Genomic DNA, 72,089 nt, shown 5'->3' on the forward strand with positions numbered 1-72,089 from the left:
GGAGAGGAGAATTTTGTGCATCATTGCAGGCTCGGTCACACGAATCTCTTCCAGGTACGATTGGAAGCATGCAAGCCAGAGTTCAAAAGCGATGTTGGCTTCCGGAGATTGAGGGTCAATATCCAATCTTTTGGGTCGTAAAATGTTCTCCATGTTTTAAAATGCTGCTAATAAAATTGATGCACCATCAATAACTCTTGGAGACGGGAGGCGAACGATAGGCTTTTATTAGCTGCAAAAATGACCACAACATCCTGGAGACTGAGGGAGGAGCAGTGCCTCCAATCGCCTTTATACAGGGGTCTGTGGGAGGAGCCACAGGAGCAGTCAGCAGAGGGGCCTGTCCAGACAGGTATACACATAGTTTACCACAGTATTGGTAATCTGTTGCTAATGATAACACTGTTTTTATTTCCCAGTTCTTTTATATTCGGGGAATGTTAGATTTTAAAGGGGGAGAAGTGTTGTAATGTATATTGAAAGTAGGTTAATACTAATCGGGAAGCTGTTGGTAAGAAGAGGCAGGTTCCGGGGTCAGCAGGGTTTTACTTCCGGTGTGCATTGTATGTAGTTCCGTCACCCAGGCCGCACGAGGTACCTGGAAGCCTCTGTATTGTAAATATCATTTGCCGTCCCAGATAAATTGGCCATCAAATTGGCCAGTGGTCCTTTTGTAAAGTAGAAGTTACCACACTGATGGTGTAATATCATGAAAAAAATCTTGAGTGGAAGTTAGCACCTAAGTGATTTCTCCAATACAGAAGGTAACTAGGAGCCATTTTCACCAGATATGTCTGGAAGGTTTGGTCTGTCTATGTGATGAGTGAAATTATTGTGGCTTAATAAGAGGAGTGAATTGACAGGCAAATACATTAATGAGGCTGAATTTGTATCTCAGTGTGAGAGACTACTTGAAAGTAAGTAACAATTATTAATGTAAGTGAGCCTCATTGCCAATGAATAAGGAGAACAATCTTGCTGCACATTCCATTCTTGGCTGGTTGCCATGACTCCACCTGGTGAAAGGTTCCTCTGGTTGCCGGGGGCAAAGGTTGAGAAGTTGGAAATTCTGTACAGCAAGGCTTTTACACAGGGAAGCTGAAAACAGCCAGGGCCCAAAACACTTTCTGTCAAGAAGTAGCACTAAATGTAGGTGCAGAATATAGTTCCTTCCCTTACTAAGCTCCTTATATGAAACAGTGGGTAAGTAATGTTCCTATTCTATGTAATATAATAGCTATATTGATGTGCAATCACTTCTTGTTTTTACAAGATGTTGGAGGCAGGAGAAGGAAGACATTTCTCACCAGGGAGACAAGTATCCCCTAGGATTTCTGCAGAAATGTGTTCTATTGTCTCAGCAAGTGTTTAAATATCCAGCTTTTTATTAGTATCTTTGATAAAATAACCAAACGTAATACATGGTTTTATAGACCTGGAAATAATAAAGAAAATACAATCTAAAATGAAGTAAACTTATCAATAACAATATTGTTAACAGTATAAAATAAAAAACACGAAATGCTGGCAGAACTCAGCAGGCCAGACAGCACCTATGGGAGGAGGTAGTGACGACGTTTCAGGCCGAAACCCTTCATCAGGAGTGAAGTAACATGGGATGGTCGAGGGGGGATAAGAAGTGGGGGGAGGGATAAAGTAGAGAGCTGGGAAGTGATAGGCTGGAGGGAAATGGGCTAGGGGGAAGGTGGAGAATTATGGGAAATAAAAGAGAAAGAAAGGTAGGGCTGGGGGGAGAGATTATAGTGAGGGGGGAAAAGAGAGAGAAAGAGAACCAGACTAAAATAATAGATAGGGATGGGGGTAAGGGTGGGGGGCAGGGGTATCAATGGAGGTCAGTGAGTTGGATGATCATGCCGGCAGGAAGGAGGCTACCTAGGCGGGAGATAAGGTATTGCTCCATCAACCTGCGTATGGCCTCATCTTGACGGTAGAGGAGGCCATGGACAGACATGTCGGAGTGGGAGTTTCATGCCGGCTGGAAGGAGGCTACCTAGGCGGGAGATAAGGTATTGCTCCATCGCCCTGCGTGTGGCCTCATCAACGGCATTATTACCTCCTCCCATAGATGCTGTCTGGCCTGCTGAGTTCTGCCAGCATTTTGTGTTTTTTATTTATTTCCAGCATCTGCAGATTCACTTGTGTTGCCATTGTTAACAGTATATACTGCTCTGAAGATAACAGGCAGACAGTGTGTGCACCTTCTCCAGAACTACCCTGGGTTGTTAGTGAAGGGCAGGCACTGACTTCTGTCAAAGGGGGCATCCACCTTTCACGCATTCAAGTTGATTTAATTAGAACATATTGTTTATTAGGAAGAGAGAACAAGCATTAAAGCTGTGAAGAGATTGGGAGAAAAGTTAATACTGGATGGTAACAAGCTATAACTAAAGCAATGGATATAATCTATTAATATCTTGGAATCTGAACGTGAGATTAAACACAGATAAACAAAAGTTGTTGGCTAAATTGTACTCTCCCTCTGCCTTTAGCCTTTCCACTCATTGTCTGACCCACCACTGAAACGAATTGAACTGTGAATTTAATGTACTTACACAGTAGACGTGAACTGAAATTCCCCACAGAAAGTGACAGTTTTTAACAATGATATGGATTATTTTGCACTGAAACATAGCTATTCCAGTTGTGAAGTCCCTTTCCCATGCTGTCAATTAAAGCAGACTTTTAAAATGTCTGCCTGACTGTAATTTGACAGTGTATATAACCAATGTATAGAAGGCACCAATTGTCTTTTGGGCGCACGTACATTAATAACATATTTTGAAATAAATCAGAAAATCATGGACATAAAATGCCAGAAATACTCAGGGGATCAGACAGCATGTGTGGAAAGAGAAATAAATGTGAAGTTCTAGGTTGAAAACTCTTCGTCATTTTGGAAATACCCAACCAACTCAGGTAACATCTGAGTTCTTATGAAACATCATCTACCTGAAGTATTTATTTTTTGTCTCACCACAGAAGCTGCCTCATTTGTTAAATATTTTGAACATTTTCTGTATTGTTTTCAGATTTCTTGTATTTGTAGTATATTATATCTATACGTTCCGAAAGGTCAAGAATTTCTTTTGAAGATATAAGGAATTCACTGGTATACCCCAGCCTGACTTTTTTTGTATATTGTAAATGTCATCATCATTGATTTAAATGAAATCCAATAGCTTTGATGAGAGATCTTCTACCCGAAACATTAACATTAACACAGTATTATCTGTGTTAATACAGATATATATACTGATATCATACAACATACTGATATGCTGAATATTTTGAGCATATTTGTGGATTAACGCTGATTTAAAATGCTTACTTTCTCTGATGCATCTATTTTGTATACAACAAGGAATATATTTTAAAGCATTTTTAATATAGTATTGCTTAAATTCAGACTGATCGTACCAGTTCATATCAGACCTAATTTCAGTGAAGGAGCTTGAGTGGAAATCTGTAGAAAATACTCTTCACAAATACACAAGATCAATTTTTGATTAAATTTAGCCCTTTTAATTTTAATCTCTCACATGAAATGACCACTTTATTCACCAGTCTAATTTAAGAAAGGCAACTTCAGTGCTAACATTCATTTCAAGATGACTAGAAGATAAAAACAAGGTTAAAAACACAAGAGATTCTGCAGATGCTGAAAATTGATGCAACATCAATAACTCTCGGAGATGTGAGGCGAGAGATAGGCTTTTATTAGCTGGAAGAGAGCAGTCAGCAGCAAAAGACCATCACACAACATCCTGGAGACTGAGGGAGGAGCAGTGCCTCCAATCACCTTTATACAGGGGTCTGTGGGAGGAGCCACAGGAGCAGTCAGCAAGGGGGGGCATGTCCAGACAGGTATATGTAGTTCCCCACAGAAATCCAGAGTAATACACACAAAATGGAGGAACTCAGCAGGTTAGGTAGTCATCTCACCACTTTATTCACCAGTCTTCCTTCCCAAGCCTCCCAACCAATCTGGCATTCATCATTGGTTATCGTTTTCCTTGTTTACTCAGGTCCCTTGTGTTAACATTACCAGCTTTCACTTCAAGAAAACAACTAGTGTTTGAAACTGTTAGGTATTTAAACAGCACAGTATTCTTCAGATGGATCTGAAAAGTCAATCTGTGTTTTCACATTGCCTCCTTTACATCTTAAAGATTGTCATTCATTCTTAATGGTGATGTGAATCATATATCCAGGTTACAGAATCGTCTGGATGATTTGCAGTGTAGTCTTGGAGCGACAATATATTGGGAAGAAGAGACTTAAACCTTGTTTCAATTGAACTCGGGTACACCATAAAGCATGTGTTCTCAGGACATTCTCGATCTCTATTGAAGTCCATTGCTCTGTGTAGGTTTATACACGTGGGAAACCGAGAGCTCAAAATTTGTGTCATTTATTCAGTATCTCTTCATCCAGACAGCAACTCTGAAACATCCTTAGATGTGCTGACGGCCTGATAGCCAATATTCTGCATTCTACACTGCTTCCAATTTGTGGAAAATAAATTGGTGTAACATTTATTTCTACAAATTTAACCAAATGTTCGGTTTTCACATGGAATATAAAACAGTAGAATGTTCAAAGTAATGATAATTATCAAAGTACATATATGTCACCATAGACAATCCTGAGATTAATTTTCCTGTGGACATACTCAGCAAATCTATAGAATAGTAACTGTAACAGGATCAAGGAAAGATTAACCAGAGTGCAGAAGACAACAAGCTGTTCAAATGCAAATATAAGTAATTAGCAATAAATAATGAGCACATGAGATAAAGAGTCCTTAAAATGAGATCGTTGATTGTGAGAACATCTCAATGAATGGGCAAGTGAGTGTAGTTATCCCTTTTTATTCAAGAGCCTGATGGTTGAGGGGTGGTAACTGTTCTTGAACCTGGTGATATGAGTACTGAGGGTCTTGTGCCTGATGACAGCAGTGACAAGAGAGCATGACCTGGGTGGTGAGGATCTCTGATGACGGATGCTGCCTTCCTACAATGCAATATTTTAGAAGGCAGTCACACCCATTAGATTAACTACTTCAAATAGTCTGTGGCCAGGGACAAGGTGTGACTGAGAGTGAGGCAGTTAGGGGGATCCAAAAGGAGCCTCAGCTCCTTTTCACAAATTCGAACTTCAAATGCAGAAATTTGAAGTTGTTGCTCCCTATGAGGATGAGTGTATTTATTTATCTCCATAGATGACTAGCTGACCTGCTGAGTTCCTCCATTTTGTGTGTATTACTCTGGATTTCCAGCATCTGCAGAATCTCTTGTGTTCTTATTTTCTAGTCATCTTTGAAATGAACGTTAGCACTGAAGTTGCCTTTCTTAATATTGACTCGACCTGCAAGTTCCCTCCTAGGGAATCCCGCATTAGGACTCCAAATCCCTTTGCACTTCTGATTTCTGAATTTGTGCCCCATTTAGTAAATAGTCTTCGCCTTCATTTCTTCTACCAACGTGCATGACCATACACTAACCTGTGCTCCATCTGCCACTTCTTTGCCCAGGTGTTCTGCATGGACCATCTTCTATAAGTTCTTTTGGATCATTATCCTGCATCTGCATTTTGTGCAACCTTGGTTGATAGACAAATCACACAGTGTTTGAGATGAAGTTGGTGTATGTCTTCATTCAAACCCATGTCTGAATAGATCTGTCCACTTCATGCCTGTCGTAAGTCAAGTCCTTCTGTGTGGCTCTGTTTCTACTTTGGGAAGGCATTCACTGAGAGATTTGGCCAGATGCTTAGTACACTCAATGAGATGGTCATATTAGGACAAAGGGATGGGCCACCACTGCATCCCAGATAACACCAGTATGCCAACAAAGGCTTATGGTCAGAACATATCAGAACACAAGTATCAAGGACATCCTTCTGAAGGAAGTCTTTTCCACTCTTGATCAGTGTGAATGGCACAGTAGCAGTATATTTCTCATGGCCTCCACTCATGATTTGTCGAATCAGTTCCTCAACCTTATTGTTAGAAGAACCAGAAGCAGATTTTAGCATAACGCACCAAAAGACTCTACTTTTGAGTCTGTCCTTACACAGTTCATACACCTTTCACTGGTCTTTCCTCCACCACAATGGTTCATCTTTCTTTGATGACTGAAGCAGAGATTACTTGAGGCAAGGTAGAAATCTGATGTAGCACTAATTATTCCTAGAATTGACTGGAGCACAGCAATATCTTAGGGTTTTCTGGACCTAATGGTGGCCTCAACATTTTCTTCAACTGACTGCAACCTATTTTCATTCATTTGTAGACCTAAATAAATTGCTTTTTTCTGCACAAAGATGTTCTTTTTTTCAAGCTTGATATTTTTGTTGATAATGTTGCCTGAACTGCTCCCAGGCATCCAAAGATTTTCTTCCCTGTTGAAATCACAGGTAGGACATCACCTGGATCATACAAGCAGTGTCACATCCCCTGCAGTGTTGGCAAATTAAAACAACCTCCTGTGGATACTGCTTTTCAAACAGTGTTGGCTTCTCTGGCTTACCTTCAGTTGAGCATGGGCTTGAAGCGGCTTTAATAAAGACTTTCCCCCAACAATTTAATATGCGACAAGCATGAAGTGGATCGATCTATTCAGATGCAGAAATGAATGAAGGCATTGTTTGTCATCCACCATCACGTTAAATATTAGTTTATAAACTGCACTGGCCTGTTCTATTTGCCTTAGATGCTACCATCATAGGTGTTGACCAGTCATAAGTGTTCACCAATGACCATTTCAGTCTTTTTAGCTCATCATCCCAGAGCTTTAGTGCTAATGGCACAGGTCTATGTTTGCAATACATTAGTTTAGCATTTGCTTGATATGTGTATGTACTTGTTGCCCTTTAATCTCTGTGTCCGAATCCATGAACACATCTTCCTTTGGACACGCTCATGATGCTTCACGCTAAGTATATTTTTCTAATCCGTCTTTCAGCATTTTCCCAGCAAAGTCTGTTTGTTCACATGATCTCCCACTTTCCTTAATAGTCTTGCCTTTGTCCATGGTGGGAGAACATACATTAAATTTGTTCAGATACTATCAGGATCTTGCCAGAATATGCCGTCAACATTAATGTACTTCTTGCAAATGGTACCTTCTTCAATTTCTGGCCAAACATTTCCCCTTCCCATGATTGAGCAAATATTCACATCAATGTCCTGATTATACTTTTCAATTCAATGCCACTAATGTGTCATTACTTCTGTCATGGGTACTGAATTTACACCAATGTTCTGTTCTAGCCAAAATTCCTTTGCATTTTTAGAGACTATTTTCGTGGATGTTCATGTTTAAATAATTAGGTCTATGAATTTAGTAACCTGGACAGGATGCCTTAATGTTAATTAACACACTCACGTATCCAAGAACACAATGAAGTTGCAATACTGCCACAGATCCTTGGAATGAGAACATAACCGTTAATTGCCTGTCCCGAATTATAGGCTCCAAACTTACAGTACCCCATATTTATGGCTTCTTTCCATGCGTTTCAGCCTCATTCTCTATTTTGACTGAGTTTTCATCCTAAAGTCATTTCCACACACTGTATGGAAAAATTAAATAGCTCCCCCACTTTGTCATAAACTGAGTCATTGAGTCATAGAAAAGTACAGCACAGAAGCAGACCCTTTGGCCCATCTAGTCCATGCCAAACCATTTACACTGCCTACTCCCATCGACCAGCACCAGGACCACAGCCCTCCATACCCCTACCATCCATGTACCTATCCGAGCTTCTCTGAAATGTTAAAACTAAGCTTGCATGAACCATTTGTACTGGCAGCTTGTTCAAAACTCTCGTGACCCTCTGAGTGAAGAGGTTCCCTTAAACTTTTCACTTTTCACCCTTAACCCACGACCTCTGGTTGTAGTCCCACCCAACCTCAGTGGAAAAAACCTGCTTGCAGTTACCCTATCTATACCCCTTATAATTTTGTATACCTCTATCAAATTTCCTCTCAGTCTTCTACGTTCCAAGGAATAAAGTCCTAACCTGTTCAATTTCCTTATAACTCAGGCCCTCCAGTCCCAGCAAAATCCTTGTAAATTTTCTCTGTACTCTTTCAACATTATTTACATCTTTCCTGTTGGTGGGTGACCAAATCTGCACACAATATTCTAAATTCGGCCTCACCAATGTCTAGACAGCTTCAACATAACATCCCAACTGTACTGAATGCTTTGATTTATGAAGGCCAATGTGCCAAATCTTTCTTTATGACACTATCTACCTGTGACACCACTTTCAATGAATTATATACCTGGATTCCCAGATCCCTTTGATCTACCACAGTACTCAGTGCCGTACCGTTCACTATGTAAGACCTACCCTAGTTGGTCCTACTGAGGTGCAACGCCTTGCATTATATTCCATCAACCCATTTTTCCAACTGGTCCCGATCCCTCTGCAAGCCATGATAGAATTCCTCACTGTCCACGACACTCCCAATCTTGGTGTCATGTGCAAATTTCCTGACCCAGTGAACCACATTATCATCCAGATCGTTGATATAGATGATAAACAACCACGGACCCAGCAACGATCTCTACGGCACTTCATTAGCCCAAAATGACTGGACTGGTACTGGCTGTTACTTTGCATCATCCTAAACAGTTGCTGAGTTTGCATCTGTATTCAAAATACGTATATATTTTGCAGCCGCTATTTTCTATTGTTGAAGAACAAGTGGAGATCATGATTTGTGCAAAAGGCTTCTTCTGAATATGAACACTCCTTTACATGCACCTCGGGCTTGTCATAATTAATTGTGAGTCTTCAGTCTTACCCTATCAGTACAATCACACATTCACTGGATCTCCTCCATGACCTTGTCTTTTTAATGGCAGTCTTTCCTTGCCATCCCATCCTCACCACCCATATAAAGTGTGTCGATTATCGGAAACTTAATGACCGATAATGTAGATGTACACACTTACATGTGGAACTCAAAACAACAGTAGTTTATTCAAGAGCTCATTGCAGATTGCCCTTTGGAACATTCTACATACGTAGTTACAGCCATTGAATAGATGAAACAACCCTTAAATAAGTGATCACTTTGAAGATGAAATTTCTACTCACAACCAATATCACAAACTCTTACGCACAAAAGAAAATAAGTAGAAAAGACATGTAAAGGAGTGTTCATATTTAGAAGAAGCCTTATGCATAAATCATGATATCCACTTGTTCTTTGATAATGGAAAACAAAAGTATTACTTCAGAGATGGAGTTTTCCCAATAATTCAGGTAGATGGAGCTCGTCAGCCTGGGAAGGAAGTCCATCTAAGAGAGCGAAATCTCTGATTTCAAACCTCCGCTGCCTTGCAGCCATACCCACTCATGGGAAAGGCTTCGGGACTAAACCCTGAGGACAAATCCGGAGCTGGAGTCCCTGAGGCAGTCCGACGTTGCCTTCAACCTCGCTCTGACAACTCCTGCGACGACACTGGTGCCAAGCTGTATCAGCCCTTGCCCTTCCCTTGGACAACATCGGTGGCGTGGAGAGGGGAGACTTGCTGCATGGGCAACTGCCGGTCTTTCATACAACCCTGCCCAGGCCTGTGCTCTAAACCAGGCGCAGATCCATGGTCACACAAGACTAATGGATGCCACCATTATCCCAATAACCAAAGTACAAATAGAACTCTTCTACTAATGAACAATTTAAAAGGGTAAAATTTCAAAGTTTCAGGGTAATTTTTAACTAAACTACATGGTAATCTGGCAGGCCAGCTATCAGAAAATGCGTTTGGTTTTCGCCCTCTTAAAATAACCATTCAACCACCAGCCCTCCCTCCCATCTTGCCAAAGCAGTGTTTCCCAAGCAAAGGCCAAATAAACCAGCTCAAGGAGCCATCAGGCTCCCAGTTTTCTGACAGCATCTAATGAATGGAATATATCTCTCATCTAACTAATGGAATATGTCTCTCAAAATGTATTCAATAGTCCTGATAGAGGGTTTTTCAGAACTTGCATGAGATTTCGATGGGTTATGGAGGAAAAGAGATGTTTTGCAAGGTGATATGGAGATAGTTTGGGAAGAGTTATTATGAAGACAGGTGATTTTTGTGAATCTGTATTACCATGTATTAATTAATTGATTGCTTCACTTCCACAAGAGAGCATGTGGCTACAGTCCTTCGTATGTCTCAGAATCTGTGGACTGGTTCTGGTCTTTATACAAGCTGTTGATAACTCCAAGAAAGCTGAGGAGCTTCAAGACAATTCTGACCCTACTCAACTACACAGGGTGAGAGCTCATAATTAAACTTGTAAACAACTTAAGATGTCCAGTATTCCATGCGGAACCTCTGCAAATATTTGAATCCCGAGACTGCAGCAGCTGGCAGCAAAGTTCAAGTTCAAAGTTCAAATAAAATTTATTATCCAAGTACATATGTGTCACATATATAACCCTGAGATTTATTTTCTTGCGTGCAATCACAGTATATACAAAAAACACAATACATGAAAGACAGCACCCAACAGGACCGACAAACAACCACTGTGCAAAAGATAATACACTGTGCAAATACAAAAAGAAGAAAAAAATTAATAATACTAATAAATAAATAAGCAGCAAATATCAAGAACATGAGATGAAGAGGCCTTGAAAATGAGTTATGGAAATAGTTCAGTGATAGAGCTCTGGTTCAAGAGCCACTTGGTTGAGGGGTGATAACTGTTCCTGAACCTGGTGGTGTGGTCCTGAGGCTCCTGTACCTCTTCCTGATGGAAACATTGAGAAGAGAGCATATCCTGGGTGGTGGTGGTCCCTGATGATGGATGCTGCTTTCTTGGGACAGTGCTCTGTGTAGATGTGCTCAGTGATGGGAAGGGCTTTACCCACAATGGACTGGGCCATATCCAATACTTTTTGTCAGCTTTTCTGTTTAAGGGCTTTGGTGTTTCCATACCAGGCTGTGATGCAATCAGTCAATGGACTCTCCACCACACCTCTATGAAAGTTTATCAGAGTATAGGCCAAATTTTTGCAATCTTAGAAAGCAGAGGTACTGCCATGCTTTCTTTGTAATGCCACTTACATACTGGATCCAGGACAGATCCTCTGAAATTATAATGCCAAACAATTTAAAGTTGCTGACCCTCTCTGCCTCTGAGCCCCCCTGAGGACCGACTCATGGATCTTTAGTTTCCTCCTCCTGAAGTCAATAATCATCTCCTTGGTCTTGCTGTCATTGAGTGAGAGGTTGTTGCTGTGGCACCTCTCAGTCAGATTTTCATTCTCCCTCCTATATGCTGATTCATCACCACCTTTGATTCAGATAACGACAATGGTGTTGTCAGAAAAGTTAAATATGGAAACCATGTAAGTTGAGAAAGAAGTTACTATCAACCATTAATATTCAACATCAGGAGCACAAATTCTGTCTGATTTTCATCTCAGTTGTAAAACTCCATCAGGCAACTCACCATATATGGGGAAATTGAACCTAAGATGCTGCTAATCTACATCACCCAGTTGCAAATCAATGTAGTGAATCACACATTGAGACATTTGATTACCATTAAACAACGTATTGATACAGTTTGCATTTGATTTTTGATTAATCAAGAGTTATATTGGATCCATACAAAAGCTGTACTTTTTCTCCTGGTGCGAAACTCTCAGACACAGACTATATTTGAGTTCACAGAGGGATAATGCCAAATGACACGTCTGAAAGAATAATACAATAATCTCAGCTCAGGCTATTGAATTGCCTAAAGATTAGCAGCTTTTCTAAAGCAAAGATTTTTCATGCAATAATCATCACTTCTTCAACAGATGCACTCTCTTTTCATTCTACCATTACATTTTTCAGATTGTTTATAACCCACCAAAGCCCGCTGGTGATGTTTATTTTGTGGCCTCCTTTGACACAGAAGGTCTTGAAAGGTAAGCTTGCCTTAATAAATCTGATCCCACTGCAGGTGTGTAAGCAGTCTATAGGTATGTCTGCTAAACTGCGTAAAAGATCTCTCCTGACTAATGGTGAAATGAGTTAAATGCACAGTAATTTAATAACACAACTTTCTGTAACTATTATAAGTACCAAGAATCTGATCACTCAGGGTTAGATGTAGATAATTTCTGCTCAGCCTCTGCTGAACAAGACCAGCTGATATTGCAACTTGATTTTCCAACACTCGGTACCAGTGGCATTGCTATTTCTCCAGCATCATTTTCCAGCAGTCCGATATCCACTCTTGCCTCTCTTTTACTCTTTATATATCTGAAAAAAAACGTTTGATATACTCTTTTATATTTTTGGTTAGCTTACCTTCATATTTCAACTGTTCTCTCCTTATGGCTTTTTTAGTTACCTTATGTTGGTTTTTAAAATCTTCCCAATCCTCTAACTAACCCCTAATTTTTGCTTCATTATATGTCCTTGCTTTTCTTTTTATGCTGTCTGTCTTTAACTTCCCTTGTCAGCCATGGTTGCGTCCTCCTCCCTTTAGAATTCTTCTTCTTTGGGATGTATCTAATCTGCATTTTCTGAATTGCTTCCAAAAACGCTATTGCTGTTCTGCCATCACCCCTGCTAGTGTCTCCTTTGGATCAGCTTTGGCCAGTTCTTCTCTAATGTCTCAGCAATTCCCTTAACTCCACTGTATTACTGATTAGCCTGACTTTAGCTTTGCCCTCTCAAACTGCAGGCTGAATTCTATCGTATAGAGAGAAAAAGTTCCAGCTGTGAGGAGCAGGTGCACAAATATTGATTAGGGAACATTCTACACCGAAGACAGAGTCCTCAGCTGTTCCTGCCTATTACATTAAATTGATTACATATTGTGCAAAATCAATTATAGTAAATTCCCATGTGTGTTCCATCTGGGCAATTAACTAAAGGGAAATATTATCTCTTTGGCAATGGAATAAATTTTGGAACCTTAGGGTCATGTGCTGACATGACCATGTAACAAGTAGAAATGTAATTCTCCATCAGTGGGTATTTTTCTATTAATCTAAATTACTATAATCTTGTGTAATACCAGCATCCAGAGTATGTGTTACTGAGTCACACAGACCAGAATGTGTGAAATTCAGTTTCCAGCCCTCACCGAGTTTGCTGATCACACCTGGGAAAGGGAGATGAATGAATATTTATTCAAGTGTTCTCTGAACATATCAATTATCACGTGTGAGTATTGCTTTAGCTGTGGTGACTTTTACTGGGATTCCACTTAAGGCCATAAGACACAGGAGCAGAATTAGGCCATCTGGCCCATCGAGTCTGCCCTGCCATTCAATCATGGCTGATAACTTTTTTCTTTCCTCCTCAACCCCAGTTCCCAGCCTTCTCCCCGTAACCTTTGATGCCACGTCCAATCAAGAACCTATCAATCTCTGCCTTGAAAACACCCAATGACCTGGCCTCCACAGCTGCATGTGGCAACAAATTTCACAAATTCACTACCCTTTGGCTAAAGAAATTTCTCTGCATCTCTGTTTTGAAAGGGCGCCCCTCTATCCTGAGGCTGTGCCCCCTTGTCCTAGACTCCCCCACCATGGGAAACATCCTTTCCACATCTACTCTGTCTAGGCCTTTCAACATTCAAAAGGTTTCAATGAGATCCCCCCCTTCCTCTGAATTCCAGCAAGTACAGACCCAGAGCCATCAAACGTTCCTCATATGATAACCCGTTCATTCCTGGAGTCATCCTTGTGAACTTCTTCTGGACCCTCTCCAATGCCAGCACATCTTTTCTAAGATGAGGAGCCCAAAACTGTTCACAATTCTCAAGGTGAGACCTCACCAGTGCCTTATAAAGCCTCAACATCACATCCTTGTTCTTGTATTCTAGACTTCTTGAAATGAATGCTAACATGGCATTTGCCTTCCTCGCCACCTGTTAACAAGTTAACCTGTGAGGAACATTGTTAATTAAACTTCGTTTATGAAAAATTTGATAATAAGAACTGCTATAATCCAAGGCCTAATTTGGTTAATGCCAGATTTAGTGATTTATAAAGTTTGAGAAGGAATGTGTGAATAAAAATACTTCTTGAAACCTGTCCAACTTTGGGTGGAATTTGTATCTGGCAAAGCAGAAATCCTGGCCAAAATGTTATTAATAGAAACAATAATGTTAACTAATTTTCTCTAATGATTAACTAGATAGATAGATAGATAGATAGATAGATACTTTATTCATCCCCATGGGGAAATTCAACTTTTTTCCAATGTCCCATACACTTGTTGTAGCAAAACTAATTACATTCAATACTTAACTCAGTAAAAAATATGATATGCATCTAAATCACTATCTCATAAAGCATTAATAATAGCTTTTAAAAAGTTCTTAAGTCCTGGCGGTAGAATTGTAAAGCCTAATGGCATAGGGGAGTATTGACCTCTTCATCCTGTCTGAGGAGCATTGTATCGATAGTAACCTGTCGCTGAAACTGCTTCTCTGTCTCTGGATGGTGCTATGTAGAGGATGTTCAGAGTTATCCATAATTGACCGTAGCCTACTCAGCGCCCTTCGCTCAGCTACCAATGTTAAACTCTCCAGTACTTTGCCCACGACAGAGCCCGCCTTCCTTACCAGCTTATTAAGACGTGAGGCGTCCCTCTTCTTAATGCTTCCTCCCCAACACGCCACCACAAAGAAGAGGGCGCTCTCCACAACTGACCTATAGAACATCTTCAGCATCTCACTACAGACATTGAATGACGCCAACCTTCTTAGGAAGTACAGTCGACTCTGTGCCTTCCTGCACAAGGCATCTGTGTTGGCAGTCCAGTCTAGCTTCTCGTCTAACTGTACTCCCAGGTACTTGTAGGTCTTAACCTGCTGCACACATTCTCCATTAATGATCACTGGCTCCATATGAGGCCTAGATCTCCTAAAGTCCACCACCATCTCCTTGGTCTTGGTGATATTGAGACGCAGGTAGTTTGAGTTGCACCATATCACAAAGTCCTGTATCAGTTTCCTATACTCCTCCTCCTGTCCATTCCTGACACACCCCACTATGGCCGTGTCATCAGCGAACTTCTGCACATGGCAGGACTCCGAGTTATATTGGAAGTCTGATGTGTACAGGGTGAACAGGACCGGAGAGAGTATGGTTCCCTGCGGCGCTCCTGTGCTGCTGACCACCGTGTCAGACCTACAGTCTCCCAACCGCACATACTGAGGTCTATCTGTCAAGTAGTCCACTATCCAATCCACCATGTGAGAACTATCATAACCATCCTTCACTAAGCCAAATGATGGAAGAAATTCTAGATTTTTTTACAGGTTGAATGAACACAATCTTTGCTTATCAGCTTTTTTTTTGTTCTTTACTTCAAATCTCAGTTTTTTTCTCTTTCTCTCTCCTGAAGACACTGCTTCTTGATCTGTTAAGTTCCCCAGTCTTACTTCACATCACTAATCAGCCATCCTCCATGTGTGTGTTCAGACAATGGTTTCTACCTGGGATTCAGTCATTGAAAAGAAGCACAACTAGAGCCAATCATGGTCAGTACGGCTGGTGAAAAACTGGAGAGTGTCTAAGACCATCACCTCTGGGTGATTTTCCTCTCAAAAGTGTAAGGGTGTCCAGTACTCCTCTTGCATATTGATGCAGAATCACTTTATTCAGTGAAATCTAACATCAAACTCAGACTGTCTGGATTGTATGGCTGAGTTATATAGGCTGCAATGAGGTACTCAATAGCAACATTGACTTTTTAATGTGCAGGGCATTCATTTGCTTACCAATGATGCAGTATAGCGACATGTCAAGGTGATTTATTAGTACAAACCATAGAAATGGAAGAGTTGGATTGGGGGGGGTGGAGAATCAAAGGGATATATAATAGTTATCTAAATTCCATATTTGCATATCTACCTGGGAGCAGAGAGTAGGCACAAAAGATTCTGCAGATGCTGGAAATCTGGAGCAACACACACAAAATGCTGGAGGAACTCTGCAGTTCAGGCAGGGAAATGAACAATCAGCTTTTTGGCCTGGGTTGCTTCATTAGAACTGATTTCATCTGAGCAGGCTCTGAGTTAAGGCAATGTCTGACTAACAGAAGGGGTATTGGTAAGTAGACCAACCAGAAAGCAGTGCTATGCATTTCACAGAGGCTGGTTGAAGAACGACACTGGCAGAGATAATACAGATCTCAGTATTCAGCAGGACATACACTGTGTTTGTCTCACGAGAACTGAAAGATATCACATTCTCTTTCCAGTTGGGTAATGTCTGAGGCAACAAAGGATGACACTGATGAGACCAGATATGAAGGTAAGTCATTTCCGTGAAATATAATTATTACTGCGATTTAATTTAATTTGAGTTTTATCTCTTGTTCACTTGGTAGCCAGACTACAATTTAAATGCCAAGAGAATGAGAAAGGATTGATGAAGAATATTCTCTGTTGAAATTTGGAATGTGCTGCTGGGGAAGGTGATGGGGGCAGGTACTAGACACTGAAGGCTGTGACCAAGTGGTAGTAAACAGGATTAGTTTCTAGCTTAGTGTTGCTGTTCTCATGCACATAACAAGCAAATGGTAATGACATGAAACATACTGAGTTTTGCCTCCTTCCGGAAGTTGAACCTAAACTGCAATACGATTTCCTGAGGTACAGCTTCAGCAGCAACCTCCCGTTCTTTCACAAAGTAGCCAGTGTCCATGTACTGCCAGTGTTGTAGGTGAGCATTTTGATCACAGATTCTACTACGAATGATTCAGTGATCCTTTTCTGCCTTGCTCCGTGATCCTCACTATTAGATCATGGAGTACTGACACAGAAGAGTAGCCATTCCATCTCGCACATTCAGAACAGCGGTAGACAGGACCATCTCCCTGAATATGACAGAGATTTTAGTCAGTTATTAGCAAGCCACTAATCAAAGTTGTTCCTGCCTCCTTTGCACCAGGGCTGTTAGGCTTAGAGTTCCAGGAACTGGAGGTGTTTTGTGTGGTGTTGTGTTCTGATATGTGAAGATGCCGTATACTGTGTCAGTTTGTTTCATACATTGAGTCTGCAGGTCATGGCTGATCAGTTACTGAATTGCAGGAATGTGGGCTGTGGAAGAATCTTATGACAAGAAAGTTCCAGGAAACAAAGGACTGGTGTTGAAGTCCCCTGCCAAGCACCATGCTATTGCTGCCCACTTGCAGAAACCCTTCTCTTTCAAAGACAAACCCCTCATTGTGCAGTGAGTATTGTGTTCTCGTTCAAAGTCTCACATCATTACTTAAAGATACACAAAACACCTACCGGTAATTTACATTTTCAACAGAACCTCTGCTGCTGATTATTGTGAACTAATTGTGTACAAGTGCATGAACACCAGCTGCCCCCACTCCCTCATGCACCTGCCCATTTTTAAGTGCACGGTAAAGCCTAGCCCCTCCAATGTCTCCAAAGTTCCATTCTTATGTCTCTCTTCTAATGCTTGTTTTGAAAAGGTTGCTTCGGCCTAGCAATACACAAAGGTTAGAACAAGAAAGCTACCAGGAAAAGCCAAGGACATATTCATTTCAATCTTCCTGAAAGCACATACTGCCACAGGGAAACTGAGGCGATGGGTGTTTACAGAGCTTTGTGCTGGGTTAAGTAGTGTTCAGGGGATTTAATGAGTCATGCATCTGGTCATCACAGCAGCCGCAAGGATGCTCATTGCAACAGATTTAGACCAGGTCACAGACTGAGCCGCAAACCTGAAGCAAGTTACAGTCTGTTATCTATTTATTTATTGGGATGCCGTGCAGGATAGGTCCTTCTGGCCCTTCAAGCCACCCCACCCCACCCCACAACCCCAATTTACCCCTGGCCTTGTCACGGGACCAATTCACTCACCAACAAACCCTTTCATTCTATTGCAATAATAATCAGAACATTGATTGACTCCAGTTCCAGCAAATATTTTAGACTCTATATATGATTTTAGAATTCATCTTTGTGTGCATCAGTCTACAAAGTATCCATTTTTTTGTGTGAGGCAAAGGAGAAGACATTAACAGACTGTAGAGACCACGATCCTGTCCTTATCAAATGTCCATACACATTCTCTGACCTAGAACAATTAATGGGAAGTTATGGACAGGAGCTTTGCCTCGCCTGCATTCATCATTGTACAGACATTGCAGCAAATGATGTGCAAAGATCAGCTAACTTACATACTGTTTAAAAGCTGCCTATGTGAACTGAATGGTTGTGCCCCTGCAGATATCTTCTTAGGATGCCAAATTGCCTCATCCTACCAATAAGAATCAGTTTCCTAACTAGATTTACAATTTCATTCTGTTCCTTCAACATAAACTTCCAGTCTCTTGGGGCACCCTCATGTAATGTTTTCTAAAATTACTCATAAGTAGTATCACTAGACATTCCTTTGTCCAATAATCAAAGTTCTTCAAAAGAATTCAGTCACATTCATCAAGTACGACTTTAAGGTGCTCAATTACATCTTAATATTTTCCCAGTTACAGTCTCAGATACTGGAAGATAACTGGTTAATTAAGCTAGTAAATTACTTCATTAATAAGATAAAAAGACTCAGGATAACACATCGCTAATGAGCTTCCTCCACAGATATAAACAGACTTCTGGAAACTTCTGCACTAACTTCACTCTTGTTCATTCTCCTTTTTCCTGAAATATCTCTGTGTAGGTTTTGAAACTCCTAAGGAGCTTCTTTTCACGCCCCTATTTTATTTTTCTTAATATTTGTTATGTCACTTGCTCCCTTTGTAAAAGATCCATACTCCAGTCCTTCAGCATGACAACTAACACTGGAAACTCACTGAAGTGAAGCAGCAGAAACAATGGGAAGGAATTACTGAATGATACGACAACAAAATGTGCCCATGGAAAATGGTTTCTCCTTGTTAGCAGAATTCATAGATTATCATTAGAGCTAATTGGCACAAAAATGGATGATGGATGGATGAAGTGGAAAACAATGAGTAACAAAGGACAGATGAATAGAGATGACTCTGGAATTAGGTGTAATGTGTGTCCTTCCTCACTGCCCTGTAGGTATGAAGTATATTTCCAGAATGGAGTTCAGTGCAGTGGAGCCTATCTGAAGTTGCTATCAGAAAATGATCAGTTTGATCTGGTAAGTCAATCTTTTGATAAAAGTCAGGATGGTTTTGAGTGTGCGTAAGTGCAAAGTACTTCCTTACTGAAGACAGTTAGTTTAAAAAAGAACAGGAGTATCCTAGTCAGAAGTATTTTTTATGTTTCTTTAATCAGCAACAGATTTTGTAACAGTAGAAATATCAGTGATTAGAAGTAGCTATTCTTCCCAGAGACTCTCAGAGCTGAAAACCACTGTGAAGCTCTTATACGCAGTTCAGTGAACATCCCGTTCTAAACTCAAAGGTGATCATCAAATTCAGAAATAGTCTTATTTTAAAAATAAGCAGTCTGCAATTTGTCTCTAACTTAAATTGTATCAATACAAATTCAATTAAAAGTCTCTTGATGATCTTCCTTGATTCTAGATTGTATTGGTTAGTGGTTACTGTCAATAGATCATTCACACACCAAGTCAATGATTTAATGTCAAACTCAGATTACACCTGTGGATAATCAGTGATGATTCTAGACTGTTAGTCAATGGATGGTCACCATTAACTATGTCAATCATTGCTTAACATTGATCCAATACTTTGTCAGTCAATGGTTATTATTAAAGTCCAGCTCATTTGTTCATTGTTTATATTTGATATTTATATGTGTTGATCGTTGATTACCGTTGTTTCCCTCTGTCACTGTTTATAAGGATGGGGTGAGTACCAGTTTGATATTAGAAAAAGAATACCATTGAACCCATTGCAACATGTGGGTCCATGGTCTCCTCTTGTTCCAAGATGAGGCCACCCTCAGGATGGACGACCAACACCTTACATTCCATCTAGGTAGCCTCCAACCTGATGGCAAGAATATCGATTTCTCCTTCTGTTAAAAATAATCCCTCCCGTTCTCCTCTTCTTCTATTCCCCACTTTGGCCTCTTACCTGCTTTTCATCTCCCCCTAGGTCTCCTCCTCATTCTATTTCTCCTATGGTCCATTTTCTTCTCCTATCAGATTCCTTCCTCTCCAGCCCTTTATCTTTCCATCCCCTGGCTTCACCTATCACCTTCCAGCTCTCCTCCTTCCTCTCGCCCCACGTTTTTATTCTGATGTCTTCCCCCTTCCTTTTCAGTCCTGAAGAAGTGTCTCAGCACAAAACATTGACTATTTATTCTTTTCTATAGATGCTGCCTGACCTGCTGAGTTCTTCCAGCATTTTGTGTGTGTTGCTTACCTTGGAACAAGGTTTAAGTGGATTCAGCTGGCAGGTCCTACGCAATCTGAATCCCTTTTCGATGACAGCATTTATGTGCTCATTACAAACTCTACCATTGTTTTCCACAGAGGAAGTTCAATGATAAAACCCCATACAGCATCATGTTTGGACCAGACAAGTGTGGCCAGGACTATAAATTGCACTTCATCTTCAAGCATAGGGATCCAGTAACAGGTGCATATGAGGAAAAGCATGCCAGGAAACCAGACGTGGACCTCCAGAGTTACTTCGACGATAAAAGACCTCACCTGTACACACTGAGTAATGTGACCTTTATCATTCTAACAAAACAGCTGCAAGAGAGGGAAGGCAGTTATTAAGAAAGGACTCTTAATGTATTTTGATTGAAGTAGTACAGGCTAAATTACCTTTTAAACAAACAGCATAGAACAGGCAATCCATATGATTCAAACAAATCTGTATATAACTAAACAATCTGTCAACTTTCTCTTAAGAAACTATTGGTGAAAGTAATAACTAAAGTGAAGAACCAGGTCTCCTGTGTTCAACACAATCTGTGGGTCTAAACTTCCTGTATCAAATACAGTTTAACATGCAAATGCCAAAGCCCAGCTCTTGCTTTCTGGAGCAGAGTCATTATTAGATCTCAGCATTGCAACATATTTACGTAGCATCCCAATACTAGCATATTATAATACAATCATTGTACTTAAAATTGCTTCTCACTTGATGTTCTCTTTTATCTCTCTATTTTCAATAAAAATTCCAATAATTACTGATTTAGTTTTGAGACCAGACAACAGTTTTGAGATGCTGATTGATGAAAGATCTGTGAGTAAAGGAAACCTCCTTCAGGACATGACACCCTCTGTAAACCCTCCCAAAGAAATTTCAGATCCCAACCATCAAAAGCCTGAAGACTGGGATGACAGGCCTGAAATAGCTGACCCAGAGTCCGTCAAACCCAATGACTGGTAAGAATCAAACTACTACAAGTTAGTGAAGGTGCCTGTGCATATAGATACTGTTAACTGGGTGTATATTCCCTTTCATTCTTCAATGTAGAAATTACTAAACTCCAGAGAGTAATTATCACTTCCAATACTATGGACCAGAATAAGACATGGCTGATTTCCACTATAGAGAATGGAAATCAGCAGGAAATTCAGCAGTTTTCCTCCAATAACACTTGAGACTAGCCTCTGGCCAGCACCAATCAGCTGACTAGTGAGAATATTCCTCCTAGCAGCAGAGTACTTGTGAGTACAGGGACATTCCTTCCACCTGCACTAGATTACAAATGAATCCAGAAGCATCGCCCTGCTAATACAAGACCCAAATCGCAAAATGGTTCTGACTTGGAGGGATGCCATTCAACCCATCAAATCTGCAATCCGATTTGTCTCAGTCCCCAAACCCTGATATAGGTGTGGATGCATTGCTGAGGGTCAATATCTACCAACATTCGCAGGGACAGAGTCTGGTTCAGAACAGTCAGCACTGCTTTGTATATAGGAAGTTGTGTCTGACAAATCACTTGGAGTTCTTTAAGGAAGTAACCAAGAAGATAGGGCAGTGGATAACCCTAGATCTCTCATTTCTGTATTCTTTTTTGCCCTCTGTTTATATGGCATCTTCCTAATTATCTTGCCAAAATGTATTACTTTGTGTATCTCAACATTAAGTTTCATCAGCCACCTATTTGTCCATTCAATAGCCCGATCTCTATTGCATCACTGTCTGTCACTATCCTCTTACCATGGCACTAACCATGCTTCCAAATGTTTATGACATCTGAAAATCTGGAAGATGTGCCCAACTCCAAAGCAATATTATGCTTAGAGAAAAGCAGCAGTTCTTATACTGATCCCTAGGAAACTTCACGATACACTTCCATAATGTACTCAACAAGAAACCTTTCACTATGATTCTGTTTCCTGTTATGTGGCCAATTTTCTGTCCTGACATAACCCCTTTTATTGTTGTGATCTTCTGTCTGAATGACAAGTCATTATGTGGCACCTATCAAAAGCCATTTGAAGTCTAGGTATATCACATTTCCATTATCAATCCTCATCTATTTCATCAAAAGTACTATCACATTAACTAAACAAGACTTTTCCTTTAACAAATCCTGGCTGACTTTCCTAATCAATTGATACCAGTCCAAATTCAGATAAATTCCTCAACCAGCAAGAAAGTGAGTAAAAGTCATCCCTCAGCTGATAGAAATATGAATTTACAGTAGTGGATTGATCTTTCTGGAAAAAAATTCAATTTCACAACCAAATGTTTAATCTCAGCTAGAGATTATTATGTGGATAAACATATTTCATACTGTGCTGGCATCAGTACTGAAAGATGGTGTGAATAGAATGAAGAAGGCTGGGAGAGAAGGTATAGAATGCATAGTTGGCCAGTATTTTAGGCACTGTTTCAGAACTAGCCTCTCCGACAACTTCAAATCACTGTCCTACTATTGCTATGTGTTATATCTAGAGTTGTTCCTTCCTACTGCCATATTTTATTTGCAAACCTTAATGCTTTCTGAGTAATTTACAATATGAATTTACGTCAGTTATTCACATGCACAACTGCAATGTTCTTTACTACAGGGATGAGGATGCTCCCCGCTATATTCCTGATCCCACTGCTGAGAAGCCTCTTAACTGGCTGGATGACGAGCCAGAATACATTCCAGATCCGGAAGCTACAAAACCTTCAGACTGGTGAGTTGAGCAGAAGCTGATTATAGATATGAGTCGTCTTCCCACAGCTTGAGGAATACAACCGCACCCAGACACCAAACTCATGATGTATACCATAACTTCATTGGGATATTCATCCATATAACCCAACTTTCATACTCATATTCTTTGAAATACCCTCAGCTCTTTGCAGAATCATTACCTGTATGTCTATACATCACACACCTCAACATAATATCCTTTCAAATGCATCTGATTAATTCCTCATTAATCTTACCAAGCTATCTTTTTATTTATTCATTTACAGGACGTGGGCATCACCAGCTAAGCCAGTGTTTATTGCCCAGCCCTAGTTGCCCTTGCGAAGGTAGTGATGAGCTGCCTTCTTGAACCACCGCAGTCCGTGAGGTTCTAGCCCTATAAATGAGAAATCATTACTTAACGTCCAACTATTTTTGCCTCCTCTAGCAATGACTGATAATAACAAAATCCAAAGATTTTCCCCACTGCGATGAACAAAAATGTCAATGTTTAACGTTAGATTTAATAAAAGAGATGTTCATAATAAACTATTTCTTTATTTTTCTCATAGATCATTTAGGAATTATTTTTCGATCCGAATCACTTAAATTTTGTTTTGCAGGGATAAAGAAATGGATGGTGAATGGGAAGAACCAAAGATCCCAAACCCTCTGTGCAAGTCTGCAGGCTGTGGAACCTGGAAACCTTCCCTAATCCCCAACCCGGCCTACAAAGGCAGATGGAAAGCACCGATGATTGCCAATCCCAATTATAAAGTAAATTCATCTATGCTACGTTGACGGTCTTTGTGTGAAACAGATTTTTAAGGTTTTACAGTCTTGCTGATATTAGCTAGAAGTTTTGAACACTCTGTAGCATTCCTGTTAATAAATACAGAAATATGGTCGTTAATAAAAACAGAAGTGTGCTGTGCAGACCAGAGGGTGTGAAAAAAAAACAAAATGTTGGAGGAAGTTAATGGAACAGGCAGCATCTGTGGAGGGAAGCTGTCAACATTTTGAGTTGAGACCCTGCATCAGGCTTGTATTTCATAACTTTTAACATTTCCTCTTGCTGCTCTTGTTAATCTATGGGTGTCTCTGAAGAAAGAAATTTAGAACCCAACCCAATGATTATCATATGTGAGTTTCAGGTGAGGAATAGTTTTGGCTGGGAATTCACACATGGACAATGAGGTGCATTGCAGTTGAAAAAACACATGACGTTGGGAGCACTGAAACCTGTGTGATTTTAAATGGCCACCAATCCATCTATTATATGTGATAAGTCAGCTAGCATGAGTCCAGTGTTGAAGGTGATCAGCCAAAGGTGAGAAATTATCCCAGGAGATCCCTGCACTTTTATCTCTTCCCATCACTTGATTTTTCAGTTTATACACCAACATGTCTCCTCATCCCAAAAGGCTCTGGCTATAATGGAAAGATCACTTAAACAGTACTGACTCATTTCTTGTAGCTATTGTTGCTGTCTCCCTTGAGAGAAGTAACTGTCTTTAGACTCTTAAAGCAAATGTGATACAATTTCCTTTCTTCACTGAAGTAAACATTACTCTTTTTATAACATAACCGAGAAGTCTAAGTTAGCAAAATTTCTAATTTTCTAATTTTTTTCCAATAGGGAGTATGGACACCTCGAAAGATACCTAACCCAAACTATTTTGAAGATTCAAACCCATTCCAAATGATTTCAATCAGTGCCATTGGACTGGAACTCTGGTCACTCACCGACAACATTATGTTTGACAACTTTATTATTTCATCTGATGAGGAGGTTGTCAAGCAGTGGGTGAAGGACTCTTGGGCACAAGCAAAGGCAATATATGATGCAGATGGAGTAAGTTAACAGTCGTTGCAGAGCGATCGCTTTCGTTGCGTTACAGCATAGGATAAGTTTCAATGTGCACAGCTACTTAGGTTTGGTCCAACAGGTATGGGGGTTGAGAGAGGATTGCAGCTAGATGGTGGGGTTAAAACCAGGCACACTGACAGATCAGTGAGGCAACTCCACACCATCATCTCCCACTTCTAACTGCAGTTAAGCTGTGATGGAAACCCTCCACTAAAGAGGCAGCATGTCAATTAAAAAATGTTTGTCACTCAGATATGGCAGTAGTAATATGCCTCCACAATTTTACTGTGGTCTGTAGGTTTATAAGGTTTCCCGGAATTTAGCAGGTAAAATAAAGTAGGAACACACCAGCAATTGAGGGCTGAAGAAATAACGGAAATATGCCAGAAAGTAGCAAAAGCACTCTGCTACTTTGCTGCCTTCTGTGTGAAAGGCTTTGTTCACACTACTGGTGCTGGGAGGTTATTTTGGCAACTTCAGAACTTTGTATACTTGCTTTGCACTTTGGATCTTGGATCTGTCAGATTAGTTTTGGGTGCTGCTGTACTTTTGGCTGTCTGTGCGACCACGTGCTCAGAATTATCCCAGGCTCTGCCAGATACTTTTATAGGATTTCGCTGCCTGTGGCCTGCAGGTGCTTACGGGTTTGCTTCTCTGGTTGGGCAAGCATTTAATTCTTCCAGCTCTGGCACCAGCCAGTATGTACGGATGCTCCTATGCAGGCTTCCCACTGTTACAGGATGCATCTGGTTATAAGCACTTGGCATTTAAGTCCCTCTGCAATATTCATCAACAGTAATAACATCCATACTGTAAATGGTACACAGATGTAACAATATATATTTGCAGCCTTGTATAAATTCTTAGCGGTTACTTTAATACAGCAGAACTGTATTAATCTGCTATCCAATTATTCAGAAATCCCAATGGTTCAGCATCAGGCTCATTGGGACTGTTTGTAATCTTTCATTGAACCCACTGGGGCCTTTTCCCATGCTTCCATTAAACCCATTAGGTCTCTTTTCCCACAATCCCTTTGAACACGTGAAGCTCCATTTCCTGTACTCACTTTAAGTACATGAGGGTCGCTCAATTTTCTTCAAGTGTCTCATGGCCCCATTTCCTGCTTTCCTTTTGCAGGAAACTTTATTGTTTTGCTGCATAAAATGGATTAAAAGTTATCTGGAATATCAATAGGATTAAAATCCATTTACCATGAAAATGTTAGTCCAACATTGCCAAAGACTACAGTGTGCCACATAAGAACTCCATCTAATAGGGGAATTGATAGAGGTATATAAAATTAAGCGAGGTACAGATAGGGTAAATGCAAGCAGGGTTTTTCCACTGAATTTGAGTAAGACTAGAACAAAAGGTCATAGGTTAAGGCTGAAAGGTTAAATATTTAAGGGAAATATTCTTCACACGGAGGGCAGTGAGAGTGTGGAACAAGCTGCCAACAGAAGTGGTGGACGTGGTTCGATTGCAACGTTTAAGAGAAATTTGTAAAAGTACATGGAAGGGAGAGGTATGTAGGGCTATGGTCCAGGTGCAAGGCAGTGGGACTAGGCAGTACAATACTTTAGCACGGACTAGACTGGCCAAAGGGCCTGTTCCTGTGCTCTTTGACTCTGTGACTCTAAATTAAAATCTGTCTCCCCGTGCCTATTAATACTCTTGCAGTGTGTTAGCACATATCCAAGTGGGAGAAATTTTTCTCCCTGTTCTTCCCTTAAACGAGATGCTGTGATAGTTGAGAATTAGGAATGCTGACGGTCCCAACCAAAGACCTACATGAGCCCCTCAAATGCAAATAATCACAGTAGGGAAGTCCAGTGTCCACGATGAAACTCACTCCGTCTACCTTATCACTGCTCTCCCGACTCTATTTGATAATATTCCCAGCGAACAATAAAATGGGTCTTCTGTGGACCCGTCGTTCACCTCCCCACCTCAAGACAAATGAGAATCTGCTGGAGGCTCCCTCAGTAAGAGTTCCTCCAGCTTGTTTGTATGTGTTGACTCAGTAGGAGCTGCTGTTTTTGACATCCAGACAACTGACTGTTTGCTGAGGTCGGCCATCTTTTTTAATGTATTAAAAAACGTAATGATGGATATCTCACTGGGAGCCTTCTCTTCATGTTGGATGAACCCCAAACCGGGGAAGTTTGCTTGGATCTTATTTGGAAGCTCTGTTCCCCGAGCAAGGAGAACTTCCATTGTCATTTGTCCAACGGTGCCATCGTGTGGCAAAACGTCTGAGAGTGCCTCATTGTGTTTTCATGTGTCAGTCTGTGCCTTTATTTAGTTGTTTCTGAGTGTGAATGGATACATTTTTTCATCTGTGACTGATAACTTCTGTTGATTACCGTTGTCCACAGCCTGACTTGATCATGCAACTCATTTTGGCAGCAGACAAGCGCCCGTGGCTCTGGGGAGTCTATGTGTTCACAGTTGCCTTACCAGTGATCTTATTCATTAGCTTTGTTTGGCCAGATAAGGTAAGTTGTTAATTTTGGTTCATAATAGAGTAAAAACGGAGTAAGAATTAAATGCTTAAACCTAAAATAATCTCACTGAATCACGTTCCTGTAATTTATTGTTGGTTCTCTTATAACTACTATATTGACCTACCCACTTTGTGTGGTATTGTGTCCCCTGCCTGTACTTTAAGGGGGGGGGGGGGGGGTGGAGTACTGTAATTTTCACTAATACATTTTATCTTGACGTGTTGTGTTCTCCTGTGACACGGATTGTTTTCGTAGCGTTTTGGGCCCCCTGATGATTATTACTACAAGAAAACTGATGATGTGCAGGTCAACGATGATGAAAAACTGATTACAGAGGGCCAGTTTCAGCAGTCAGGTAACCTCAATAGCATTAACAGTTCAGCTGCCTGAGCTAGGGGCTGGTTTTGATTACCTTTGTTTGTTAAGAGCCTCAAAATGGATTTAGTAAGCCTACCACCACAATAAAATTAGCAGTTCTGTACTTCCCATTTGAAAGGAACAATGAACGGGGATTATCCATTTAGTTGAGTAAGGGAACTGGGAGCCTAAGTAGTTATTCCAACATCTGCAGAATTTCTTGTGTTTAAGTAGGATTCCAATTGCCACCTTGATGGGAACCTATTGGAGTTTGCTGAAATGCTTCTCTGGAAGGGGAAAAATTGATCAGGTCAATATAGTCTGCATTCATATAGTGCTTTTCACAAGCTCAGGATGTCCCAAAGCACTTTATAATCCATAAATACGTTTGAAATTCATTCATTATTATAAATGCCCTGATCTTTGAATGATCAACAATGCCCAACATTCTGCTAGTGTGCTCCGATGCATAGTCTCCCAGAGGAACCTAGCTTATCAGTAAGCTTAAGTTCTGTCAACATGTCCCGGGTCTGAACTATTAACTCTTCCTGTAGAGAGGTGAATCTTTGGACTTCTTTGCCCCGGAGTGTTGTGGAGGCTAGCTCATTACATGAACTTAAAGTGGAAGTGGTTAATAAGAAGAGAGTGGAGATGAAGAATTGGCAGAGGCTGAAAGTCAGAAAGTCTAGGAACGGTTTGAGGGGCAGAAGGCTAGTGATGCAGAAGATCAGGAGGGCTTGAAAATGATATATTGAAATAGATGTAGTCAAAAAGAACACACGAGTCCAACTTATATTCTCTACATTCACAAACAACTTAGCTGCCTGTTACACTGGTAATCATGGTATTAGACCACTGCATCATTTTTACCTTAAGAAAGCTCAGCCACTCACTTTCAAAGATATTGCTGTGGTCCAAGTCAGTGTTACAGGGGGCTTCTGAAGAGCCAGTCATTTGGGTAAATAAGATTCCATTTAGCAATGAAAAATGGACCCGTTAATCTGTTTCATTAGTGACGTTGACTACTCTTCTTTAAAACTGTATTATGAAATCCTAAAAGAAACAGGTCTTCAGGTCCACACCTTCAGGTGGCACCATCAACACTACAACTTGGATTTTCTGTTTAAGTTCCTGGAGTGGAACGTGCCGTAACCTTCTGACAAAGGTGAAGTTGCCATCAACCAAGTTCCTGATTACTATAAAGTCTATTTAGCCAAGTTATTGCAATTTCCTCAGGTGCCTTGGAGTTGAAGGCTTGTGTGAGGCGTAATAGCAAAGAAAGTATAATACATAGGAAAAACTAAAAATAAGATAGAGATATAGGTATCCGTTAGTCTCGTGAGACCATGGATTTGTACCTTGGAAGGTTTCCAGGGTGCAGGCCTGGGCAGGGTTGTATGGGAGACCTGCAGTTGCCCAAGCTGCAGGCCTTCCCCTCTCCACGCCACCGCTGTTGTCCAAGGGAAGGGCATTAGAACCCATACAGCTTGATACCAGTGTCATTGCAGAGCAATGTGTGGTTAAGTGCCTTGCTCAAGGACACAAACACACTGCCTCAGCTGAGGCTCAAACTAGTGACCTTCAGATTACTTCAGATTCCAATGCCTTATCCACTAAGCTAAGCACCAACACTAAAAGCTAAAAATATTATTGTAGTTTCCACCAAGGTATTCTAGCCACTGAGGAATCTGCTTCCAGAGTAACATACAAAATGCTGGAGGAAATCACCAGGTTTCAGCCCAAACTATTAGCTGTTATTCCCTTCAGCTGATGCAGCCTGACCTGCTGAATTCCTCCAGCACTCTCTGTATGTTACTCAAAGTTTCCAGCATCTGCAGAATCTCTTTGGTTAATCTGCTTCAAGACTCGTGTTGCTCTCTACTCCAACGGTGACAACTGCTGAAGACGAGCACATTACTGTCGTTCTTTGGTTCCCTTGGCTGAGAATGCATCAGATCCCCAATAGGTCTATCTTACAGCTATTTCTGACTGAAAAATAATTGCTACTAGTTGAGAAAGTACAAGGTAAATCTATTATCCAAGTACAAAGATTTGTTTTCTTGTGGGCACACACAGTAAATCCAAGAAATAGAGTCACTGAAAGACCCCACCCAACAGGACGGACCAACAACCAATGTGCAAATGCAACAAAAAATAAACAATGAACGTTGAGAACATGAGATGAAGGGTCCTTGAAAGTGAGACCGTAGGTTGTGGGAACAGTTCAGTGATGGGGCGAGTGAAGTTATCCCCTCTGGTTCAAGAGCCTGATGGTTGAGAGGGTAATAACCATTCCTGAACCTGATGGTGTGGGTCCTGAAGCTCCCGTACCTTCTTCCTGATGGCAGTTGACTGCTGATATCCAGTTTACAGACCAGTTCAACAATCAGATTCTTCAGTGCTAAACTGTCATGTCTCCACTCCACCTTGGACTGGACTTGTTAATGATTGTTAATCATGATCTGCATTCTCAGGTAACCCTTTCCATGATCAACAAGGGATGGACAAAGAAAGTGCCCGGAGACAAATGAAAGCAGAATGGGAAATATCTGCACAGGTTGGAATTCCAGAACATTTCTTTAACATTGAAATGTTTTTACTTTGACCTAACTTTTCAAATTGAAATATTTAGCAGAGCTCTTATCTGTAACATTTTCCAGCATCGTTTTGTTTTATAAATCACATGACAAACCAATACTCCCAACGGTTCAACTTGTGAATTATTGTCTGAAAGTTATAGCAGGTAGTATCAGGTTCTGTGCACTACATGATCCAGATTCATTTAAAAATCAAATGCTCTCAGATCTCAGTGTACTTGGTTCTGGGCCCTCCGTGTGTGTGATGCTAGAAAACTCGAGCATTACTGTCCAGTGATGATGTAACATTCCCTTTGATGCTGTTTCTGGGATTTTCTAAAGATTATCTGCATGGGCTCTTTTAAATATCGTTCTTGTAGACACAGATTCACAGTGCTTAGAGCCTGCTTTTATGTGACTAGTGAGACCATTGCTGGGGGGGGACCTGACTCAGCCAGGGCTCCTTAGCTCTTTTGTGGAGATTCCTTTTGTCCCCTCACACACATTTTCAATACAGCATAGTTGTAATAATAATAACTTACTTCTAGAGCACTTTCATACAATGTAGTTCAAAGTGCTTTACAATGGAATAAAGTGTAAACATGAAAATAAAAAATAAAAATAAACATGAAAAAAGTCAAAAAGATTTAGTCAAAAGCGAGGTTAAATGGGTTTTGAGCTGGCGTTTAAAAGTGAGTCTGCATCCCTTATAGTTTTAGGTATTGAATTCCACAGTTCAAAAAAGCTGATATACCAATGATCTTTTGAGGGAGATTGTTGAAATTTAAGAGAACAGAGGAAGAAGACTTGTGAGCTGAAGCAGGATTATAAAACAAAAGTAATTCTGTGATGTATTCCCATTCCAGACCATTAAGAGCTTTAAAGACAATTAAGGAAACTTTAAGATCAATTCTAAAAGATACAGAAAGCCAATGCAGAGTAGCTGGGACGAGAGTGGTATGGCCCCCTCATCCTGGTTTTAATTAAGAGTCTAGCAGTGGCATTCTAAATGAGTTGAAGTTTGGTAAACCGATTGCTTTGGAAGGCCAGTAAAAATGCATTGCAGTAATCTCGTCTATTTGATATAAAGGCATTAATTAGTTTTTCAGCATCATTACCTGATAGAAACAGACTGTCACATGCTTATCATCCCAGCCTGACATATTCCCCTTATCCATCAATTTATCACGCAGCTTGATTCAACACCCCCTTCAAGAGATCAGACTCAGCTAATGATTCCTTATGACCTTCCCACCTGGGAAAACAAGCCCTTAACCCCATCCTCCAAACAATCAATAATCCAAACCCTTACCTAAGCTATCTGCTCCAACTCAGTCCAGACCACCCCTCTTATTCCTCACCTCCTTGACCCCCTAAACCCAAATCTGTCTGAGTTCCCAACATGTTAAGACCAGGGATAAAAGAGTCAAAGGCCCTCCACAGCCACAGTTTTAATGTGCTTTTGCGGGCACTGACCTGCATACAGGCCTGAAACTTTTTTTAAAACATATGTAAGTGAGCACTTTCTTTGTCAGAAAATATAGTGATCCTCCTTTCTCCATAAACCATAGCAACAGTGATACACTGGAAGTAGACGGCTTTTTATTGTTCCAGCAGCACAGTGGTTGGGATTTTCACTATATTGTCATTTCCATCATTTGCACATCATTCTAATTTGCTGACTCGTATCTAAGTACAGCAATTGAATCCTCAATCATCTCTGGCCAATTTGCTGTCTTGGTCTTAGTAGCAATGTCAGAGATCCACCCTTCTAAGGCTATGTTCTACACTAATCTAGATTCTAGTAATTGAAAGGAAAAAGAGTTTCATATATCTATCACCCCTAACAACACATCAAAGCACTTTAAAACCTATTAAATTCTTCTGGAAAAGCAGGTGTATTTGAAATGCTGGGAATGCACAGAAAAATCTCAGAAATAGACATGATAATACCTAACTGATTTGTTTAAATGACATAGTCATAAGGCCACAGCGAGATGCTACACAGAAATAGGCCGTTAAGCAACCACCAATCACCCATTTACACTAATCCCACATTGATCCCATTCTTTCTCAGTAGAGGAATAATTATTGACAAGGACTATTCTGTTCTTGCTTGAACTGTGCAATGAAAAGCCCTACTTTTATCTGAAAAGGCCTTAGTTCAACAAACTGAAAAATACAAACCTTTCAACAGTGGAGCACTATGTCTGATGCCAAGGAAATAATGTTAACAACAAACAAATTAAATGTCAGTTTTGTAAAAGAAAGATATAATGCACAGGAGTCATGATATTCTTATCTAATTATATACAAAGTCATAATCAAGAAGCAATTTTAATTATCCCTTATACCAAGATATACTATGAATACCGAGGCAAACCGTAGATACTAGCCTTTTAACAAAAATTGCAAACAAGGGCAGTAATCTCCAATCAAAGCACAAAAAATGTCAACTACAGAGTTGATGATTTTGAACGTGGTCAATACTCTCAAAGAGTACGGACACCTCATGAGTTTAGAAAGTTGTCGTTCTTCCACCTGGAGGAAGTTTGTCAATAGAAGAATTTCGTTAAATTATAGGCATAAAGGAAATGAAGCCAGATGTTTATGGAATTTATTCTGTTTGCAGGCACAAGGGAGTGGTGACTCAGGCCTAGGGCAGATTCCAGTTAAGGAGGCCCTGCGACACCGCACGACCAGGCCGGAGTAATGTGCAGAGGATTCATCACAGCTAAAAGAAAGACTTTTACACATTTCCAATTGACAACCTGACCAGAGCTTCACGGAAAATCTGGATATTTCTGAAGATCTTGATTTTTATTAATGTGGTCTTTTTTCTTGTTTTTTTTCAAGAAAAACAGGGGTTACCTGGTTTTATTTGTCATAATATGATAAAAGTAGTGTTCTTATTTGAATTTATAGTTTTCCTGGAAATACTAGATAGGGTAAAACCTTACACATTATTTCAAGTTGTGATAAAATTAAATATTTTTTCTTCTCTACACTGAAATGGAAGAGAATATATTTTTTTCAAAGTTGATGGAACACAAATCATTTAGCACAATTCTCAGATCCAGTTATGGCACAGGTAATGTGCTGTTCACTAAAAGTAGAATTACAAAATTCCCTCAATTCTTGTTTCTAGCTTTGAGTACTTTACCTCAAAATGAAGCTGCCAATACATCCTCTCCAACTTGATAAGGCCGCTTGCAGCAACACCTTTGTGATGTTTCGGTGGCCTTCAGTTTTTCACAACGTTTATTATGTGTTTGTCAAAATGTGGGCCTGTAGCTGCCCTGAGCCATTAACAATTAAACAGACTTTGACATTGGAGTTAAATACGGCCCAGAGTAGACATCCTTTATCAAAGAAGGTTACTTAATCTTTGGATTTCTAGTTTTCAAGCTCACCTTTTCTGTTGCAAGCCTTCAAAAAGCTGTAACTATGGAATTTGCTGGTGAACACTTAGTTCTAGTTCACTAGCCGTCCGTATCCTACTCCAGGATAATATTTCTAAATATTTTCATATCTTTTTAATAATAATTTTTCATAATTCTCTAATTTTTCCTCTAGGTATTCAGTCTGTGAGACAACTGGGTAATTTGCCAACCTTTAAGAAAAATCTAAGTGTTAGAAGTGCTTTAGTGCAGTGTAAAGAGAATTTCCAACAATGCAGACAGAAACATTGGATATCAGTACTGCAATAGGTCATCATCCCTACATTATGGAGTACACCAAAGGATGTCATAATGTCAGAGCCCATTGCTCACTTAGAAATTCAAGATATTTCCATGATATGCAGTATATACTTATCAATTAACCATTTACTAATGCAGATAAAAGTCATATTAATTTATTTAGTACTTTGACAAGGGAAACAAAGTAGATGTTTAATATTAATATATGAAATGATAAGGGGTTAGCACAGGATGATGGTTCTGGCATTAAGACAAATCAATGATCTTAATGAATGGTAAACAAGGCTAAATGGTCTTTTCCTGCCTATGTTCCTCTGTTGTCTGGAAGATAGAGCACTATAGCACAGAAACTGACCTTTTGGCCCATCTAGTTTACGCCAGCCTGGTCCTATTTACTGGCAACTGGATCAGAGCACTCCATACCCCTCTCATCCATGTACCTATTCTAACTTCTCCTAAATGTTACAATTGAACCTGAATCCATGTCTTCCGCTGGCAGCTCATTCCACGCTCCCACCATCCTCTAAGTTCTCGTCTCACCTAACCTGAAGGGGAAAAACCTGCATGCATTTATCTGAACTATACACCCACTTTTCCCTATAACTCAGGTCCTTGAGTTCTGGCAACATCCTTGTATGTTTTCTCTGTACTCTTTCAAACTTCTTGATATCATTCCCATAGGTAGGTGACCAGAACTGTTCAAAATACTCCAAATTCGGCTCACCAACTCCTTTTATTTATTGAGGTACAACAAAGAGTAGGCCCTTCCAGTCATGCTGCCCAGCAAGCCCCTAATCACAGGACAATTTACAATGACCAGTTAACCTACTAACCGATATGTCTTTGGATTGTGGAGGAAACCAAAGCACCCAGAGAAAACCCTCACATTCCACAGTGAGGAAGTACAGGTGGCGTCGGAAATTAACTCCAAACTTTGACACCCCGATCTGTAATAGTGTCATACTAACCACTACACTACCATGGTGCCCGACTCCTATCACCCCAATTGCTGTGTTCAGTGCCCTGAGTTATGAAGGTGTGGTGAACTACATATACCTGTCTGGACATGCCCCTCTGCTGACTGCTCCTGTGGCTCCTCCCACAGACCCCGGTATAAAGGCGATTGGAGGCACTGCTCCTCCCTCAGTCTCCAGGATGTTGTGTGGTGGTCTCTTGCTGCTAATCGTGGTCTCTTGCAGTTAATAAAAGCCCATCGTTCGCCTCCCGTCTCCGAGAGTTATTGATGGTGCATCAGAAGGCCAATGTGCCAAAAGCTCTCTTTGAAATCCTATCTACTTTGCTGCCAGTTTCAAGTTATGGATTTGTATTCTCAGGTCCCTTTGTTACGATGCAGATGTTAGTGCTCTACCAATGGTCACAGCACCAATCCCTGTGTCACTAGTCACAAGCCTCTAGACAGAAACAACCAGAGAGATGTAAGAAATACTAATTTTCTGGCTTTTGTAACATTACGTTTTAAGATTAAAGACAAATAAATTGATGATACACCAGCTGCCTAGGAATAAAAGCAGTACAGAGTCAGCTTTGCACTGAGCCACTGTATTCAGGGTGTGGAGCTCTGAGCATCTCCAGTCTGTTTGGTACAGTATAGCCCTGTATCGCTCTTCAGAGTGGGAGAACTAAGAAAACTGCTTTAAGATGACACTTCTGCTGATAGCTTTGAAAAGAGTCAGCCAATCGTATGGAATATCACAGCCAGAAGCTGGCAATGTTACAGACCCTGTTAATGACTGACCATTCAGCAAATTTATTAGCATGCTCCAGATTAAAGAATCATCACCAAGAGATGGCGTACTTCCAACTCAGCTGTGGAAAAGTAATGGTTTAGACACATGTTAAATCCTGTGACATACACTGTCCTTTCACATTTTGCAGGTGTATGCAAAGGTTTTTTAAAATCGCTTTTGCAATGTCAGGCAGGGGAATGGTTTGCAAATTAAATGCTCATTCACCAACATTGACGACAATAATATCTGGCCCATAATATGCAAATTTTTTACCTCAATTGAAGGGGGCAAGTGAAAATACAACATGAAGCACTTCCAGGCCATTAATGTGACTGGGTAATTTCTATGACGTTGTTACACCACATGTGGAAAAAAGCACAATAGGCACATTGTAGTCGTCAGTGCCAAGGTATTTTTAAACTCTTCAAAAATGGGCATATGCATAAAAAAGTACACCATATGGATCTTGCTCTGCAATTCAATAGGAACATGATTGATTTTTGACCTCAGCTCCTCTTTCCTTGTTCTTCATCGTTTTTTATTCCTGTACAAATCTTAAATCTTGCTACATAATTCAGCCTCCATGGCTCCCTCAGGTAGAGCATTCCAAAGCTTTCCCCACCTCCACATCTTAGTTCTAAAGCTTTGCTCTTAAGTTAATTTCCCCCATGTTCCTCATGAGAACATGCTCCTGTCCATTGAGTTGAATTCCAGAACTGAGGTGAGGGGTAAATGTCGCTGATGACAAAAGTGTAACATCACGGAGCTTCAGTGATAGTGAAGTCAATGAGCATCAAAGGGAAAACTTTCATCATGTCTTGGAGAAAGGAAAATCGGCTGTGGTGTTTGGAGGTTTAGAACGTCACTGCAGGAATTCGTCAGAGTGGTGAGCCAGGCCCAGTCATCTTCAATTGTTTCATGACTTTCCTTCTACCCTAAAGATCAGAAATTGATACATTCCTTAATCATAGAGTTTTACAGCATGGAAAAGGCCCTTTGGCCCAACTGGGCCATGCTGACCAAGATGCTTAGCTAAGCTTATCCCATTTACCTGCATATGCCCCATATTCCTCCAAATCTTTTCTATCTACATATCTGTCCAAATATCTTGTTAATGCCTTTACTATTTCCTCTTGCAGCCCATTCCATATAGCTATCACTCTATGTGTGAAATAATTGACCCCCCGAAACCCCTTTTAATCATTCCCTTCTCAATCCCCCTCTCAATTTAAATTGCCTTCTAGTTTTAGACTCCCATAACCTACATAATTTTCCATACCATTCACAGCTCCTTATCAAATGAAGCAGCCCTTGCCAACATACATCATGACGGAGATAAGATAGACCATATTGCCACTGGGCAATGACAATCTCCAAAAAGGGAAGGTTTAATCACTGACCACTGATATTCAATGGCCACCATCGAGTTCCCCCACCATTAATATTCTGAGGATCACTATGGTAGAAAATTCATTTGGATCAGCCACATAAGTACTGTAACCACGAGAGCAATTTAGAAGCTGAATGTCCTCCAGTGAATGATTTACTTCCTGATGACCCAAGGCTTCTCCTTCATCTCTATGGCACAAGTCAGTAATATGATGGAATACTTTCCACTTCACTAGCTGAGTGCAGATAGAACAACTTTCAAGAACCTCAGCATCTAGGATGAATGTACTGCCACATTCACCCTAGAACAGGGGTGTCAAACTCATTTTAGGTCACGGGCCGGATTGAGCAAAATGCAGCTTCATGCGGGCCGGATCAGTCGGACGCGTGCGAACGCAGCTTTCGTTGCCTCCGTTTTTTCAGCCTGCTCTCATGTGTCTCAGTCTCTGCTATAACTACAAAGTGTTTCACTTTACAAATTCCGTTTCTTATGAAGAAGACTGCCGAATAAACACTAAAAACCCTGAAAACCTGGTACCTGAATAAACTCAGCATTAGCCATATCATACGCCATAGGCGCTTCGATTACTGGGGCCAGCTTTAATAGTAATTAGATATTATCTCGCGGGCCAAAGATAATTCCACCGCGGACCGGATTTGGCCCGCAGGCCTTGAGTTTGACATATATGCCCTAGAAGGACAGCAGTGATTCAAGCTGAGGTGGCACACAACCACCTTCTCAACAGGGAATGGTTGGGCAATAAACTCCAGCCCTACTGTGTTGAGCCCAATAAGAATCATTGGTACATCAATGGATAATCTTTCATTCTTCTGAATTATTATAAATATTGTTCCAAGCTAAATATTGTCTGAATCAATCCTCATAAAATAGCTCCATTATTCCATCAATTAACCTAGTGAACCTTCTTTTAACTGCCTCCAAGACAAGTATATCCCTCCTTAATTAGGAAGTTCTCTTAAACCTGTATGCTCTTGTCTGGTTCAGTTTTAGTGTTTTTTTTTAAACGACACAGTCATTTAACAAACCTGTAGTATTATTTGTTCAGCAATCTGTCTTACTTAAAATTCCAATAATTTCCAACTTATCTACCTATCTATCATTTTCTTGACTGGTTAACAATGTTGGTAAAATTTTGCTATTTTTGTCTACAATTTCAAAATGCAAGTAGGACAACATGGTTTTGAGATTGGAATTGCAAGAGGAATATTATTGTCACATGTACCGGGGTACAGTGAAAAGTCTGTCTTGTACTGTCCGTACAGATCAATTCATTACTCAATGCACTGAGGTAGTACAAGGAAAAAACAATAACAGAATGCAGAATAAAGTGTAACAACGACTGAAAAAGTGTAGTGCAAGCTGACAGTAGGATGCAAGGTCATAATGAGGTAGATTGTGAGATAAGAGCCATGTTATCATACTAGGGAACTTTTCAATGGTCTTATAACAGTGAGTTCCCTAATTCATCTATCTATATATATTTTTGAATGGTTCTTAATGTCAGTGAGATGGTGTTAACTGTGTCTACAATTTCTTAATGCAAATATGCCTATGTCATGGTAAGTTCCAAATGTATAGCAACAAACATATCAAACAAGCCAGAAGATTTTAAGGTCTTAGTAGATGATCGCAGCAAAACAGTTCTTGATAAAAGAACATATAGAACACATCAAAACAAATTTAATTAAATTCGCTGAATGCCACACTGGTGTAATACAATCCAGCGAAGCTATACTCCATGATTATACTGTTCAGTTGTGGTCACTGAGGTAAGTGAAATGCTGTAGAGAAGTTGGAATTGGATTTGGTTTTATCATTGTCACCCGTACAAGATACATACTGCAACAAGATATAATCCCCAAAGGACTGGGTTACAAGGACAGACTGCATGGAACCTGGGTTTTTCAGACCTGAAAGGAGGTAACTATAAAGCTGTGTCAGAAAAGCAATAATTATATCAAAAAGCTTGAAAAGATAAATCCAGTAAGCAAATACATAGCAGCAGGTTTGGACTATGTAGAATGCTATTCTTTGAATAGGGTAGCAACTGGAAAGAACTATGGAGAGAAAAAAAAGCAAAACAAACAATAAATAAATAATGAAAGAGTGGATAGTAGAAAGAAATATTGACTCATTCTATGTGACTGTGTTTAGATAGGCCAAAGATCTTTATCATTCAAACAGAGTTATAAAGATCTGTTATTTCTGTTAGTACACTGGCAATTTTGAGATTGAAGAAACAAAGCAAATTGATGGCAATTAAAGGTTTAGAAATAGAAGGCTCAGTGTAGCATCTGTGATTTTTCTCCATCCTTCGCAACCAATATATTGGCCTATAGTCTGGCCGTAAAGTATTAACTGGATAAAGTTAGAACAGCTCACAAAATCATGATGCAAACAGAATCCTATGTGCGAAAGGAGAGGCACACATATCAATATGAGCATTTGGGTTTATTATTTCATAATTAAATAGACTAAATACAAAAGGTACCCAAGCTGACTCAAGACAATAAGCTACTGGTTCTAACAGGGTTACAGTCTAACATTGGACAGTCTCAACTCTCAATCCCCTTTAGCATAGTTAATGTTACTATTATTTGTCTGTCTTCTTGGAGCTTTTGGTTGGTCTGGAAAATAAAAAAAGGACATTTTTATTGAAATTAATTTGTTACTTATGGCAAATTAACTGAATTATTTAAATAATCTGACTATTTAACCCTTTCACCTTTTGAATGCAGATACAGTAACCAAGTCAGTAGAACACTTAGATAGAAACGAGACTGCACTGGATAGCATATGCTGCTGGGGATGGCGAATAGAACAGTTGGCCAGCCAGGGAATGGTGCTCAGATGGTAGATACCTGCTCCATCACTGAGTGATGCAGGTAGAAGTCTCTTGTCTGCCCTCTCAGTCGGGGAATCCACTTTCCTGAAGAGTTCAAGGAACTGATGCTGTTTATCATTATTTCTTTCTCACTCGGGAACTGGATCGTGTTTTGACATGAGGTACCTCCATTCTCCATCACCAGGAGATGTCACCAGCCTGTGGCATGGTGCTTGCTGCAGAAAGCAAATTGCTTGAGGCGCTGATGGCCATGGCCCCTAATCATTTGACTTCAGTGTTACAAAGCCGTCACCTGATCTTCCTGTGACCTGATGACCCTCTGATCTCCTGACTCTGCAATGACCCAAGCTCTTAATCATCTGTCTCTCACATGCACATGATGAAAACCATGAAGTCCACTTCCCCCACCCCCAAGCTGCCTCTGATCCCCTAACAGCCCAATACCCACCTCTTCCAAGCCCGTTCAGGTATCTACCTAACAGCTACTGGCATTGATCAGATAGCATGTCTACAATGGGGTATTACATTTTCAGAGTACCTGTTGTTTCTTAATTAATGTTGCATATCTTATACAACTCAGAGCTTTTCTCATGCACTAATCATAGACTTTCCCTCATGACTTGCATTTTTTAATCTTGTCTCTAATTTTGGTACATCAATTTTTTTTAACGCTCAAACACAGACCAGATTGTGGCTGAGGGAACATTAGCCGCAGCAGCTCAAGGGCAGGGAGGTTGCTCACTTCAGACTGTGGCCTGCTCACTTTTTTCCTAATTTCCCTTGAGTAAACTACTATCCTCCTCTTTTCCTCCCCAGGTCCGGTACGCACTAGGCCATGACCATTGTGAAGTGCAGTCTCAACTGAGGCTTTTTGTTGACTGTGTAGTTTTTTTCTTGTGCTTTCATTTGCTACATTTAAGAAAGAATTTCCAACATGGAACACATTAAAGAAGTTGTGGCCTTTAGAGACCAACAGATTTGTCTCCTGTTTGGAAGTGTTTTGTAAATCATTGCATAAATTAGAAGCAATTGAATCATATCCCATCAACCAAATCTCAAAATGCAAACAGGATCAGGGACCTGAAAATATTTCATCAGCTAGATCTTAAGGTGAAAAGGTCAAAGTGAGATTTCAGACAGATGGACGTGACATGCAGATTAACCCACTACACCTGTCGAGATATAAAGCTGATGGTATCAGTGGAATGAGCTCCTTACTTTCTCTTGTTCTTCGACTCTGTGGTTTGAAAGACGCTGGAGGCTGACATGAGGTTTTCAATGTACTGACCAAGCACCTGGTTCTCAGATTTGAGCTTCAGGTTCTCTTCTTTAACAGCATCGACTCTGGCAGACAGATCTGTAAACCAGATGTAATGGTCAGGATAGAGCAGGGTGACAAATTACCGTGAAGTACAAATTACAGCAAAGTTAGAAAACACTTTTTTTTCTGAATGGGAAAGTGAAAAACAAAGTAGAGGATAGACAGAACTGTAAATGAAATTTTTTTTTTAAACTGCAGATTCTGGAAATCTTTAATAAAAGTAGAAAATGATGAGAATGCTCAGCAGGCATCTGAGGAAAGTGAGAAAATTAACATCTCAGCTCTGAGACCTTTAATCAGAACAGAGCTTCTGACAAAGGATCTAGGATATGGAATGTCAGCTGTTGTTCCTTCCAAATATGTTACGTGACTTGCTAACAATTCCAGGATTTTTGTTATTTGAGAGTTAGAGGGTGACAGATGTGGGTAAGATGGTGGAGTGCTTGGAAGAGACTGGGAAATAATACAGGCATACAGTGAGGAGAGCCAGAAAGAGTGAGAGAGGAAGTCATTGCAGAGAGAGGGAGTGTGTAGAGATGAGCCACAAAAAGAGAAACAGGTAGAAAAAGCACAAGAAAGCTAAAGAAAGAAAATGAAGAGAAATGGAGAAAGCAAGATAAATAGAAGGAGAAAGACAAACCTGCATGAAGAGCCAACACAGAAAGGTCTGTGAAAAAGTACCAACTTACGAGGCTACTGTAGCACACAAAGGCAAAGACAGAGAAAACTGCAGCGATTTATCAATCAGTAAGGAAACCAAAATTAAGCCAACACTGAAAGAAAGAGAAAAATATTCAATGCAGAAGAAAAGACATGATTGTTAGCAGAGGTAAAAACACCAACGTGCAGAGAGGGAGAAAGATGGTAACTTTCTCCTTCATGGAGCCGTCGTAGAGAAACAATGAGCAAATGAGAGAGCATCGGAGCAGAGGGAGATAAAAACTGATCTGAGGCGGCAACGAGTAATCACCTTCGAGTGTGTGCTGCAGCTCCAAAACCTGATTTATTAGTCTTGTCTTCTCCTCCAGCTCCTCTTGATTTTCAAAATCTGTTCCTACAGTGACAGAAAATAAGAAACCAGGTAACAGTTTGAAACAGATGGCTTGAAACAGTGCAAGCGGCAAGCCCCAACGCAGAGAAGCCTTCTCTCTCTCCAATGCTCTCAGCACTTCGTGAATTAAAACCACATTAATATGCACATATAACATTTGAGCTGAACCCCCAGAATTTCTGCTTTGCCAAAAGACATGCTACGGTAAAATCTGCTGCTCCATTGGTAGAAGACTAGAGTTCTAAGGCATGCTTTAAATTTTCAGCCAGAAATGCCAACTCAATCTGCCTTCTAAAGATAATGCTCTAAGAAACTGACTGGGTGTGCTCTCTGTGGAGTAATGTATGTTAATAAATATTTTCAGGATATTTTGCATCTCCCAGTAAATTTAACTAGACATTTAGGATTCCCCAAAGCAAGATCCCAAATACCCCGACACCCAATACTCCTCAGATTCCAATGCAATGCAAACCACTGCTCCCAAGGGCCCCCCCACACCTCCGTCCCAACTGCTCCCAAGGGCCCCCACACACACCTCAGTCCCAACTGCTCCCAAGGGCCCCCCACACACCTCAGTCCCAACTGCTCCCAAGGGGCCCCCCACACACCTCAGTCCCAACTGCTCCCAAGGGGCCCCCCACACACCTCAGTCCCAACTGCTCCCAAGGGGCCCCACACACACTTCAGTCCCAACTGCTCCCAAGGGCCCCCCCACACACCTCAGTCCCAACTGCTCCCAAGGGAGGCCCCCACACCTCAGTCCCAACTGCTCCCAAGGGCCCCCCACACACCTCAGTCCCAACTGCTCCCAAGGGGCCCCCCCACACACCTCAGTCCCAACTGCTCCCAAGGGGCCCCCACACACCTCAGTCCCAACTGCTCCCAAGGGCCCCCCCCACACCTTAGTCCCAACTGTTCCCAAGGGGCCCCCCACACACCTCAGTCCCAACTGCTCCCAAGGGCCCCCCCACACACCTCAGTCCCAACTGCTCCCAAGGGCCCCCCCACGCACCCGTCCCAACTGCTCCCAAGGGGCCCCCCACACACCTCAGTCCCAACTGCTCCCAAGGGCCCCCCCACACACCTCAGTCCCAACTGCTCCCAAGGGGCCCCCACACACCTCAGTCCCAACTGCTCCCAAGGGCCCCCCCACACCTCAGTCCCAACTGCTCCCAAGGGGCCCCCCACACACCTCAGTCCCAACTGCTCCCAAGGGCCCCCCCACACACCTCAGTCCCAACTGCTCTCAAGGGGCCCCCCACACACCTCAGTCCCAACTGCTCCCAAGGGCCCCCCCACACACCTCAGTCCCAACTGCTCCCAAGCCCCCCCCACACACCTCAGTCCCAACTGCTCCCAAGGGGCCCCCCACACACCTCAGTCCCAACTGCTCCCAAGGGGCCCCCCACACACCTCAGTCCCAACTGCTCCCAAGGGCCCCCCCACACCTCAGTCCCAACTGCTCCCAAGGGGCCCCCCAACACCTCAGTCCCAACTGCTCCCAAGGCCCCTCCACACACCTCAGTCCCAACTGCTCCCAAGAGGCCCCCCACACACACCTCAGTCCCAACTGCTCCCAAGGGTGGCCCCCACACCTCAGTCCCAACTGCTCCCAAGGGCCCCCCACACACCTCAGTCCCAACTGCTCCCAAGGGCCCCCCACGCACCTGTCCCAACTGCTCCCAAGGGGCCCCCCCACACACCTCAGTCCCAACTGCTCCCAAGGGGCCCCCCCACACACCTCAGTCCCAACTGCTCCCAAGGGCCCCCCCACACACCTCAGTCCCAACTGCTCCCAAGGGGCCCCCACACACCTCAGTCCCAACTGCTCCCAAGGGCCCCCCCACACCTCAGTCCCAACTGCTCCCAAGGGCCCCCCACACACCTCAGTCCCAACTGCTCCCAAGGGCCCCCAACACACCTGTCCCAACTGCTCCCAAGGGGCCCCCCACACACCTCAGTCCCAACTGCTCCCAAGGGCCCCCCCCACACACCTCAGTCCCAACTGCTCCCAAGGGGCCCCCACACACCTCAGTCCCAACTGCTCCCAAGGGGCCCCCCACACACCTCAGTCCCAACTGCTCCCAAGGGCCCCCCCCCACACACCTCAGTCCCAACTGCTCCCAAGGGGCCCCCCACACACCTCAGTCCCAACTGCTCCCAAGGGCCCCCCCACACACCTCAGTCCCAACTGCTCCCAAGCCCCCCCCCACACACCTCAGTCCCAACTGCTCCCAAGGGGCCCCCCACACACCTCAGTCCCAACTGCTCCCAAGGGCCCCCCACACCTCAGTCCCAACTGCTCCCAAAGGGCCCCCCAACACCTCAGTCCCAACTGCTCCCAAGGCCCCCCACACACCTCAGTCCCAACTGCTCCCAAGAGGCCCCCCACACACACCTCAGTCCCAACTGCTCCCAAGGGTGGCCCCCACACACCTCAGTCCCAACTGCTCCCAAGAGGCCCCACACACACACACACACCTCTGTCCCAACTGCTCCCAAGGCCCCCCACACACCTCAGTCCCAACTGCTCTCAAGGGCCCCCCACACACACCTCAGTCCCAACTGCTCCCAAGGGTGGCCCCCACACCTCAGTCCCAATCTACTTTTGGGAACTCCCTCTTAGAGTCTACTCATCCTTCCCCATCCCCTGCATGTTCTTCTGTAACTGAAGGAGATGTCACACCCACCCCTTCACTCCCAGGTGCAGAAGTTCACCTGCACCTCTCCCAACCTGGGCCACTGCATTCAATGCTCATGATGTGGCTTCCTTTACATCAGTGAAACCAAGCGTAGACTAGGTAACTGAATTGTGGAGCACCTGTGCTCTGTCTGAAAGAGCCGTCTTTCACTTCCAGTTGCATTTCATTTCAACCCTCCTTCCACTCCCATACAGACATGTCTGTCCTCGGCTTCCTCCATCGTTACAGACGACTAAATGCAAACTGGGAGAATAACATCTCATGCTCCACTCAGGTTGTTTACAACCCAGTAGAATGAATGTTGAATTTTCCAGCTTGAGGTACCTTTAGCCCTGGTGTTGTCATCTCACCTGCTTCCATCAATCCATCATTCCCTCCTCATTATATTCCACCTATCATCTACAAGCCTCCATCCCACCCCACCCAATTCCATCAACCTCTCACTATATGGATCTACCTATCACCTACCAGCCTCTCTCCACTCCTTTCATATTGCACCTGTCCTAATGATCTTTCCTCTTCTCTCTCAATGCTGACATAGGACTCAATCCAAAACATTGACTTACCTTTTGCCCTCATAGATGCTGCTTGACACACTCAGTTCTTCCTCTGCTCTGTTGTTCCAGTCCACCAATCCCCACTCTGGTCCCTGAAATGACCTCCAGCTACCAGCCCCCATCATCACCATCCCCATTCATCCACTAACATCTCAGGCTCCACCAGGAGCTCATCTTATTCTTCACCCTGTGATCTGTCAGGATCAAAGGCCATCAACGTAAAGCTGCAGCAGTACAGTCGGTCTACAATTTATCACAACTGCAATAAGGCACTTTCATCTTCAGCCCAATGTTCCTGTTTAGGATTAGCCATTCTCGCAATGAAGCTCATTGAGGTCTTTACTTTATCCACAACTTGGTTGACTCCTACCCAGTTCTTTCAAAGACCACGAAACATTAGCTCTGTTTCACTTCCTGCAGGTGCAGCATTTTTTGTTATTATCCCTTTTAGACTTGTTGGCCCATGGGAAATATCATGGGAGGAATTCCCAGGGCTGACCAGTAATTCTTAGTTATTACAGCAAATGGGCGACCATTCCACTCATCAAATCCATTGCTGGCTCCTTGTAGATAAATCTCATTTATCCCATCTGGCTTCTCCTTATTTCCTGACCACTTAGGTGCATTCCCAGCATTGGCTAGCACCTGTCCAGAGGCCTGAATGGGAAGGGATACTAATTGTGAGAAGTGAGAATACAAAGCAATTCCTTATTTTCTTAATTCCATTGATTGAAATGAAATGTTTTGTTATGTTTTGAGTATTTTGTTGATTTTAATTCTAAATGTATTTTTAAAACAGCACTGTGGCACAGTTTCAGTCACCAGTGTTCGATTCGGACCTCCTCCATTGTCTGTGCAAAGGCTGCACATTCTCTGTCTGACCTCGTGGGCTTCCCTAGAGTGCTCCACTTCCCCCCTACATCCCAAAGGGTTTCTGGTTGGTAAGTTATTTGACCATTTTTGGTGCACTGGGGAGCTGGGAGTTTGGGCAAAGGACAGGTTGGAGGATCAGGGTGGTGGTGATGGACACGTGAGAGAACAGGTTATAGAGAAATAAGTAACAACATAGAATTGTTCCGAGAGAAATAGTAAAACGACATGGGGTCTGTGGGCTAAAAGGGTTCTTTCCATTCATGAAAAAATGTGAATGGCGTCAAAAGAAAAAGAATTTCAGGGTGTATATTGTATACATTTCTCTGACATTAAATCTACCTATTGAAACTTATTGACCTATTGAAAAAAAAACTGAGGCCCAATCATATAGAGTCAGTGTGCAAGAACTTCAAAGACACTAATTCAAAACAAAATCAACTTGGGAAAATAGGGATAATACAGGAAACAGACACTGTTTTGTGAAAGACAACTTGGGTTCGACTAACCTGATTGAGTTCTTTGTTGAAATACAAGTGGGGTTTATGTTGTTTATATGAACCTTCTAAAGGTGTTTTAGCAAATAACTACATGAATCTTGCTAACGAAACAAACTTGTGGATTAGAAACAACTAGCTCCATAAATACTGAAATAACTGCACTAACAGCCTTAGATGAATAAATCAGAATCAGGTTTAATATCACTGGCATATGTCATGAAATTTATTAACACTGGCAGCAGTACAATGTAATATATGATAAATATAGAAAAATAAATAAATTGCAGTAAGTATATATGTAAAATAGTTAAAATAAAAATAGAGCAAAAACCAAAAAAAAAGTGGAGGTCGTATTCATGGGTTCAATGTCCATTTAGAAATTGGATGGAAGAGGGGAAAAAGTTGCTCCTGAATCGCTGAGTGTGTGCCTTCAGGCTTCTGTACCTCCTTCCTGACAGTAACAATGAGAAGAGGGCAAGTCCTGGGTGATGAGAGTCCTTAATAACGGATGCTGCCTTTCTAAGGCACCACTCCCTGAGGATGTCTCCGATACTACGAAGGCTAATACCCGTGATGGAGCTGACTAATTTTAGAACTTCTTGCAGCTTCCTATGATCTAGTGCAGTATCCCCCAGCCTGCCCCTCCACACCAGACAGTGATGCAGCCCGTTAGAATGCTCTTCATGGTAGAATCAGCTCTTTACCAATGTTCCCAAATGTGTATAGATAGAAAACAGAGATTAGTGAACTTTTTTCCAGACTGTACGGAAATCTATAGGTGTGTACAGGAGCTGCAGTTTGGTATTGTTATTGTATGGTCCAAGAGATGACTTGAACTTATGCATACAAGGTAGATAATTTCAAAGTTATTGATGCAACACAATTTTGAAATGTAATAGACCTTCAGCAATCTTGCCGTAAATATTGTACCGATTTTCTGCAGGATATAATAAGAGTAAGTATCCAAAACATTCAACAGTCCAGGACTCGTGCTGGGACAAAACATAGTTAGCTCTTCATTCCAATGAAGATTCCTCAGAAATAGCATTAGTTCAAAATCTGATAAGTCATAAGTACAGAAGCAGGGAAATTGGGGCAGGTGGGTGGTGGAAAGAGGTGGAGAGAAAAGAACAAAGAAATGAAATCCGCAAAGGGGTGGAAAGGAAAAAATGCTAAACAACAAAAAGTAATGAGGTGCAAGATAAAACGGGATAATGGTTGGACAAGAAAAAAATGAAAAGATTACAATTAGAGAAGATGCTAACACCTGCCATCTCCACAAATGGATTGGAAAGTGGAATTTGAGACACTGTGCAGAATGTTGTTAAATGTCTAAATCAAAACATGATCCAGTATTCCATGAGTTTCCACTGAATGGTTATTTTTAAAAATCATGGAAGAGGACAAAAGGAGTGGCATAGAGAAGAAAAATAAGAAGTGATCAAACACTGAAGGTCATATTTGTAAGCTGCATGGACTTCTATAGCAAACAATTGCATCTCCATTTGATTTCCCTGTGCAGAAGCCACCACATCAAGATCAGTTAATATAATTTGCCAAGTAGCAATTATACAGGAGTGTCTTCGTCCCTCTCATAGTAAAGGACAAGGTACAGTATGTGTGGGAAGATGCTATGGAATGAAATTAATGAGTGAACCTAAAACATTGATTTGAGATTAGTAAAATCATTTTCTAATCCATAGGATTCCTTTCATGTTACAACTTCTATCAGTTTATGTTACCAGACACTACAACTTCTATCAGTTTGTGTTACCGGACACTACAACTTCTATCAGTTTGTGTTACCGGACACTACAACTTCTATCAGTTTGTGTTACCGGACACTACAACTTCAATCAGTTTATGTTACCAGACACTACAACTTCTATCAGTTTGTGTTACCGGACACTACAACTTCTATCAGTTTGTGTTACCGGACACTACAACTTCTATCAGTTTGTGTTACCGGACACTACAACTTCTATCAGTTTATGTTACCGAACACTACAACTTCTATCAGTTTGTGTTACCAGACACTACAACTTCTATCTGTTTATGAGTCTTGAAGCAGATGAATGGAATTCATTTGTTTATTACTCTAAGAATTCCAACAGATAGGTCATCAAATTATCTTTTTGTTAATATCAGTGCAACATTTCCTCTTCCCATAAGCTAAACATATGAAGGATTAAGTATTGGAGATTTGCATGTGACAGCAATTTGCAAGTGTCGCTATAACAGTTCTTAATTCCATCCCAACAGCAGTTCCCCTTCCCATTCATACCTCATCCCTTACTACAGCAAGACATGAGGCTAAAACCACTGAAATCACAGTGCATTATTCTTATCAGCATTCACTCAACAAGAGATCAAGGGTACATTTAAAAACCCCAGTGTCACGAAAAAATGATAGGCATCCACACCAGGCATTGCTGAAAATACCTCTGTCCACATTAAAACAGGTATTTTGGGTGAAGCTCCTCCTACTGGGCACATGCGCAGGACACAGCTACAGAAAACAAGCGAAGAAGAAACGGTATACTATTTCCGTTTCCTCCCCTTAGTTCAAGAAAACAATGAAATGCCGCGCTGCCACCACCATCTCTTCCGGCACGTCATGACAACGTTTTTAAAAAGCTCCGGTTACCCCGTACGCACAACACCAGCCAGCCGGCGTTTTCAGATTTACACGCTCTGGAGAGCGTTTTAGAAAAGCTCCGTTTTCTGGGGAGGAAAACGCCGTTTCAGTGTGGACGGAGGGTCAAAACGAAGAGAAAAAGCTTCAGTTACGGATTTATCCAGTCTAGTACAAGTCCTACAGACAAATATATGTATCTGTTTTAATTAGAAGCCCTTTTCAGTATAAAGCTGCTGTTAACAATTTCAGCAACTCAAATAGCTATCAGCCAGTCAAGCAAAGTAATGAATCCATCTCTTTGTGCTTCATTAGCTGTTCTAAAATCTTAAATTCACATGTTGACATCAATAAAGTCTATGTAAATCTGCTACATAATAATTACACCCTCCATTAGTAATGTCTGTCTTGCATTCCCCATCCCCTCAGTCTATGCTTCTACAATCCAATCAACTCTATCATTATATTCATCAACATTATGATTTGCTAATTTAACTCAATGATTAAAAATATAAAACTACATGAAAGTAAGAATAAAATGCAAAGCGCGTTGAAGTGAAGACTATATTGCAGAATACGTACACAATGCTGGAAGAACTCAGCAGGTCAGGCAGCATCCGTGAGAAAAGAGTAGCCAACGTTTCAGGCCGAGACCCTTCATCAGGAATGGGGGGGGAAGAGAGGGCCGAAGCCCAGTAATAGAGATAGGGGAGGGGGTAGGGCCTAGAGGCGCCAGGTGGAAAACCAATCAGAGGAGAGATAAAGGGGGGAGGGGGAGGGGATAAGCATGAAAGAACTGTAGAGATAAAGAAGCAGAAAGTTGAAAGGGGAGAGAGGCTGAGAGGAACCTGAGATAGGGGAAGGGGGAGGGGGACGGAATTACCAGAAATTGGAGAATTCAATGTTCATACCACCAGGCTGGAGGCTACCCAGACAGTATATGAGGTGTTGCTCCTCCAACCTGAGTTTGGCCTCATCGTGGCAGTAAAGGAGGCCATGTATGAACATATCTAGATGGGAATGAGAGGCAGAGTTGAAGTGGGTGGCAACCAGGAGGTCCTGTCTATTGTGACGGACGGAGTGGAGGTGCTCGACTATATTGCATCTGCATCACCAGTACTCTATAATAATCCATGCAGACAAGGTGGAGGATTAGGTTTTAGAATAACTTGTGGGATAACTTAGAATAAATCTGGAGTACTGTACTCCGGAGAAAAAGAGGAGGATAAATGGTAATAAGCAGTCCAGTAAATCAGTTATGGGAGAGCTACTTCTGACCTGTGACTAAAACAAAATTAGTTCTCAGTTGCAGAATAACATTAGACAATCAATATGCAGACTTGTTCGAGGCAAATCATGCATGACTGATTGTGGTCATGCAAAAGATGGAGTTTTAAAAGTTATTTTAAAGCAGCACAACAGCCATTCATAAAACAGAAAACATATTAGACCTGAATACATAGCTGATTGAAGAATAGAGGACAAGATTACAATCTAATTTTTTGATTGGAGAGAAATAAGGAGTGCTCCGAAGTTAGCATTGGAAACATTCCTTTTCCTGTTATGTTAAGTGACCAGGACTAGGATTCAAGAGGCGTAATTTTGAAGCAAGATACTCAACGAGGCAGCATTGCAAATCATCAGCAAGACAGAACCCAACTTCTGGCAGAAATGCAATTACTGGAGTACAATACCTCTCTATCTCCTGCTCATATCAGGAGCGTCTGGGGTAAACGCCCAACCCCATCCTATTCTTTGAACAGAGGTCCAAACAGTTTTCCTCTACCAACATACTTATTCGTCTGGATGAATTCATCCTCACATTCAACAACTTCTCATTCAACTCTACTTAATTTCCATAGGTCAAAGGTACAGATATGGAACTTGCACAGGCACTTTTGATGGGATACTTGGATCCAATCCCCCACTAACATCAGCAACAATGCCGTTTCCTAGACTCAGACAGAATTCAAAATTTTCATTACCTTTGCTTCCAATTTTCACCCCAAATCTCACCTTCAACAAGGTTTCAACAAGTAGAGCTGGTAAGATGCAGTTGGATTTTCAGAAGGCTTTCAATAAAATTATTAATTGAAGTTAGAGTAATGCACTGATGTGAATTGAGGGTTGGGCAGGGGCCAGGAAACAGAAAGAAGGAATGAGAGACTCAATTTTGAGTAGGGAGTTTGTGACTAGAGTACCACAGGAATCAGAGTGGTGTTTGTCCCTCTACCTCTATTCTCAAGGACAGACAAGCCACAAACATTTATAAATCTATAGTCTCCTACATCAAACGTGATCATCTTTCCTCCCAACTTGTCTCCTGCAAGGCACTTAACCACACATTGCTCTGCAACGACACGGGTGCCAAGTTGTACGGGTCCTAATGCCCTTCCCTTGGACAACATCGGTGGCATGGAGAGGGGAGACTTGCAGCATTGGCAACTGCCGGTATCCCATACAACCCTGCTCAGGCCTGCACCCTGGAAACCTTCCAAGGCGCAAATCCATGGTCTCACGAGACTAACAGATGCCTATTGTCTCCTGCAAGGACTCCACTGCATTCTCCAAGTTCTTCCTCCTTCACCATATTTGCTCTCATGATGAAACTTGCCACACAGGTGTCTTTGAAATGTCTTCCTCCTCCTCACTACATCGAGGCTTGCCCTCGGCCATGTTGAACAGAGGCCTTCACTACATATCATCTATTTCTTGCGCCTCTACCCACAATGGACAGATCAATGAAAGAGTTCCGTTGCTCCTTACCTTCCACCCCACTAGCCTCTTCATTCAGATCATCCTTCACAATTTTCCTCAATTCCAACAAGATCCCACCACCAGACATGCCTCCTCTGCCCCCTCAGAATTTCAACATAATCATTCCCTTCACGACTCTGTGGAACTGATCGCTCCTCATCCGACAGCACTTTCCCCATGCAGTTACAGGAGGCACATTACCTGCCCTTTAACTCCTCATCCGACAGCACTTTCCCCATGCAGTTACAGGAGGCACATTACCTGCCCTTTAACTCCTCCCTCCCTACCATCCATGAACCTTAACAGTCTTCCCAAGTGAAGCAGCTTAGACATCTCTAAGTCTAGTGTTCACAATGAGGTCTCCTCTACATTGAGGAACCAAACCACAGAATATTCACATTTTCTGCTTGTATCCCATTGGCTAGGGCATCATTTTATTTCATCCATCCTGACCTTCCTCATTTACTTCATCCCCTTATAGTTTCTGTGCAATTCCCTCACAGCTCCACTACCCCATGGCTCTGAATTACCAGTGAATCTGGATCAATTACACTTGATCCCCTCAACAAAATCACTGACTTAGATTCACAGGTGAACCACCAACCTGATTCCTGTGGTAATCCTCTAATCACGAACTCCCCACTCAAAAATTAGTCTTCCATTCCTTCTTTCAGTTTCCTGGCTCCTGCCCAACCCTCAATTTACATCAGCACGTTATTCTCAACGCCACGTTCTCTAACTTCAATTAATAATTTTATTGAAAGCCTTCTGAAAATCCAAATGCATCTAACTTACTTTACTAGTTGAAACCTCAAAAAATTCCAACTAATTTGGCAACCATGAACCACGAGAGGGAGGAAGTTGGTGGAAGGCTGGAAAAGGGGGCTGTTTTGTTCTGTTGTTGTCGCTGCATCTGCGGTTTGTGTTGTTCTGCTGAATATTGTGGACATGCTACGGTGGTGCTGGAATGTGTGACAATACTCGTGGGCTGCTGCAGCATATCCTTAAGTGTGTTGGTTTCAATGTACACGTGTTAAATAAATCTGAATCACTAACTCCATCCCCTTTAGTTCCAATTGATGTGCTCAATTGTGATGTTCCAATATAAAGCTCACCTCATTGTTATCCCTTAATCAATTGTGTTTTCTTCAGTATTTCAGAAATTTATTCATATGTTTTATGACTGCTAATGAGCTGGTACTTGTTTGAATATTCTGTCAGCTATGAGCTGTATGTAACCACTAATCATAAAATTTACAATATTTTTCACCATCTGGATGCCAACAGTTCCAAAAACCCTCAGAAATCTCCAAAACTATCCAGGACAAAGCAGTCCACTTGATTGACATTCCTAAACATCCACTCCATCAGAATCAGACTGTGGCCACGTTGTGTGCATCTACAAAAGGCACTCCATTCTCTTACCTAGGCTGCCCCTGCAGCACCTTGCTAACCCATGACCTCTAGCATGGCAGGCAAATGGGAACCCCACCTCCTGCAAGCTCCCCTCCAAATATCACATCTTCAGCTCAAGTCACACACCTTCCCAACTCTGTAATGAAATGCCATTCCTTCGTTACCGCTGACCCCGAACCCTGGAACGCCTGCAGTGACAGCAACGTGTGAGACCCTTCAGCTGCGGCACCACAGTGGCTCAGTGCCACTGTCTCAGGACAGTCAGGGATGGACAACAAATGCCTGCGATGTGCACTTCCTGAAAACTGAACAAGTAACATCAGTAACATGCAACTAACTTTCTTATAATCCCTACTTTATATTTTGATTACATACTTAAAATGAAGTATCTGCCAGTTTTTTGCCCACCATCACAAACAGATTGTCCTTTTGAAGGCCATTCTGTTTTTGGCAGCACTGACTATTTCTGATTTTGTTTGTTGAACATTTTGTGAAAGCTACATACATCACCACATTCCGCATCAATTATGGGACCCGATTATCCCACCCTTCATGCCAACATGTTTGCTATTACAATGCATTCCACATTTCATCCAATCTACCTCAACAACCTGCTACACATACCATATGTATTTTGTTAGTTCCAACCAGATTCTCCATAAACATGTTACCAGAATACATTAAGCATCTTTTCATTGTCACTCATATTAATATAGAGGCAGGTGTTGTGCCTTCATCTCCTTGAGCCAGTACTGCCATACAATTAAATCATTGCTGCTGCCTACCCAACTTTCATTTGTCTACCCTGTATCTATAACGTTAATTGCCCTGCCTGAAAAAAAACTCAATTCTGAAATATTCATTCGGCCTGGAGTATGGAACAGAACTCAAGGATTTTAAGACCATAAGATAAAGGAGCAGAATTAGGTGGTTTGGTCCATTGAGCCTGCTCCGCCATTTCATCATGGCTCTCAGCTCCAACCTCCTGCCTTTTCCCCATATCCCTTCACACCCTGACCAATCAAAAACCTATCAACCTCTGCCTTAAACATACATAGAGATTTGGCCTACATAGCTACCTGTGGCAACAAATTCCACAGACACACTGCTCTCTGGCTAAAGCAGTTCCCCCTCATCTCCATTTTTAAAGGAACACCCCTCTATTCTGAGGCTGTGTCCTCTGGTCTTAGACTCTCCAACCAGAGGGAACACCCTCTCCACATCCACTCTATCAAGGCCTTTCACCATTCAACAGTTTTCAATTAGATCATCCCTCATTCCTCTAAATTCTAGTGAACACAGGCTCAGAGCCTTCAAAAGCTCTTCATATGACAAGCCATTTAAACTTGGAATTATTTTCATGAAAGTCCTTTGAACCCTCTCCAGTCTCAGTACATCATTTCTAAGATAAGGGGCACAAAATTGCTCACAATACCCCAAGTGACACATACCAGGGCTTTATAGACTCAACATTGCACCCTTACTTTTACATTCTAGTCCTCTTGAAATGAATGCTAACGTTGCATTTGTCTTCCTCACCACAGACTCAACCTGCAAATTAACCTTCAGGGAATCCTGTACAAGGACTCCCAAGTCCCTTTGCATCTCAGATTTTTGTATTTTCTCTCCATTTAGAAAATTGCCAAATCTTTTAGTTCTTCTACCAAGGTGCATGACCATACACTTCCTAACACGGTTCCATCTGCCGCTTCTTTGCCCATTCTCCTAATCTGTCTAAGTCCTTCTCTGGCCTCTCTACTTCCCTTCCCTTCCACCTATCTTCATGCTGTCTGCAAACTTGGCCACAAAGCCATCGATTTCATCATCTGAATCACTGAAAGACAACTGAAAAAGAATCAGTTCTGCACAGTGGAACAGCACTAGTCACCAGCAGCCAACCAGAAAAGGCTCCCTTTATTCCCACCCCTTGTCTCCTGCAATCAGCCACCGCTTTATCCATGCTAGAATCCATCCTTAATACCATAGGTTCATAGCTTGTTAAGCAGCCTCATGTGTGGCACCTTGTCAAAGTCCTTCTGAAAATCCAAGTACACATCATCAACCAATTCTCCTTTGTCTGTGCTGCTTGTTATTTCTTCAAAGAATTTCAACAGATTTGTCAGGCAAGAGTTTCCTTGAAGAAACCATGCTGACTACGGCCAGTTTTACTATGTGACTCCAAGTACCCTGAGTGTTCACCTTAGTAATCGACTCCAACATCTTCCCAACCACTGAGATCAGACAACTGGCCACCTCTTTCAGAACCCTGGGGTGTACACCATCTGGTCCAGGTGACTTATCTACCTTCAGACCTCTCAGTTTCCCCAACAGCCTGCTCTCTAGTAATGGTAACTTCACACATTTCATGACCCCTGACACCTGGAACTTCCATCATACTGCTGATGTCTTCCACAGTGAAGGCATGCAAAATACTTATTCAGTTCCTTCTCCATTTCCTTGTCCCTGATTACTACCTCTCCAGCATTGTTTTCCTGCAGTCCGATATCCACTCTTGCCTCTCTTTTACACTTTATCTATCTGAAGGAACTTTTGGTATCCTCTTTAATATTATTAGCTAGCTTACTTTCTTTACATTCTTAAAGTCGTCTTCTGTTGGTTTTTAAAAGCTTTCCAAACCTCTAACTTTCTACTAATTTGTGCTCTATTATTTGCCATTTCTTTGGCTTTTATGTTAGCTCTGACTTGAAAGCCACAGTTGTGCCATCTTGCCTTTAGAGTACTTCTTTCTCTTTGGGATGTATATATCCTGTGCTTTCCGAATTGCTTCCAGTACTTCCAGGCATTGCTGCTCTACCATCATCCTTGCCTGTGTCCTTTCCAATCAATTCTGGCCAACTCCTCTCTGGTGTCTCTGTAATTCCCTTTACTCCACTGTAATCTGACTTTAGCTTCTCCTTCTCAAAGTTCAAGGTGAATTCGATCATATTATGTTCGCTTGCCCCTCAGGGTTCTTTTACCTTCAGCTCTCTAATTAATTCTGGTTCATTGCACAACACCCGATCCAGAATAGCTGATCCCCCAGTGGGTTTAATGAGGAGCTGCTCTAAAAAGTCATCTCCTAGGCATTTAGAAATTCCCCCTTTTGGAATCCAGCACCAACCAGTATGTGAAAGCTTCAGTCTTGGCGAATTGGTTTTATGAGATAGAAGGGGACAATTAATAAACCCTCCTTCTACCACTAGTTACCCAAACCCGAGCACTTTTATCACCCGACCCACCAAGATCAATGCCTCTCCCACCGCCCCAATACCACAGGTGTGTGAGACAGTGCTGAAAATTTACATGTTATTTTCGCATCACTGATTCTGACAAGGGTGCCCAGGTGGAAGAATCCATTTCCACACAGGGGTTGCATGTTACCGGCGCTTCTCCCGGAATTTTCCGTTGCGGTACGGACAGTTCCCGATTGCCCTCACAGACAACCCGGGGGAAATTCGGACGTAATGCCGTAAAGAACCACAGCAGCCAAAGGCTGGCGTTGTCAACTACCTTCTGTATCTGCGTTCATTTTGTCATCAGCCTCCTGTGGAATTTTCATTCGATGACGTCGCCTAGGAACTCCTTGGAACCGACAATCTGGAATAAACGGGATAATAAAAGAGAGGAATTGATGTACAAGGGGCAGGTCACATACAAAGCCGCCTTTTGTGTTGGCCATTATCTGGCCGCGCACGGCACGAAGACGAGAGGTTTTGTGCCAGGCTCACCGCAGCCGACTACCCCTTTCAGCCTGAGCCACAAATGAACAAATATCGATCCGAAATTTGCAGAGATTGTTACCGATTGAGCGAATTAACTGCAGAGTTCCACGGCTAACAGGAAAATCGGGAAATGTAACGGTGTAAGTTAACACAACATCCTCAGCCTCCACCCAATCGAGGGAATTTGTTATCGGTCCCAGAGTAAGCATCGGGACAGATCCCTTTCCAAGCTCACCTTCCCCGGGTTAATGCCTCCAACGCCGCTGAGTGATGCTCGCTTACATCGAAATATTTTGTCCCGTTTGCATGGGCTTGCTTTTTGTTCTGCCCTGTGGCTGACGGATCGGGTTGGTCCCCGCCGCCGAGCTGCTTGCTTACCTTCGCGGCGACCCGCTCCTGCCTGCTGTCTGCTGCGGCGTGCGCTCGGGAGATGCGTCAGCCCGCAGTGCGCAGAGGCAGTGCGGGGCCAGGGCTGCCCCTGCCGTCTTCTCCCACACCACTGCCCCCTTACATCACTGATACACTCCCTATAGCCATCGTTGCAACAGTGCATCACCCTTACACCTTTAAAACCTCCGTTCTCCACTAGTCCATCATCTTATCGCCACACACTCTCACACTCATGTTCCATCCGCAATCACCATCACTAACCCCTTCCAGCACTGCAGCTCCTCCCGTCATTATTGCCTGTTGATACCAGAGCTACACCGCACAACCACCCCTGTAACAGTCACAGGCTCCTGACTTATTCCCGTCATTAATTCCTAGGCGAGCACTCGCTATATCCTTCCAAAATTGCTGTACCCCTTGTCAAAATCTGCAACGTCTACATCCCTGCAGTTTTCACTGTCGTTATCGCTGCCTCCTTACACCACGGTGGCACCCGGCTTCACCGTCCTACTTGCGTGATTCGCTCGTTTCTTTACACCCCTCCTCGCCTTTTCACTACTGTTCTTTTTCATACCATTACTGGTGCTTCAGTTATCAGCATTGTCGCCTTATGCTATTCTGCACCACTAATTAGCATATAATTACCTCATTGCACCACATGCACCCCTCTTGTCACTAACAGAAGCATAGAACATTTCAGTTCAGTACAGGTTTTCCAGCCTATGATGTGCTACCAAACTTTTAACCAACTCCCAAATCAATCTAACCCTCCCCTTCCATATAACCCTCAATTTGTTCCACCATCCATTGCCTATCTAAGTTTCATAAATGGCTCTAACATCTCTGCCTCTACCACTGCCCCTGACAGCACATTCCACCCTCCCACCACTCTTAAAAAAACTTACCCCTTGCATTTTCTTCCAATGACCTTAAAATTATGCCTCCTCACTAACACTGCCTCCATACACCATAGCTACACCTACTAACGCTGTTTTGTTTTACAACACACCCCTCAACATTAGTGCCTTCTTTCACGGCTCACACAACCATTAATGCATCCTCACAGCCCTGCTGGATCCTTTATCACCATCTTTGCATGATTACACCATTGCTTCCCTGTACTTCCCCTTGCCATTTGCTTACACTGCTCCTGCAGCCTAATTCACTGCCATAAGAGCAGACCAATTGCCCCGTTGTGGCATGCAATGAAATCATGGCTGATATCCAAGTTCCACTTGACTGCACTATCCCCATACCTGTTGATTAACTTCAAGCATAAAAATCTATCAGTCTGCCTTGAATATACTGTAGCCAGAGACTGGGCCTCCAGTATGGAATTCCAAGGAGCCAAACACTTATTTTGAGACAATAAGCCTTGTTTCAGGACCCTGGTTGAAAATTCCTCTCTACAGCAACTATATCAAGAATGTTAATAGTTTAATGATATCACTTCTCCTCCTAAGTTCTAAAGCATACAGACCAAATCTGCTTAAACACCTGTTCACAAATAACAATCTCAGAAATTGATCTGGTGAAACACTGTATACTGTTTACTCTGAATTTCATATAAGCAAGAAATTTCATTACACCCTTGTGTACATCACAATAAACTTATCTGAATTTTACTAACTATATTACCCAGCCATTTTTTATATAATTACTGTTCTATAATTCATTTCCTTATATAATTACTTATCTCCTTATTATCATCTCTACCTCCTTACACCAAGTACTGAATTCCTCATTACTCTCACTGATTCCTTTTGCATCCTTTATCACTGTCACTACACCCTAACAATAAATGTTTCATTGCATTTGTGATATTTGAATTGAAAGCCTACCTCAAATTTTTGCTCTTTGACAGTCCAGTTTCTATATTAGTCTTACTCTATTACATTAAGTTAGTTTCGGTGGAAGGATTATTATATAGAGTTATACTCACATCTCCTGTAGCTGGTTATAGCAACAATAACCTTCCATTAGAGAGCCTACTTATCTCTAGCCAAATTTCTCTATTTCCCTCCTTTCCCATCCATTCTAATTTCTCAATAAGGAACAGGTTGAATCTGAAATCAGACTGTGAAAAGAGAAATACAGTAAATTTCATTCAGTACGCAGGTCTGTATGGCAATCATGTCTTTTCATCGATGAAAATATCAGACTCACCTGATCAGAAAAGTTAGAAAAAAATACATAAAACTATATATTTATCACTTTATCTTTATCTTCACTTTATCACTTTCATTAAAATGAATGATCCTTAATCACTGACCAATTTTTGTCTTAAGGAAGGCCATCAACTTAAAATATTAATACTGTTTCTGTCTTCATGTATACTACTTAATGTGTTGATTATTTCTGACATTTGTGTCCTTATTTGAGAGTTCCAGCCTTTGCAGTTTTTTTTTGCTTTTCATTTATCACTTTGTCTTTATTTTTTATAAATTTTCAATGTTAGAAAAATGAGAAACTTTGGTAATTATGATCACATACTGACACAAAAGATGGGTTAATTTATCTGGCAGTAATTAAAGGTTTATTTAATCACTTCACTGAATAGATCCAATTAGAATGCTATTTTGGGAAAATTGATTTCTATTTAATCAAATCCAGTCAGTAACCATGACAACTAACTAAGGTTCTGCAAGCAAGCTCAGTTGGTAACCATAATAGATTTATTTGTAATTTCTTCTGGAACCCTATATTTTGTTTTAATGCCAGTTTTAATGATCAATGCCTAATTGCTCCATGAATTGCACATCCTTCTTGACCATTTCAGAGGGCAAAAAGAGTTAACCATATAGATAAGTCCAGAGACAACGTAAATAAATTTAAGGAGTCTGAGCTTGTATTTAGCATGTGCATTGGATTGGGATGTTCCTGATTAAGCAGTTCAAGTTCAAAAGACTAAATATCTTATCTTTGCACCTATATAGAGTTGCTGCAGCAACCCCATCTTGTAAAATGCAAGGAAAGTTGCCCAAAGGCTTTTGTAACTCTTTATAGATTTGATACTGTCTTGAAAATGATTTAACCTACTTTCACTAATGTAGCACTCTGAAGGTTGGGTTTTAACATTGGTTCATTGCACCTGACCTCAGATAGGATTTTATGGAATTTGCCACTTTGAGCTTTGAAACTCAGATTCTAACCTCCAAATTAAAATAATCAGTCAGCATGCCACCAAAAATATGGGCATTTGGTGTTCTCTCCATTCATTGCTGTGTGTTAACCTGCTATAGAATATGATTTAATTAGCATCTTTTGCGTGCACTTTTGGTCACCAAATTACAGGAAGGATATTAATAAGGTTGAAAGTGTGCAGAGAAGGTTTTCAAGGATGTTGCCGGGACTTGAGAAACTGAGTTACAGAGAAAGGTTGAATAGGTTAGGACTTTATTCCCTGGAGCATAGAAGAATGAGGGGAGACTTGATAGAGGTATATAAAATTATGATGGGTATAGATAGAGTCAATGTAAGCAGGCTTTTTCCACTGAGGCTGGAGGAGAGAAAAACCAGATGAGATGGGTTAAGGGTGAAGGGGGGAAAGTTTAAAGGGAACATTAGGGGGGTCTTCACACAGAGAGTGTGGAATGAGCTGCCAGATGAAGTGGTAAATGCAGGCTCACTTTAACATTTAAGAAAAACTTGGACAGGTACATGGATGAGAGGGGTATGGAGGGATATGGTCCAGGTGCAGGTCAGTGGGACTAGGCAGAAAAATGGTTCAGCACAACCAAGAAGGGCCAAAAGGCCTATTTCTGTGCTGCTGTAATGTTCTATGGTTTTAAATTTCCTTGAAGTTAACTGTTATTTGGGATTCTCTTAAAACACAACTTTGATTCTGAATCAGGTATGTTCTTTTTGTTAATCTTTAATGAAAAAAATGTCAAAGTTACAGTTTATTACTAAATCACAAAATAACAACCAAAGGCCATTTGTCAGCAAGATATGGGCATTATAATCTAGTTAATCAATAGCAATTATGGCAAATTAGCCAAACCAGGAGTTTGATGCAGTGTTTATCCACATTTTTGATCATTTAATGTGCATTTAAAGGGCAAATAAAGCGTACAAGCATAGGTGTTATTTCACTTTCAAAATCAAAGACAGACTCATTATCTTAAAAACTTGATCCATCCAGCATTATATTTAAAATAGTCCATTTTTTGTGAGTAATAGCATGATAGGAGTTAGGTTAACATAGGATATTATCATTTCTCCTTTCATTACATTTAAGCTCAAGAATTGGGGAACTATATTCTATTTTCATTAAAACCAATACATACAATTAAATATAACAAGCCATAATCAATCCATTATTATTCCATTCTGACTGTGCAATAAGAACAGAGATGAGAAGGAATTTCTTTTTCCAGAGGGGGGTGGATCTGTGAAATTCATTACCATAGGTGGCTATTGAGGGCAAATCATTTGGGTATATTTAAAGCAGAAGTTGCTAGGTTCTTGATTAGTAAGCTAATTAAATGTTACGGGGAGAAGACCAGAGAATGGAGTTGAGAGGGATAATAAATCAGCATGATCAAATGGCAGAGTACATGTGCTGGGCTAAATGACCTAATTTTGCTCCTCTGTCTTTTGGCCTTATGGTCTATCAAAAGCCATACCTACCTTCACCAGCCCAGAGACATTATTAGACCATTAGCAAGACCCAATACATTTGTTCTAATGAAAACAAGTGATAATATCCTTGTGTTTAGGAGTATCTGAGTTTGGATGCTATAAATTATGTGTGTTAACATTTAATAAAGTTCATTGCAGAATTTGTTAATTTACACCAAAAAAACTTAAATAAAGTATATCTAGCTTATTAAAGGGTTCCTGTGCTAAAAAAAAAAAACCTCCTACAAATAATCCTTCTGCCAGAGAGTGGTTAGTCCAATATTATAATCTCTACATAGGCTACAACCTTAAAGTAACCATTCTTGTTTAAAGCCATTATTACATTTGCTACATAACTTCCTTTTTCAAAATGAATCTATAAATATAACTGAGGTTTTCACACACTCTGTGATTCTCACAGAGGCACTGCTGTAACATTTGTTCTTCATAGATGCATCATATCTTGTTGAAATATCATCCAACATTAATGTCTCATTTTGACCTCCTCAGATGAACTGAGATTTCATGATCTTGCAATTAACTTTACTATTCTCTCCGATGTTTTGTGAGAAGCACATTGTCTTCATAAACTTCTCAGAATTTCTCACCAATCTTCACAAGGTAAATCTTAGAATTGTAAACCTCTTTTACTTCCTCAATGTCTCACCTTCACATCTCAAGTTCAAGTTTACTGTTATCTGACTGTGCTTATATTCAACCAAACAAAACAATGTTCCTCCAGACCATGGTGCGCAGACAATATATATATATATCACAAGTAGTACATAAAACAAAATATTACCACAAATAAGTTAATAAAATATATTCAAAATGCATGTGAAGTACAGAAAATACAATAAATGGCTTGCTGACCTAGCAACGAGATCTCTGTGATGGCAGGGTTTTCATTAGATTCACAGTCCGAGGGAAGCTGTTACCCTGTCTGGTAGTCCTAACCATGATGCTTCTGTACTTCCTTCCTGATGGTAGCTGATCAAACAGATTGCAGGATATGTAGTATGAATCCTCAACAATGCTTTGGGCCCTTTGTGAACAATGCTTGCAGTAAATGTCATAAATAGGGAGAAAAGAGACCCAATGATCATCTCAGAGGTTTTTAATATCCTCTGTAGGGTCTTGCAGTCTGATGTCTCGCAGCTTCTGTACCACACAATGATGCAGCCAGACAGGACACTCTTGATAGTGTTTCTGTAGAAAGCTGTTAGAATGGGTGCCGGGAGCATTGCATGCTTCATTCTCCTCAGAAAGTGTGAATGCTGCTTGGCTTTCTCAACATGAGGTGCGTGGGTCCAGGTTAGATTGTCCGTTACCAAGAAACTTCATACTTTTCATTCTCTCTGCAGCAGACCCATTGATGTGCAACAGAGTGTGGTCAACCTGCACTTCCATGTTCACAATCATCTCTTTTGTCTTGTCCATGTTGAAACTCAGGTGGTTGTTCTTACACCATTTGATAAGCCTCTCTACCTTCTGTTTCCAACTCATCATTGTTGCCAATATGGCAGCACTGTTGTATCATCAGCAAATTTGATGATGCAGCCTGAGCTGGATCTGGCTGTGCAGCCATGAGTCATCAAAATGCTGAGTGCACAGCCCTGGGGGGCACCAGCGGTGAGCATGATGCAGCTTGAGATCGATAAGCTTTCAGCAGGTAGTGCATGGCAAGGATAGAACTTATTTGCACTAACTTGCATTAAACAGCAGTGCATGAAATGATTTCTAATCACTTTGAATGACTGAAATTAAAGGCAACATCTGTAAAATATTTAATGTTTCAAAAATAAATTCAGAAATAGTAAAAATTTTGAAAAATTATGTTATTATATTTGCAGAATCTGAGCTGCAAAATTACTTTAGCAAGTTCTAAAGCAATCTACAAAGTGTCCTTGAATAAACTACAAGTGTTTGACTCTACTTGACTTTTTCATGTCACATCTACAGTGGGTAACTAAATTGCAGCATATTACAGATTACAAAACCAGATACACTAGCAATGAGGCTGAAGTGACAAAGGATCACAGCCAAGTAAAATGACAAAGCCATCAATGAGTGGATTGATTGACAAGTCCACAGCACTAATTTCAATTGGTCTGACATATAGGCTTGAGGACCGGGGTGGGGAGGGTGAAGAAGGTAGTGTACAGAGATTTTCTGAGTACTGTTCCCATTGCCAAATTTTGACAATTATTAATCATGTGACTTTGAGATATTGAACTGAACTTTGTTGCCAGAAACTTGGGCCTTATCAAATATTGTTTATCTCAAGTTATCAATTCCTAGAAAAGTAATCTCTACAAACCTTGCTTATGTTATTCAGATTTGCTGTATTTATGTTATTCAAGAGAATCAATGTGATCAAAGGATTGAAAAACACACCCACTTTGTGTTATTGAATCTTTGATTCTAGTCCTACTGTAGTCTCTTTTACCAATGCCTCTTGCAAATTTAAACATTTCATTTCTAACATTGCTTTAGTTCTGATAAAAGGTCAAATACCTGAAATTTTAAGTGATTCATTCTCCATAGAGAATGCCACAGCCACCCTGCATTTTCAAGACTTCAGTTCACACCACAAAAATACCAGCATCGCCCTCCAATTGAGAATTCTAAACTTCCATGTTCAGTAATTGAAATTTTTTTGCCCAATAAAAATGGGCAACATTATCTGGTTTACCAGAAGAAAAAGCACTGAACTTATCATGCTTTCAGAATGTTATGATCTCAGTGAAATCACTGTTCTGAACTCCATTATTTAAAAAATGGTCATTCCTCTCAATACCTTGTGACCAAAATCAAAAGATGCATGTTTCACAGCAGCCCTCGTAGCCACGTATTCACAGTTGAAGAGCAAACTTGCAAGAGTGATTTCATTTAAATTCAGCAAGATTCCTTCTAATACTTTTAATAGTTTAGAGGCATAATTTGCCTTTCTAACTATATATCAGGTTATCTACATTTAATTTCTCCAGTCATTTAATAAAAACATTTTCAGATTAACACCAAAGCCATCCTGATTTTGGCTTTATCAGAGACTAGCTTTGATTTTGGCCACCTCCTCTTGTGCTTTGAATGGTTAACTTTGATTTACTGTCATGAGAAGACCCTTTCATTCCAAAACTGAAGAGCAGGTATTTGCACACCTGTGTAATTTCAACAATGGGAGGGAAATAGAACAGCTCAGGGTGGTTCCAATTACAACATATACAAAAAAACTCACAATATAATGCCACTGAAGTGAATATAATGACTATAATGTCACAAATAGCTTTGGCAGTAGAACTAAACTTTAGTGAAAGGGGATTCTGCACATTTATTTTATAGGTATTTTGAAAAACTGTCTGCATTCTTTGTATAACAGATTTATAGCCAAGCTTTAAACAATAGTTTACAAAGTTAACTACTGGTTTATAGCAGAGAATAGATTCTTCTCCACCAACCCATGCAAAACAAAATTGATTGTCAGCCACATGGAGATCAGGAAATGGTAGAACCGTACACTAGCAAATTAGATTACATGCATTTCTGTTACACCTACTGAGGTGTTGTAAACAAATAGATTATCTCTGAAGGTACTTTGAAAATCCCCAAATACCGCTGGTTGAAAGTCCCTTGCAACTTTTAGAAAGTGATACCACAGAAACTTAAATTTGAAACTATGCCAAATATTCTCAGTGCTTGTATATTTAAAAAATTCTTAAATTTTTGTTGGTAGGAAATGTAGTTTGAGAATTTCAAAACCATCTCATAATTAAATTTAAAGGTTGCCTGCAAAATAGCATTCTCACCAATCCAGATTTATTATTTTAAATAATAGTAATCAGTATTAACAAAAATTCAAAAATCTGTGCAACTTCATATATTCACTCTTACTGATGAAATAATTTAAATAGTGTATGTATCATGTTTTCCCTTTTAAATTAAGCTGCAGTGGATGAGAAAGAATGCAATGGACTCCACCGAACACAATATGAATCCATAGGTCAAATAATCTGTTAATTCTTACATTTAAAACAAATCAGGAGCAAAACATTAAAATTGTTTATGAAAAGGTGCAAGACATTAATCAATTAAAAGCTTTGGAAAAAGCAAGTGACAAATTGAATAGTGGAGAGCAATTCTAATATAGTTCACACACCACAATTTGACTTTGAAATAGATTTTATTAAATACTATTTTTTTTTAAAAAAACACACAGGAAAGGCAGAGAATTGATGCCACATCAAGTTGAGGACTGTGCAAGTGTAGTCCAGTTAGAATTACAATTTTTTTTAAGTCTCTGCCGCTGTAGGAGTATGAAGAGGAGGAAGATAGGAAGTCTCATCAGCTCATCCCAAACCAGTACAACTGTGAATATAGAGAATTCAACGATGCAACAGACCACCCATAATTCAGGTTTTACAAAAAACATACTTCATAAATGACATTTTACAAACAAAAACTTCAGAGGGGTGCAAACAGAAGAAAGTACCTGGCATTTGTTTCAGCACTCTCACTATGAATATTACTGAATTGATTATCTTTATATCTATAAAGTCATATCACAAATATGGAAGTTTTCATCATAGACACATACAATATGCTTAACTTCCCTTTCACCGGGGATAAAGAAAACAGGTCAGAAAGAAAGACAAGGCATATTTTGCATGCAGAATTCAAAGACAGAAATCTTGAAATTACATAATCACCAGAGCACTTTTCAAAATGTTGCTGATCCTGCATGAAGTATCATCAAGATGGAACCAGATAAACTTTTTTTTTTAAATAGTGAGAGCACTGAAGCAGTGTCTGGAATGAACACGGCCTGTTGCATTTAGAAATGACACAAATTACATGGCAAGATGTTTAAAGTCACAAAAAATGTGACAACTGCAGCAAGTTACTCAAAAACAGACACGATATAAAGAATTATATCAGGAAATATCAAGTTACTGTACACCCATTTGATATCTAATCCATAATAAGGATGCCCTTCAGCGAACCAAAAGGCTATGTTTAGGACCATCCACTCTCTCCAGCTTTTCAAAGTGTTTCCGGGCATTACGAATATTGATAAGTGTAGCTGCAGAAGCTGAAAGAAAATAATTGTCAAAATGTAAAGAAACACTGCAAGTTAAATTGCATAAACAAATAAATATGCAATACATGAAATGAAAAGTAGAAGCTACAGCAGGACGAAGCTATATCCCAGATAGCCCCATGGTATGTTGGCATTCATAGCAAAAGGATTTGAGTACAGGAACAGGGAGGTTCTACTGCAGTTGTACAAGGCCTTGGTGAGACCGCACCTAGAATATTGTGTGCAGTTTTGGTCCCCTAATCTGAGGAAAGACATTCTTGCCATAGAGGGAATACAGAGAAGGTTCACCAGATTGATTCCTGGGGTGGCAGGACTTTCATATGAAGAAAGACTGGATCGACTAGGCTTATACTCACTGGAATTTAGAGGATTGAGGGGGGATCTTATTGAAACGTGTAAAATTCTAAAGGGATTGGACAGGCTAGATGCAGGAAGATTGTTTCCGATGTTAGGGAAGTCCAGAACGAGGGGTCACAGTTTAAGAATAAAGGGGAAGCCTTTTAGGACCGAGATGAGGAAAAACTTCTTCACACAGAGAGTGGTGAATCTGTGGAAATCTCTGCCACAGGAAACAGTTGAGGCCAGTTCATTGGCTATATTTAAGGGGAAGTTAGATATGGCCCTTGTGGCTAAAGGGATCGGGGGTATGGAGAGAAAGCAGGTACATGGTTCTGAGTTGGAAGATCAGCCATGATCATACTGAATGGCGGTGCAGGCTTGAAGGGCCGAATGGCCTACTCCTGCACTTATTTTCTATGTTTCTAAGAGGTTCCAAACTCGGATTTGCTATCAAATGTTCCCAATGGAAACAGGCTGGGATACATTATACAATACCACTTTTACCCACCATCATTTCCAGAACAGCATTGTTTCAGTAGGGCTGTATCTAATGGAATAGGTTCATGAAAGATACATTCAAAAGGTTTATTGCCCCATTAGTAATTGTAACACAAATAATATGGATAATTACAGCAATTATTTAACTTTAGTCCATTCTCATGAGAACAATTTCTCAGTTTCTAAAGGAAACCATGCACAATGTGTATATGTTATCTTGGATTGCTACAAAAACACTGAATTCCTTGTGGCACTATCACTTAATTTTGATAGGTTAGGTTAATGTAAAAAAAAAAGGCAGGATAATTATGGAGACGAGACAACAGATACTGAAATCTGGAGCAAAAACACAAGCTGATGGAGGAATCTCAGCAGGTCAGGCAGGTCTCTCCACAGATGCTGCCTCACTCAAGAGTCCTCTATCAAATTGTCTTATGGCTGGATAATAGTGATACAATGAAGAATGAGATAAAATAATAGTTCTAATGTTAAAAACATGAAGGAATCAAATTAAACAAATTGCCAATTGAAAAGTGTTCTCCAAATGTTAACAGGTTTTAACAGGTTTTAAATAAATGAGTTATAATGAAAGAAAATACACAAAGCAAAAGTGTATCTTATAACTATTAGGAGATGGCATTATGACATTTTTGTATCTGTTATTTTAAAAAATACACATCCATCTACAGAAGTTCAGGACAATAAATTCTCCTGTTCTTGTTGCTATTTAGTCAAATCTCCCTGCTTGGTAGTCATCTTATTCAACGTCAACCTTCTGACACTATTACTAAAATCCACAATCTGCCTCAAATATGCACTTTGGATACAAAAATGTGCTTCCATCATCTCAGTAGTTAATAAAAATCTTATTGTAGGCAAATAAGTGGCAAGCAAGCCTGGGCAACTAAAAATATACCTATTAAGTTACTAAAGAGTATACCTATCAACTGACCTCATCACCATCTCATATTGGGGGGGGGGGGGGGAGAAGAAGAGAGATACTGCACAGGATCGAAATAAGCTGCACAGTGTTGTAAAATTAGTCAGCTCCATCATGGGCACTAGCCTTCGTAGTATCCAGGACATCTTTAAGGAGCGATGCCTCAAAAAGTTGGCATCCATCAGTAAAGATCCCCACCACCCAGGACATGCCCTGTTCTCATTACTACCATCAGGAAGGAAGTATGGAAGCCTGAAGGCACACATTTAAAGATTCAGGAACAGTTACTTCCCCTCTGCAATCATATTTCTGAATGGACATTAAACACACACTATTTTATTTCTATTTTTGCACTACTTATTTAACTATTGAATACATATATTTACTTAATGGTTTTTCTCTATTATGTATTGCATTGTACTGCTGCCACAACACATTTAATGACATGCTGGTGAAATTAAACCTGATTCTGATTATGTTTTCCTTGCCTTATAGTGATCTCTCATTTCAGAGTTAGTGTGCAGTAATCTGTCAGACAGGTTACATAAAATTCTGGAATGTGTAATTTACCATAACTAAAGAGTATCATGACAGACAGCCACCAGTATAAGGAACAAATTGAGAAAGCAAGAGGAGTTCCGGGTTACTTACGTATAGATGGATCTGACATGATTACCATCACATAGGTGTTGGATGTAAAGACATCAATGAATGCTGCAAAATTGGAGTTTCTAACTTCCATACTTTGGAAAGATGCTGCCAGTTTACTACAAAGTGAGCAGAATAATAAACACTTAATGGTGAAAACCAAGACCAGTGAATCCCATAATCATTATAAAGTGTACTGTGCTTTTGTGGTCAGCAAATCCTGAACAAAGTCTAAACAAGGCAAAGGCTGTACCAGGAGTTCCCAACCTTGGGTCCACAAACCCCTCTGTTAATGGTAAGGGTCCATGGCATAAAATAAAGGTTGAGGAGCCCCTGTTCTAGACAGTCAGTCCGAAACACAATCTATACCAGTTTTTTGGCATCTATTAAATCAGAGATTACAAACAGTACTTAAAAGTAGGGAAACCTACTAGTGTTGTCTTCGACCCCTCAGTTAAATTTGAAGAAACTTGGAGACCATTTATTCAACATTTTCATACGAGTTAAACTGACTTTTCCTAAACCTTATTCTTATCATCTTTAATTATTTGGATAGAGGTGTGGAGTTATTGACACTACTGTGTATATTTGATATAATGCAATGTCCCATGTTGGTTAGGTTTTTTTTTTTGGGGGGGTTCTTATTTTTTTTTCCATTTTCTGTAACCACTGAGTTTGGGAGGTTATTATATATGGATTATCAACTATTTGTATTTATACCTTAACCTATTAATTATGTACTCTCAAGCTCGTTGTACTCAATGTTTCATTTATGTTTGTTTAAAATCAATAAAAAGATTTAAAAGTAGGGAAACCCAAAAATCACTTTTAACTTGGTAAAGACATAAAAAAAAGAAAACTGATGAAATTAGAAATGCTACTCAGACACAACATTCCAAGGAAGCTTTCTTCAGTTCCTTGTCTACACTATACCTCAAATACTGTTCTAAAGCAAACTGCACTCGATTTCTTGTTCTCATTTTGGTGAACACAAATAAAAATCTTGTTCTTCGAAAGTTTACCTGCAGCTTAGCTTAAATTGTTTAATGATATTACTGATTTTTTCAAATCTGTGTGCATCCCTCTGTTCTTTACATTGATAGTGGGATATCACCTGAAAAAGAGAAGTTATTGTGAGCAGTCACTGTAAAAGGACAAAAGATCAAGATTAAAATGTTCCATTGAAACAGAACACTGTACCGGATATACCAATAGCACACAGCTTGCAATAATGGAGAAAAGTATAAACAATGTAACAGTAGAACTGAGAAAGGAGTGCCATAAATCTGAGATTGCATTTAAATATTTGGTGCATAATAAAAAACATATTTCCCACTCTTGTCATATAATACCCAAATAGTGTATGGGAGGGGAAAAAAAATTCTAAATAAACAAAAAAGATTTTTAAGCAAAGAGGACTGAAGACAAGATCCACTCTCAGAAGGTATAGAGATAGCTTAACCCAATTTAGATTCTTGCATTAGGCCTCAGAGGTTGTACACGCAGCTTTGTCAGAAGCAACAAAATGTAGAATTCATTAACAAAATAAATTTTTTTATAGTTAAATCATCCCAATTCTCAAAATTTAAGTGCAGTCATTACATTTATGTAGGTCAAACTAAACTGACCGAAACTTCTGAACCCAAATAAAATGCAGTTGAACTCAATATTCAACCAAGATACAGAAAACCCTTACCAATTTTAGACTGCACCAACCTCCACAACTCTCTTACAAAGACTCGCATTCTCTAGAAATGCCAATCTTAATGAACAATACCAGGACATATTAGGAATAATTTATATAGCAAACACTATTTAATCTAATATATCATACAGCGATAGATTTTCCAAATAAACAGATCCCCTTAGACATTAAAAATATTTTAAATGATCAACACTAAATCAGGACCTCTGTACAGATTGGGCAGCTAGACAGAAAA

The 72,089-nt window shown here is 40.8% G+C and overlaps 3 protein-coding genes across 4 annotated transcripts in view; 1 reads left to right on the top strand and 2 right to left on the bottom strand.

Moving 5' to 3' along the window:
• Nucleotides 1–1,044: 1,044 nt before the first annotated feature.
• LOC140734412 (calmegin) lies at nt 1,045–33,390 on the top strand. Its single transcript, XM_073058321.1, has 15 exons — nt 1,045–1,203; nt 10,176–10,306; nt 11,883–11,956; nt 16,257–16,309; nt 17,089–17,230; nt 19,057–19,138; nt 20,444–20,636; nt 21,121–21,310; nt 22,952–23,065; nt 23,688–23,841; nt 24,704–24,919; nt 27,316–27,435; nt 27,700–27,799; nt 30,276–30,358; nt 33,010–33,390. Exons 2-15 carry the CDS (start codon nt 10,181–10,183, stop codon nt 33,088–33,090), a joined length of 1,728 nt encoding a protein of 575 aa, XP_072914422.1. The 5' UTR covers nt 1,045–1,203; nt 10,176–10,180; the 3' UTR covers nt 33,091–33,390.
• Nucleotides 33,391–39,673: 6,283 nt separating this feature from the next.
• On the bottom strand, nt 39,674–58,361 carry LOC140734413 (short coiled-coil protein-like). 2 transcript variants are annotated; one of them, XM_073058324.1, is made up of 5 exons: nt 57,992–58,361; nt 57,402–57,488; nt 42,374–42,457; nt 41,255–41,439; nt 39,674–39,864 (listed from the first exon to the last, which is right to left on the bottom strand). In XM_073058324.1, exons 1-4 carry the CDS (start codon nt 58,164–58,166, stop codon nt 41,297–41,299), a joined length of 489 nt encoding a protein of 162 aa, XP_072914425.1. In that variant the 5' UTR covers nt 58,167–58,361; the 3' UTR covers nt 39,674–39,864; nt 41,255–41,296. The 2 variants fall into 2 exon arrangements, with proteins under 2 accessions (XP_072914425.1, XP_072914423.1); XM_073058322.1 differs by having other exon boundaries at nt 41,301–41,439; nt 57,992–58,347.
• An 8,426-nt stretch (nt 58,362–66,787) lies between these two features.
• rraga (Ras-related GTP binding A) overlaps nt 66,788–72,089 on the bottom strand; it is a 15,886-nt gene continuing 10,584 nt past the window's right edge. Inside the window, exons 7-9 of the mRNA XM_073058325.1 lie at nt 71,172–71,263; nt 70,153–70,268; nt 66,788–67,715 (exon numbers count right to left, since the gene is read on the bottom strand). Of these exons, the coding sequence (XP_072914426.1) occupies nt 67,618–67,715; nt 70,153–70,268; nt 71,172–71,263 (306 nt within the window). The 3' untranslated portion in view covers nt 66,788–67,617. The remainder of the gene's footprint in view (nt 67,716–70,152; nt 70,269–71,171; nt 71,264–72,089) is intronic.

Source organism: Hemitrygon akajei, chromosome 10, assembly GCF_048418815.1.
Source record: "Hemitrygon akajei chromosome 10, sHemAka1.3, whole genome shotgun sequence".
Classification (NCBI taxonomy): Eukaryota; Metazoa; Chordata; class Chondrichthyes; order Myliobatiformes; family Dasyatidae; genus Hemitrygon; species Hemitrygon akajei.

Bases quoted from the DNA above. Each gene is read 5' to 3' on its own strand.
- LOC140734412 (XM_073058321.1), top strand. From the start codon at position 10,181: ATGTGGCTACAGTCCTTCGTATGTCTCAGAATCTGTGGACTGGTTCTG. The intron at 19,139-20,443 runs GTAAGTCAATCT...TGTTTTCCACAG, and splicing joins AAAATGATCAGTTTGATCTG to AGGAAGTTCAATGATAAAAC. The intron at 21,311-22,951 runs GTAAGAATCAAA...TCTTTACTACAG, and splicing joins TCCGTCAAACCCAATGACTG to GGATGAGGATGCTCCCCGCT.
- LOC140734413 (XM_073058322.1), bottom strand. From the start codon at position 58,166: ATGCACTGTTGCAACGATGGCTATAGGGAGTGTATCAGTGATGTAAGG. The intron at 57,489-57,991 runs GTAAGCAAGCAG...CGTTTATTCCAG, and splicing joins AGGAGCGGGTCGCCGCGAAG to ATTGTCGGTTCCAAGGAGTT. The intron at 41,440-42,373 runs GTGATTACTCGT...TCTGGTTTACAG, and splicing joins GCTGCAGCACACACTCGAAG to ATCTGTCTGCCAGAGTCGAT.